The sequence below is a fragment of the Mustela lutreola genome, chromosome 11 (assembly GCF_030435805.1).
Source record: "Mustela lutreola isolate mMusLut2 chromosome 11, mMusLut2.pri, whole genome shotgun sequence".
Classification (NCBI taxonomy): Eukaryota; Metazoa; Chordata; class Mammalia; order Carnivora; family Mustelidae; genus Mustela; species Mustela lutreola.
The window spans coordinates 27,901,884-27,973,972 of record NC_081300.1 but is presented as its reverse complement, the minus strand read 5'-3'; the positions used below and the strand labels follow the sequence as shown (position 1 = coordinate 27,973,972).

At 42.6% G+C, this 72,089-nt stretch overlaps 1 long non-coding RNA gene across 1 annotated transcript; it reads right to left on the bottom strand.

The window, feature by feature from the left end:
* Window positions 1-34,790: 34,790 nt before the first annotated feature.
* LOC131811539 (uncharacterized) lies at window positions 34,791-71,155 on the bottom strand. The gene is made up of 3 exons (XR_009345975.1): window positions 70,973-71,155; window positions 67,653-67,786; window positions 34,791-35,561 (listed from the first exon to the last, which is right to left on the bottom strand). It is a non-coding gene; the product is annotated as an uncharacterized LOC131811539 (long non-coding RNA).
* Window positions 71,156-72,089: the final 934 nt, after the last annotated feature.

Below are 72,089 nucleotides of genomic sequence, written 5' to 3'. Positions count from 1 at the left end.
AACTCTTCACAGTGGAAAATGGTGGCACCTGTTGCTTCTAACCCTCCTTCTTCTCAGTCATGTTTCCTTGGGTCTCTGGTGGGCTTAGGAGTAGGGCCCATTGCTGAAAAACTAAACCAAACTCTGGGATCCTCCTAATGATTTAACCTGTGTGTTGGGATCGATTCTACATGTTAATAAGTGAGCAGACTTGTCCCTACTCATGAACAAATAGGCCAGGCTCTGCCAGGCTCCCTGCTCCATCCCCAGTGGGCCAGAGGGTTGGTAGCAAGAACACCAGCAGGTGCTGGTATGTGCAGCTTACTAGCCCTGGGCAAGCACCCTGCCTCTCCAGACCCTGCTGTCTTAGCCCATGTAGGTTTGGAGAGAGGTGGGCAGGCACGATACCCTCACCCACCACCTCTAGCTTCTCTGTGTGGCATAAGTTACCAGACACATAGTATATGCCGAATCCCCGAACAGGTCGCATATTTGAGGAGAATGAAACCCATGTCTGTTAGGGAACTGCAGAAATGGGGAGAATAATACAGTTCCTTCCTTGTAACAATTTTAAGTGTTAGTTGAGATCATCCATAAGTAGATGACACAGTGTCGTTCTGCAAGTGCAGAGAGTGTGAACTTTCCCTCTGCTCCACTCTGGATCTTGTCATTCCTAGTCTTTACCCCACCCACACACGCACACCTCTCACCCCCAGTAGGGTATGTGGACTCTGAGGACTAGGGACGTCTCTAATCCTACTTGTGGTTCCTGTGGGATGAACCCGCCTGCATGCAGTAAGAGTGTAGTCCACCAACTTATGCTAAATGTAGGTAAAAGCCTTCTGGGGCTGGCTAACCCATAATCTCCCTGTTCTGTGCCAGCCTGTTCCTGGGCTCTGAGCAAGCAGGGCCCAGGGATACCTGCTGGCCATTCAGCCACTTCAACAAGGGCACCTATCTTCCTGCCAAGGGGAAGAATTGGCAGGGACCTGGTACACTGCTTGTCATTTGCTTTCATCACTGCATCCATCTCTCTGTCACTACATTCTCTTTCTTCATTTCCTATCACATTTTAAAAAATCTTTTTTTATTTAAAAGAACATTTTTTTTTTTAACCTGGTAGATGAGCCCCACCAGCCTAAGGGAAGAGGCAACAAGGATGCTACTAGAAGCAAGAAGGCTTAAGCAAAAGAGAACTGACACCTACCTACCTCCAACTCTGGACACCTCCAAAGTGGCCCATCGAGCCCCCTGGGAACCAAGATTTAATTTTGAAATCCCTAATTAAATACCCTGGGGATTCCAGTAACACAAAACTCTCCCTATCAATATAAGAAGGTGACAGTCCTATTTGTCCAAACCCCACAAAGCTGATAAACTCCACTGAACCACAGACCAATGTCCTTAACTTTCACTCTGTCCCTTGACCAAGACACCAGGGAGTCATACTGTCAGTTCAGTTTGGCTAAGTTTCTGGAATATAAACTTTATCCTCAAGTGAAAAGCTCCTGTGGCATCATCTAGATCCCCCGTGGCCCACCTGTTTCCCCAAAAGTATCCTTCCCCCAGGGCTGAAGCTGAACAGAGGGGAGGTGGTTTCTAATCTCCAGGTGGCTGTTAACTCCCAAAGACACTTTCTCTGTTAAGAGGCGCCAAGGTGCCCTGCAGGGTAGGGATTGTGTTCTCTTCTAACATCATTTAAATGGTCACTGTCAAGTTGAGGAAAGACTAGAAAAACTTGAGAGAATCAGGTTCTGATTTTTATGCTGAAAGAGAGAAGTATGGCACAAAGGGCGAGGCCTTCCTTGCTAACAGATGGACAGGTTCATTGGATTCTTGATAATAACTTTGACGAGGTCCAACTGCCAAGCTCCCATGGTGTCTGATCGTCCTTTCTCCTCCCAGCCTTTGAGCATTATTTTAAACCCACATTGTTAAAAGCAAGGCAAGCTCAATTTCTCTTGAGTTCTCTTAGCTCCATGTGGCTCTGAGCTTCTCAGACATGTTTGTTGGAGTTTGGCTCACAAGGTGAAGCCAGGAGACCCTGCAGGGGGCAGGGAGAAGGGGAATCAGCTCTGCCCTGTGAGGTGGAAGGAATATTGGCTGGGGGATCAGGAGATGTGGGTTCTACTGCTGTACTACTACTACCTGACAAGTGGGAACTTTAAACTGTTCTGTCCAACACAGTGGCCATCAGCCCCACGTGGCCACTGAGTACTTGGAATGTGCCCAGTTGGATTTGAGATCTGCTGTAAGGGTAAAAACACACTGGGTTTCAAAGACTTAGCACACACCCAAAAATAACTCATTGATCACTTTTGTGTTGACTCCATATTGAAATGACACTATTTGGATTTATCCGGTTAAACAAAATATCAGTTTCATCTGTATAATTTTACTTTTTAATATGGCCACTACAAGTTTAAAATTTCATGCCCCACTTACATTGTATTTCTCTGGGTCAGTGCTGCTCTAGACAAATCTGTACAGCTTCCCTAATTGGTAAAATTAAGTACATCAGAGACCACCTCTGAAAATCAGTATTTTCTTTGCATATGTTATGTCCTCCAAGGTTCAGTGACTTCTTTGATATTTTAGAAATGATTCACCAGCATTGTCAGGGAGTGTTAAAGAATTACCAAATACAAAACATGCCGTCTGGCACTCATGTTGGCAACCAGGCATTATAAAGGTATAAAAACCACGAGCCCTGCCCTCAAGCAGCCAATGCTTGGGATGGAGTTATAAGACAGGGAAACACAAAACAATCACGAATGGTACAAAGCCAGATGTAATTAACCACCAAATAAGTTCTTCACATAATAGAGGATGTGTAAGTTTTTGATAATAAGTTCAGAGGACTCACATGAGGAGACTACTTCTGGTGGGGATCAACAGGAAGAACAAAACAAAGACGGAGCTACTATCTCTCATTCTCCCATAAATAGTTGCATGATAATAAGGTGGAACGGTGAGTGAACATGGCTAAGTTAAATGTTATCCATAACAGAAAATATCTGCTGAGCCATGATCGTCCCCTCTAGACTATTTCCCCTGCCTTCTTTCCATCAGGACATGGGAACCTAGATGGTGCTACCCATTGCCCCAGGTTGCTCAGAGCCTCAGTCCTTTTCCCCAGCCTCCAACTGTGGGAAGTTAGGGATAACATGAGCTTCCAGGAGGCAGCAGGGAGTTATATTAGAGAATTCTGGCAACAAAGGCAGTAAAGGTGCGAGGCATCTTTTTCTCTTCCAGGAAAGGGAAAAGGTGGTGTTGTGGTATCACTCCTTGGCACACCAAGTGGCTTACAGTCTGCCTTGTGACTTCTCTTCCCCTCTCCGCCTGAAGACAAGTGCCCTCTCAGCAAATGTGACTGTAGAATTTCAGAAAGCTTACCTAGGTGTTGTGGGGATGAATCAATTGAACTGTCATGCTAGTCCAGGTTCCTGTACCGTGCGGGGGGTGGGGGAGACCTTTGGAGAAAACCGTGAACCAGCCAATGTCCTCTCTCTCCTTCAGACTTTTCCTCCCAGCTAATCCAGGAAATAATATCGCAGAGGTTCCCATCTTGGTGTGTGTGGTGTTTTAAAATCCCTTCTAAATGGCTAAGAAGGCAATTCTTTTCAGTCATTTGCTTTGTGCAGCCCTCCCCTTTCCTGGCAGAGACAGTGTATGCACTCTATTAGAGCATTTTTTTTCTACATATAATGGCACCAATTAAATTACCTTGCAGCCCGACCTTAATCTGGCAGGAATGATTATTCCATGAAACAGTTAGGGCTCTAATTGACATGAAGTGCCTGCAAAATATGTCTTTTGCGGCAACCCCTGTCAAAGTCACATTGATATGCTAATCCCTATAGCTGGCAGAATCACTTCATAAAGAGAGACATTGAAAATTGAATTATTTCAATTTCAGTACCTAGGAATCTAGTGATCTGTCTGTATATGTAACTAAGTAGGTGCAATACTTTATATGGGTAAACAGCTGTACTAGGGCGTTGCCATGGAAACTGCCTGACTCATGGCAGTTGTGTTAGTGATGAAGTCATTAGCAGTGTGAAATGTACTTTGAGGTTGTCAAGTGTAACACTCCAGGAATATTTCAGCAGTATTAGTGGAGCCTTTTCATTTACATAATTTAGGCTTTCACACGTGATCTCATTATGGTGCAAGGAAGGAGTGGGTTGTGGGGGCAATTGTACCCAGACCAGATGAATCTCCACCGTAACACTCAATTATTATTCTTTCTCCTGAAATAGGGTCCCCCGATAAGTCTTATGGGAAATTGATACCTCCCTCAGAACAATGACTTTGAGAAGCCCTGTTGGTGGTGGGACAGGCGGATTAGCCTACATGTTGCACGTGCACTTAGAAACTGTTGGAGATATTGGCCCAGTTTATGTTCAGATGCACCTGTTACTTTTGTTCTGATGTTTCATTAACCCTAAAAATTAGGAAATAAAACTCTAAAGTCACCAGATTAATTTTTTAATCAGTATCAAAATAAGTGTTACCCCATTTCATATACGTCTCCAATAGCTCCTTAATAATTGCAGTGATGATGTGATGTATGTTATTAGTGGATTTGCAGTTTGGAAGTTGTCCTCCAAGTCAAATTATGAGCTCTATTGCTTGGGCCTTCCCTTCCCCCACCCTTCTCCACCCTCCCCGCCCCACCTCCCTGCCAAGATGACTCAACTTCCTTCAAGTTCTTCAGAGTCCGTTCTACATGATTTCTGGCTATTTCACAAAATCAGGCCACCCTGAATCACGTTCTGAGCACTCTTCCAAAAGGAGAATTCTAAATATATTTGAAGCAGAGATTACTTTATTAGTGAAAACAGGCAGCTTCCCATGGGGAACTTTTTTGACAAGCAAAGCATTCAGATGTGTGAATTTAGGTATATGAGTTTATAGCTACATCTCAATTTTTAGTTTGGTATTCTGATTTTTTTCAGCCACCATTCATTTCATTCATGTATTCATTCATCAAATATTTATTGAGTATCTTTACACCAGGACATGTTCTAGATGGTGGGGATTAAGTGTTAAACATAATAGACACAGCCCTTGTCTTCATGAAGCTTAATCTAATGGGGAAGGCATATTTTTAAACATAAATATACAGTAGTAAAAAGCAGATACGATGAGAGGGATCAAAAGGAGGTGCCTGATTTAGATTGGAGGGATCAAGCAAAGCCCTCAGGAGAAGTGCCATTTAAGTTGAGATTGGATAGAGAAGGGGGATCCCGAGGGGGGAGAGGAAAAGGAAGCACATTTTACACAGAAGGAGAGAGCCTGTGTGAAACACTGAGGCCAGAGGAGTTTGCTGAGATGAAGGAATTTAAAGAAAGTAGGAATGGGTTCACTCTAGGCCTCATATTTGGAGGGAAACAGATGTTGCCTGAAAAGGGTCATTGCATTTACCATTCTCAGACAAGTGATGATTTTTAAAGAATGCCATCCACATAGGATGAGAATCTTCACATTTTCCTTAAGTTTAAATATCTGTCAAAATCTCAAATAGCCAGACATTTTTATTCCTGCTTTCCCCTTGTATATAGTGAGTCATCAAGCAAGTATTAGATAGTTACTCAAGAAGTAGCTTCCAGGATATGCCATAGGGTCTGCTCTAACCTATTTTTTCTGTTTGACTTCTAAACAGACTTTCTGAACAAATTTTCTTGCACTTTATGTATCCTTTGACTATGTAAGCTGTAAATTAATATTATTACTATTAATATTAGCATATCTGTTGCTGTTCTTATTAAATTGTAAGATGTTTAGGGACGGGAACAAGCTGTTATTTATTTTGCTTCCCCCTCAATTTTCTTTTAGAACTATACCCCATAGATATTGTAGAAGTTACTAGAAGGAATGTATGAAAAGTAAATACTACGCAGACAATTTTTTAAAGATTTATTTATTTATTTATTTGAGAGAGAGCGAGAGAGAGAGAGATTGCATGCTTGATCACAAGCTGGGTGGTGGGGAGAGGGTGGGCCAGTGGGAGAGAGAGAATCTCAAGTCCACTCCCTGTTGGGCACAGGGCAGATCCCATGATCTTGAAACTGGGACATGAGCCTAAATGGAGTCAGACACTTCACTGAGTGAGCCACTCAGGCACCCTAGCCCTATAAAATTCTTAAGTGCTTACTAAGCTATACTGTTTCTGCAGAGGAATTTTACAAATGTTAACAGGAATAGCTGGAACATTATTTCAGTGGTCAGATACATTTGGCTACCCAATATAACACCTTTGTGAAGATATACAGTGCATACTGGTGTCTTACAAGCTTGGAATCTTGCTTTAAAGGTGATACTTGACTTTGCTTAACCCTGAATTTCTAAGCTCATTTGATCGTGGACCTCCCTCTGTTCCCAACTCAATTTTCAGCCAGACATTTCTCTGCATCTGTGAAATGCAGTTTGGGGAACCCAGTTTGTATTAAGGCTTTTTCAAAATGTTTAAAATATACATATTTGTTTTTGTAGTTTTTAAAAGCATACAGCAATCTTTAGTTAAAGTGAATCCTTGATGAGCCATAAAACTTACCCTTTCATTCCATTACCCATTCATCAAACATACATTGATTACCTCTGATGGACTGGTAGTGGACTAGAACTCACAGTTCAAGCGAAGCAGCTAATAAGAAACCCCACTCTTGCAGTGATGTGGTAAGTGCCAATGGAGGTTTAATAGCACCAGTCCTGGCAGGGAGGTGCAAGCCCTCCCATTCTACTTTGGGCCAGTGGGAGATTGTGATTCATGCCAACGATGGACCATTTTTCAGCTTGGTTCCATATCGTCCGTCTACTGCACATCCTCTTTAAATGTTCCTTAAGATACATTTTTTAAAGTCTGCTTTTTGTGGGTAGGGGAGCACCCATGAAAAGTGCAGCTGCTCCCAGCCCTCTAAGCCCCTCAAAGTGCAGCTTGCAGCAGCAGTGGTGATTGTGACCAGGATAGGTATTATTATGGGTTGTCATAGGGCTACGCAGGGTCATTGTCAAGGAGCTGTCCATCCTCTTCACGGACTGTAACTTCCTACCACTGAAAAGGAGAAGTCGGGAAGAACCCATTACAAACATGTTTCCTTAGAAAAGGTCAGGGCATAGTCACTGCTGGATAAGAATCAGCACATTTCTCGGAAGCAATACCAATCCTTTCCATCAGTCCTCCCAGTGAGGCATGTCATGTTCTGTCCATTTTTACAGGCCTTATCTATCCGCAGCCTGCCTTTTCGCCTTGATAACTGGTTTCTGCACCATCAATCGCGTTGGCTATGGGAGCTATCGGAAGGACCGCAGAAGTGGGCGGAACGCCAGATTTATCTCACTTTTCCTCTCTGGTGTCTTATCATAGAAGCACTTTGTTAGATCCTTACTTGCTATATAACCATGGGCTACTGAGTTGGGCTCCAGGTTTGCCCATCTACAGGATGGGAATAACAACTAATGCTGACCTCAAGAGGCCGTTGTGACCAAAAAGAGAACAGAGGGAAGACACTTAGGGGGTGCACCGCATAGTAAATCCTCAAAGAACGTTTGCTATTTTTTTTTACTCTTATTTCTTAGTACGCTTTATCAGAGGTAGGTTTGGAATAAATTTTTGAAATCTCACCTTCTAGTTGAATTAAACAATTCTTCAGTGAGCACCAGATATGTAATTCAGCAAGTATTTATTAACTACCCATGATGTGCATGAGGAAATAAAGGGGCTCTGTGGAGATCAAGGTAACTAGAATAAGAGTCTTGTCTCCAATGGGAAGTACCACGGAATAAAGGACTTCTTAGAGTTTGCTCTGTGTTTGGCCTTGTGTGAGGTCCCGGGGTGGAATGGGATAGGTACAAATGTAAAAAAAAGACAGTTCTAGTCTTCCAAAGGTCCTATGACTGCGGCTGTGCAGAGACAGCAGCTTTTTATGCAGGTAGTAAGTTAGGTCGGGATATAATTAGGCACCCAACTGACAGAAGCATTTCTGTGGCATTAAGAGAGTAACCAGATGTTTTCCTAACCTGGCTACAACATTTGTCACCCAGGGGTTCATTCAGTATCTCAAGATTAGCTAAACCAGCATCTTGGTCCTTTTACCAAATGATCAAGGAGTCAACCCTCCATTTGGAATTTTGCGGTTGGGTCCATCAGTTAAGAGAAACTGTATTCCTGTGCCGGTTACCTCCAACCAGCTCTCTAGGCCCATCCGTAGAAGTAGATGTTTCTGTATTCAGGGGTGGTGAAGGGGGCATTCTTTCTGAGGAACGGTGGTCTCTACTTCCTCAGCTTATGGAGAAATGTAAGACAACTGCTTTTCTGAATGTATTTTTCCCGGGGTAACCATCATAAAAGTGTCCGTCTCTGTTGGCTGAGATATTTTTCTCCTTTTCAAATATCCTATTGTTCTTTTCATGTTTATTGTTTCCTTTATGCCTCTCTGATAGCTTCTTTTGAGGCCTTGTAAGATATTTTGATACTGAGTAAGGAAGGCAGATGTGAGACCCTCTATTATTCTGCCTCTTATTTTGATTTAAAGTTACGTGTTCCCCTATGGAAGAAAACAATCAAACTACAGTGCTGGAAGAAGGAAAGAATACGGGAAGATGAATAGGAACCTGTTTCACTGGAGAATGAAAGAAGAAGAAGGATATTGGGCATAACAATCAATGCAGGAGATCTGAGTGACACTCGGATAGTCTATTAACCTGATAATAACTGCCTTGTTAGATTTATTTCTTGAGGTACGGCAACTACTGAAAGACAGTCTAAAAGTGTGGTTTCTCCCGATATGTTGTCTAATTCAGTGTAATCACCATCTTTTATGTATTAATTATAGCTTAGCCTCGCAATTGGGATGAACGGAAGAGCTGACATCAAATCAGGCCAGATTTGATTAGCATTCTTTGACAGGATTCCTCTCTGGGATGGCATTTTGCATCTCGTATCTCTGAGGATGAATGGGGATGAGAGCGTTTCATCAGCGGTTGTGAGCAGGGTCGCACATCAGGCCAGGAAGCTCCGTGGGGAAGTTCCCTTCCGTGAAAGGGACAGCAGGCTTTCAGACAGGCTTTGTCCAAATTGCCGCTCCATTACCTGCTGGCTGTCGACTGGGGAGAGGTCACTGAACTCGTCTGAGTCTCAGTTGCTTCATCTACAAGACGGGACACTCTATTGACTCAGCAGGATCGTTTGGAGGATCCAGTGGGATAACGTACATAAGGGTGCCTTCTGCCAACTTTAAACAGTTTAACAGGTGTTAGTGTCAGTCCTTGAGTGACCAAAGACATCAGTCCCCGCTGGATGAATAGCTCTACCTTGGCTGGTCTTCTTCAGGGTCTAGGTTAGTGTTTCTGCACACATCAGGCACTCACCCCACGGGACTGACCAAACAGCCCTGACCGCCTAGCATGGGCGTCACCCTGAAGGAGAGTTTACAATCCCATTTAGGACACAGATAAAATGTGACAAGCCACTCATTCAAAAGGTCAAAATAAGTTCACTTTAAAGATGAAGAGGCATTTTATACTCTATGCCTGTGTCCCCATTTTAAAAGTGGAAAAATCCTTAAAAGATGAATTTACTTAATCAAGCCACAGTTGGAGCCATGAAAAACCTATAATCATAATATAGTATCTTCTGAATATTTATTACTTCTAACTGGACATACGCATCATTTATTTCTCACATCATTTTCTATGAAGTAGCACGAGAGATAATTTAAGATTTAGGAAAATGTGTTCTAGAACCATTTGTCGGAGGTGACATTCTTGTAATTGGTAGAGAAAGCAGGTCATCCAGGCAACGCTTGTTGCTGTTACTTAGAGAAAAGGCTAATGAAATACCCATTTATTTAAAGCGGCTTGTTTGTTTTGTTTTTCCCTTGATGCAAATAGGACAGTGCGGCATGCAAAAATCTACCGGGAGCCCAGGCTACACCTATCCAGGGGCAATATCTAGAGCAAGTATGGTGTTTACTCTCTCCTGATCAAATCATTTCAAAATAGGATTTCCTCTTCCTGAGGCCCCTTTCGCCACTTTTTATTCCCCAGCCCTCGCCCCCTGTAGCTTCATTTTTCTTCCTCTTGTTTAGATAGCAAACCTGATCAAAGACCATCTGTCTGCAGGCTTTCAGTGGAGGTTAACATGCGTCAGAATGTGATTAATGTTTGATTGTATATTAACATCATCTTAATTATGAAAAACTGAAATTTAAATAAAAATATCCAATTTAAATCTCTCCCAGAGTCAGCCTCCTGTGTGGCTCTCTGGGAGAGTAGAAAGGGAGAATTTTTTTTACTTAATTCACTGGGAAGAGTAGGAGATCGGATACCCCCAAAGACTGCATTTCTTCCTTGCCTTTTAATATGACAATGACATCTTTCTCATTCTCCACTAAGGAACAATTCACCAAGTTTTTGAGTTTTTAATGACAGAGTCTGGAGCTGAGCTCCTTGACCCATTGGTTGAAGAGCCATTGTTTAGTGGTGAAAAAAACGCAGAGTAACTGATAAAGCCCATCACAAGCCCTCTGGCTAAAAGGTAGTTTTGTTTTGCAAATTAGATTCTTTGACACATTAGAAATTCGGTAAAAGAGATAAGGCATTCAGCTTGGGTTCTGAATAGACAATGTTCCTGGGAGATAGCTCAGCTCCTAATGCATAAACAGTGGGGTACTCTGGAGCTCTACTGGTGTCGCCCATGACATCAAGTGGCCAGCAGAAAATGCAAAGCCCTTCAGAGCCTTTCTAGCATTCTGTGCAAGTGTCTGTTCTGTGTAAAGACAGGGAATTAGGGAGAGACTCTTTGTATGCCCGGTTAACTGTTGTCTTCTTCAGGCCTTTGGTGATGTGGATTGGATCCCAGGAAAAGCAAGGGACATAAACACACACACACACACACACACACACACACACACACACACACCCTATTCCAAAATACATCTGGGAAAAGGTAGCAGCACAGAAGTGACCCTCCGGCTCCTTTCCTGTTTCAAGTCCTGGCCTACGAGAGTCAGTTTCCAGTAGTTATATCTTTAGCCTGTCTCCGAGGCTGTCTCATATGGCGCTAAAGCTTGAGGGTGCACACAGATGCCCATAGGGGTGGCGTCCTGGTGTTTCATTCTTGGAATTTCATTCATTCCAAGTAACTAAAAAGTTACTTGGCTGGGAATTAGATTTGTGGTTTTGCCTTATGCATTTTTCTGCAGAAGGCAAGTATCTAGTCTGTCTTATTTGGTGTCCCTTGGAGGCTAGGCACTGAGGGCAGGCCTAGGTTTGGCCTGGGCACTATTCAGAAGAGAGGCTATGGCTCCATTAAGGGAAAGAGCGAGACCGCTTTTATGGCTTTGCCGTTCTTTCTTCTCTCTTGTCCTTTTGTCAGCATCTGGAGGTCCTTTCTGAGGACTTGTAGCCTCTAGTGTATTGGAGGTTTCCCTTTACTTTCCATTTTCAGTGGAAGTAGTGAGTTAGGGGCTGTCGGATCTTCATTTTACAGTTTACATTTTACATTTTACAGATCCAAGCACTGGAGCTCGGAGAAGTTAAGTAACTTGCTCAGGTTTGCACAGCTAGTTAAGTGGTTGGAGCCTGCTGTGTCTGTGTCCAGAGTCCTTGTTACTAACTAATGTGCGGTTCTACTGAATCTTCCCACATTGAAGTCGTAAGAAACCGCTTCATTTCCTTACCATTTAATTGGAAACTGATGGTAATACTGTATTGTAATCATTCATTCACGTGATCAAAAAAAGTTTATTTATCACTGTCTTAGTCCATTCGGGCTGCCGTAACAAGATACTAGATACTGGGTAGCTTATAAATAAATAATAGAAATTTATTGCTTGTGATTTGGGAGACTGGGAAGTCTAAGACCAAGGCTCCAGTGTGGTTGGTTGAGGACCCTCTTTCTGGGTCAGCCCCTAACTCACTACTTCCATTGAAAATGGAAGGTAAAGGGACACCTACAAGGAAGAGTAGGGAATGAAACACAATTTCCCTTGACCCTTCTGACTTCTCTCTGGCTGAGACCTCTGTAATAATAGACTAACAAGGAGAAACAAACAAATTTATTAACATATGTATCATACAAACATAAGGGAGATACTCAGAAAAAGAATGAGTAACTTTAGAGGTGGCTGAGAATTCAAGTTTAAATACTATCTCAATAGAGAAAAGATTGGGGAGACAGAGGCCTCTCAAGAAAGAACAAATGAGCAGAAAGAATAGCTGGGACCCTGCCTGAGTTGGCCAGAGGCTCTACCATTCATGGATCCATGGCAGGTCCATCCAGAAGCCTCTTCTCCTTTACCCTTAAAGAGGCCTGACCTACTTATTTACCAAGAGGAAGTTGCTGAGAAAAACCAAGAACCGGTTATTGGCATCACAGACATCCACATTTGTCCACATTCACAGATACCCTGCACTTGGCTCAGAGAATTTGTGACTGATTTCAGAAATTTTGTTTCTGTTCTATTCAATCAAACTGGTTTGTTTGTGTGGTGAAGCTATAGGCTGAAGCAACAGCTTCGAAAAAAGAAAAGCAATCTCTCCGGCAGGTTGTTTCTTTTCCTGATGCCACATGGTCAAGTGGAATGAATTTTGTAGCTTGTATAGTCTCCTGGCCCTCCTCTTTGGAAACCCTTGTTCCAGCCAGCTTGATCTTTTCATTAGTTCCCGAGTGTGCTGCAAACATTCTCACCACAGTGAATATTCACTTTTATTTAAAATGCTCCTCCTCCGCCTCCCCTCCCCAAATCCATCCTCCTCTTTTTCAGGTTGGGACCTCCCCTATGTTCCACCCAAAGGACACCTGTCTCTGATGCGTTTTTCTCAGTGCCAGCCCTTAGGTCTCATTACCTCTCTTGGGTTCTTCCTGGTCTTACAACGGCCACTGCATTGGTGCTTCTGACCTGTGACGCTTATCACCTGTGTTTATGACTCCTCTCCCTTCATCTACATAGGAAACCCTGCAGAGGAAGAGACCCAAGTCTGTGCTTGGTACCTCTCTAAAAAAGATCACGTAATCCAGTCCTGGATGAGGCCAGTGTGGGGAATCAACTCGAGATATGTTGGTTGATCTCTAGCAGGTTTATTTTTACATGAAGGTGTTTCTGGCTGCTGAGGTTTAGAATAAGTAGATAGTCGGTCTATATTTGCTTGTAGATAGTTGGAAGCCATTGAATTATCAGGTGTCTGTGGTAGTGGGAACCTTGCAGAACAGTTTTCCCAGTGACTTTATTCACTAGCGGAGGACATTGAAGTTCAGAGAGGGACAGTGACTTTGTCCAAATTCCCTCAGGGAGTTAAGGACTAAGGCCCCTCCCTGTCTGCTTGTCTGGGCTACTTGGCTCTTTTTCCATCACAATACCTGATCTTTCCAAGATGTCTGGCTCCCTACATTTTCTAGGGACAGGGACCTTCTTTATTTCTTCTTTAGCTATCCATTCTTTGTTTTTTTAGTTTTGTTTTGGTTTGGTTTGGTTTTTTTCATTCTTTGGTTTTATCAAGTGCTGGGTTAGGGTCTTCTTTCCCTAGGCAACAGAAACTCAGCTTCTATTAGAAAAAGAAAAATAATATTCTTGTAAATTCATATGCTCGTCCTAGTACAAGCCACTGCAGGAAACCTCAGATATTTCAAATTCAGTCTTACTCATAAAATACATGTGGTTTAAGCAAGAAGATGGGACATGTGCATGGAAACTGTTAGCAGAAATATAAAGCAGTGATCAGTATTCAAACTGCATTACCCAGCTAAACAAACTACTGAAACAATTCCTCAGAAAGACCCTTCCTGTAGAAATCATCATTGGGTAACTGTGGATAAAAGCAAATCTCTGTGTCAGATGTGAAAGCCGGGGTCCAAGGTCACTGTGGATCAAGGAACTTTCATGAAAGTGTCCAGGGATGGGGAGCGTGGGAGAGGCAGGGCTTCTGTGATGGACATTTCCGGGCACAGCCACCCATACTGGCTGTTCTCATCCTCTGATGTGTATACAGTCTTGGTTGTGATGTGCCAGATGAGGAGACACCTCTGCCCTCTCCCATGATTTCTTGTGATCTTTATATTGATGGGCCTGGAATGTCACAGTAACATTCATTGCAGAACCACCTTGGCAAGTCAGTTTTTAGGCTAGTTGAATAGTTGAAACACACCATGCTACTTTAAAAGTCGGTCTGTTCTCTGTATGTTATTACTCTTTTTTTTTTTCTTCCTTTCGGCCAAAAGATCAAGATTAAAGCTTTATACCAAGATGATAGTCTCTATAACACTACTGTTGGAGCAAGTTTCACTGTCCACATTAGTCAATGATGCATCCATCCCCAAGCATTTATGATGTGACCCAGACAGGTTAAATATGCATTGTCCTGACAGCCTTCCACATAACTTGTAGCAGCGGACACATTGGAACTATCTATTAAAAGATGTTAATAATACACCAGTTGGACTTCTAACAGTACAATTATAATTTAAAATGTGCATTCTTTAAACAGTTTGTGAAAACTAGATGTTGAAGAAACCCAACTCTTCAGGACTTGGGATGCTTTTCCCTTTTCTCCCATTTTTTTCAGTATGTATAAGGTATGTTGGTCATGTTAGAATACAGTTCTTTCCAGAGTCTCCAAGAAGTCATTCTTTGCTGTTTGAGCATAGCTTTACCTGGTCTCCATTATGCCACTTCCTGTGTTGGTCTCTTGACCCTCTCCATAGAAACCTTTGGTTTATGTTTACATGTGTGTATCTGGGTTCTCAACTAGACTCCAAGCCCACTGAGAGCAGGACCTGTGTCTTATACTTGTCATACTCTCCCTTCTCTTCCAAGCTTATATCATACTATCTATAAAATGCAGAAACTTTAAGAAGATGTAATGAGTATGGGCACCTGGGTGGCTCAATGGGTTAAGCCTCTGCTTTCGGCACAGGTCATGATCTCAGGGTCCTGGGATCGAGCCCTGCATTAGGCTCTCTGCTCACTGGGAAGCCTGCTTCCCCCTTTCTCTCTCTGCCTGCTTGTGATCACTCTGTCAAATAAATAAATAAAATCTTTTAAAAAAGAAGATGTGATGATTAATTAATAACTGAAATCTTTCTAATTACTTGACATCCTGACTTATGGAAAAGATGACCCTGAGATCATATTATTTAGGGTTTTCTTTTTCTATAAATAGTTTCTATAAATAGAAACTTAATGATGTAGAATACTTTTCCAACGTGTGGGCCACTGACCACAGGGAAGACAAAAGATTTCAATCGCACATAAAATAAGTATTTTCTTCATGAACATATAACAAAAGTACAAATATTATCATTTGGGCCATTCCAAACACTCTGCCACTTCCATAGCTTTTAGCTTAAGGCTTTGGAATTTTTGTTAAAATGCAAACCCTAGGTTGTAGGTGGTCTGGGTGTTGGGAGAGAGTGATCATTCTTTTTTGGGGGGGTGATCATTCTTTAAGGAATGAATGGAAGATCTATCTATAGCTGGTATTGGGAGTAAGAGGGGAGACAAGATTCTGAGCGCTAAAGAGGAAAAAGTAAGCTCACTGCACAGTGCTACCTCGGGGCCCCCTGAGAGGTAGCCAGCATTCAGGATATGCTTCCAGTTTGTATTCATCTGCTAGAGAGAAGGACTCAGAGGCCCACAGTGTTCAAGAACCACCTCGGCGTGAAGGCTTCTGCTCCCTATTTCATTTAGGAACATAGGTTAACTCTTCATTAGCACATTGATTGTGTCTAACATAGATCAAATGAAGCCTCGTTAGAGAATACATATGTGTTTTCCTTGCCCGCAGGGAGTCAGTAAGAAACTGTCGGAGAGGCAGAAACCACCTCTGGGAATCATTCCACAAACAGGGCTCGTGCTCAGATGCATAGTGAGCAATTCCAGCCTGACCTGTGAGGTTGGGAGCAGGGCTGATGGGCTTGAGCTAGCAGTGGTCTTCAAAGACATGGGGCTTGTTCCAGATACAGAAAGGTAATGGTAATGTGGTGGGGTAGGCCAGAGCATTGCAGGAACAGCAGCAGTGCTGTGGTTAGGGACATAGGATATACCCCTCACTGAATACAAGTGTTAAGGAGGGAGTCTAGGGTCCCCAACCTCCTCTGATGCACCCAAGGGTAAATCAAGCCAACAAACTGTTTAATGTTATTACCACTTCCTAGCTGAATGTATCTTTCCAAGATCAAAGGATTTCAAAATCTTAACCTTGAAGGGCATGGAGATGCCATCTAGTCGGACTTCCACCAGTAGTGGGATCTCCCCCTAGGTTCCTAAACAGGCTCTACTTGAATTCTTCCAGTGACCAAGAGCTCACTGCTTCCTGGGGCTCTGGATTCTTTCTGGATGGGCTGTATTATTAGGACATTCTCCTCCTGCTTCTCTGATGCTGTGTCTTTTTGTGTTCTCCCCTCACTCTCTCTTAGAACTCTCCCTCCAAGCCACAGTGCATTGATGGAGACCCAACTGACCCTACCACTTATCACACTTCCACCCACTACTTGAAATTTAGAACTCTAAATTAGACCTGCTTCTCTGCTTTAGTCACCAACTTAGAGCTTCTTATTATATTAATTGCTGTGTATAGCAGAGATGATTTTTTTTTCCTGCCAGATTTCTTCTCAGCCTTATTATTGTTCGGAAGCCATAAAACTGAAAACTGCATTTTTATGACTTCAAATGACCTTCAGAATTCCAGACACGGCTGACTCTTGCTTGGCTATAATATTTTGGCTCATTAATTTCAGAGAAGATACTCCGATTTATAATTTTATTAAGTTTCTGAGGATTTTTAATACTGTGTTTCTAAATATGATGAACTTCTCTCCACCAAATTTTAATTAGGGAGCATATTAAATCCTCAATTAATGCTTGCAGTAATGCATATTTAATATCCAATAACATTTGATCAGGATCCTCTCAGCAAGGAAGGGACTGGGGTATTCAGGGTCCTTGGTTCTCACTGACCGGTAGGGAAGCCATATCTTCCTTTCAGCCTTTCCTCGCCCTGGAGAGTAGAGCCCATTAGGAGGTATTTGGTCAGGAACACAATTGAAACTCTCATTATTAACTTCCCCCTGAAGTGAGCAGAGCGTATGCTGCCACTGAGTGTGTAAGAGGCACACAGTAGATTTTCTGAATAAGCCATTCCAAAGCACATGAAGGAACTTGAAAAACTATGTGCCTTAAAGGTATTTTATTTCTTCTTTTCATCTCTGATTTATTTCCCAGTGCACAGAATAACATGCATTAGTGCAGGTATCTGCAAACTTTTTCTGTAAAGGGCCATTTTTTTATATAAAGGTATTGTGGGTCATATGGTCTCTGTCCCAGCCACTTGATTTTGCCCTTATAGCAAAAAAAGCAGCCATAGACAGTACATAGATGGATAGGTGTGGCTGTTTTCTAATAAAACTTTATCTATGGACAATGAAATTTGAATTTCATATCATTTTCACATGTCACAAAATACTGTTCTTGATTTTTTTTTCAACCATGTATGCATATAGAAACCATTCTTAGCTTGTGATTTGGCCAGTGGCCAATTTTCTAACCCTTGCTTGAGTGAAGAGTCCACAGCCTAGGTCAGGAGATCTGAAATCTCAGTCTAGCTCTGCCATTAGGTCACCTAGGGGCACTCCGGAAAGTCACTGCACTCTTGAAAACCAGTTTCTTTAGTGGTAAAATGAAGACGTGGACTGGATGACAGCTAAGATCTTGGTCTAAGGATGAGTGATCACTTCCACAGCAGGAACTTGATCAGGCGCTCTTTCTAGAGGCCATAAAAAACATCTGTTCTCATTTTCCTCTTCTTAAAGCAGTCCCTTTCCTTTAGTCTCGGAATGCTTTTGGAAGGAGAACAAAAGTAGCCAGACACCCGTTCCGGAGTGCCCGAGGCTCATGATCTGTACTTTGGGATACTGGAGCTTCGTTTTGGCCTTGGTTGCAATAGGAATGGTTTCTCTCTCTGGTTCTTTACCACCTTTATTCTCTTGAGAGCTTCAGAATCTTCATCCAGAAAATCTATCCAGGAAGTATTGACTACCGGGGAAGCCCATAGAATTCAGAGGTAGACAACATCACTATGAAACAGAGAACATGTTTCTCCTTCCAAGGGCTGGCCCTCAGCTATATTCATGCCACTCAAGGAGGCAGAATTCCCTCCAGTCTTCCACTTTGGCTCTTATCCTTTCAATAGTCATGTCTACCCTTTCACATTCTCCTCCTTCCTGTAAAATCCCACTGTCAGGATACAAGGGCATAATTTGGCCATTCATGTTGAGATAAGAACAGTTGTTGGGAACTTATAACACTGGAGAAACCTGGAAGAATTTGGGCTTCGATAATTATGAGAACCAACACTTAATGGGTCCTTACACCTGCTAAGCTCTGTGTTTATCTGTGCATATATGCATGTGTTTATGTGTGTGTTTCTACCTAAAATCCCCATTTTGTAGATAAGGAAAAAAAGTCAAAATTTAAAGAATCTTAATAACTTGCCCAAGGTTCATTACCTAGTAAGTAGTGGGATTTCAACCCAAACAGTCTGACTCTAGAGCTGCCACTCTTACAGTATACCATTTCTAGAATGTTAATATGTGGAGACTTAGTAAGTGGAAGAAGAGAAGTATTAGGAGAGCTTGCCTGAGCTGCCATCTTCTACATACTATGTCGCTCCCATACATTGTCTCCAGTGAGGTTGCCTCTCCTGTCACATGCTTTCCTTCCCTCATTCACAGTTTGCCAAGAAGGAGGATCCTTGTGTACTGGAATCTGGGAGCTGATTGTCCCAGGAGCTGTTGATTTGCCTCCCTCTCTTCCAGTCAGGTTGCCTTGCCATCCCTTGCAGTATGATTTCATCCAGATGGCCAAATAATAACTTCATTATAAAAATAATTGCTTAAGTAACACTAATATTTATAATTTATACTCAGAATTTTCTTTCCCCCTGTTCTGAACATAGCAAAAACATAACACTTTAAAATGCCACCGAGGCCATCTGTTGTTTCCTATCAGTTCTTGACGTCAGAGTGGCTCAGTTATTTTAGGGTTTCCATAACTGTGATCATACAAGGAGGCATTTCAGAGAGTATTAGGACCACTGAATAAGGGACTCAGACTTGCAAGGGACCCAGGGGTCATCTATATCTTCCTTCCATGTTCTCCCGAACATGGAACTTAAGTAGAATTCTAGTGGTTGAGAGATTTATTAGGAAGATCTCCCTCTTTCTAAATGCCAGAGTATTTCTCCTCCCTGAAGCATTTGCTCACATGTCTAGGTTCTGGCCTCTGGACCTACATAGAGTAAGATGTCTGACATGAGTAGACGTTCAAAAATTTTTAAAGCCGTGATCATGTCTTTCTGGAAGCTTCCTTATTTTATAGAGAGCTTTCTCAATTACTTCAAATGGCTCTCATGTGATTTGGTGTTGATCATGCTCACTTTCCTAATCTTTTTCTTCCCATTAGACTCCAGGAATCCTCTTAACATGGGTGACCTCTGACCTCTCAGAAACACTCTAAGAGTTATTTCATGTAATCTTCACAACCACTCTTCAAATTGAAAGGACCGTGGGATTCCCACTGTACAGATGAGGAGATTGATTGCAAGGTCAACAAAATGATGTGTTCACCAGCAATCCCTGACTTCTCTATAGTCCAGTGAAGAGTCACAACCTGTCCACTCTCTTTTCTCTATAGCCCAGTGTTTCCTCATGGTAGAGTACCTTGTAATAGATGTGCTCAGAGCAATTTTTTCTCACTTTAAATAAAATACCTCAGAAATACCAAAAGAGGATGATTAATAACTTAATTAACACCCTTGTAGCCACTACCCAACTTAGGAAATAAAACATTACAGATAATAACTTATATACCCTTCTATATTTTCTATATTGACCCCCATCTCATATCCCTACTTTTAAATCCAGAAGCAACCATTATTCTAAATGTCATGTGTATCATTCTCCATATATATATATATGTGTGTATATATATATATATATCCCTACACAATACCTAGTATAATTTCATGTTTTATTAAACTTCATATATATGCTATTCATAATGTACATATCCCAATTTTTTCTTTCATTTAACAGTTTGGTTTTGAGACTCATTCATATTGATACATGTGACTAGAGCTCGTGTTTTTCTTTGTCCTATAATAATATTCCTTTTAATGTGTATGCTATTTGTTTACTCTTCCTACTTTTGATGAGCATTTTAGGTTCTTTCCCATCTTTCCATTGCAACAGTGCTTCAACAAACTTGGTGCTTGGCTTCCTGAGCCCAAGTTTCTCTAGAAATGGAAATACTAGGTCATAGAATGCATGCATGTAGAATATTTGCAGCTTTACCAGTTGTTACCACACTGCCCCCCAAAGTGGCATCTTATGCTCACTAGCAGTGTACAAAGGGACCCATGGTGCTACCTCTTTAATCAACACTTACTAGTATCATACTTTGTCAGCCTGATAGGTATGACTATCATTGTTTTGAGAAAAATAGATATAATTGTTTCTAATTTATGTTAGAGTGCAAAACACTAAACTTTATTTGCGTAAACTGGCCTGACCAAGCCACACAGTCTGAACTAGAATGCAAGCTCCTTAGCAGGAGTAGAATTTGCTTGCTGTTGTTAGCCATTAGTCAATATTGCCTAGGGACTAGTGTATTTAAAAAAAAAAAAAAAAAAAAAGCTATCCTAGGTGCCATGAAACTTCCATAGGAAATACATTTGCATTTGTATTTGTTGTATTTGTTAATGCTGATGGAGGCAATGTGCAGGTAAATAGGTTTATAATTTGGACTCATGCTACTTTTGGGTGTATAACTGAAGTGTGCACTGTGCCAATCTATATAACAGCAAGTTGTGTGATCATTTGGTTCTGTGGAAGTGGACACGCTCCATACTCTCAGGTGATCTGCCATTAAATGGTGGAGCTAATGAAGGCCACAGGCAGTAGCCCAAATGAAAGGCAAAGAGTATTGCTGGGACGAAATTCACAGAAATAGAAAATCAACATTACTTTGCAAATGTGCTCTGAGAGATGTGCCCTGCTTACTTTGAGGTGACAAGAAGGCATAGACAATCTGGGACATGAAGACCTGCTAGCTAGGGAAGGTCAGGCAGATATTGAAAGCCTGGCATCTAGCAGGGAAATGCCACTGAGCCTACTAGAGCAATTCCACTGAAGGAGCTTCTAGGCACGTAGCACAGGGAAGGTGGTGATGCTTCCCTTGGCACTGCACATTCGGCTAGGGAAGACCAGGACAGTGGGTACTGACTAGTTCCAGAAGGTAAAGCCCACAAACCCACAAATGAAGCCTGTACATATTTTTGCTCTGTACCTGCCAGCTTCAGGCCCTTGGGGGGAGGTACTGAGATAACGAGTATAATGCTTGACCCTTGCCTCAGATTTGTATCATCAGAGAAATGAGACAAGGAAAGCAAAAGGGCATTCTAGGCTTTTTTATATACATATATTAAAAAGTAGAAGTAAACATATGGTGAGGGGTCAGTGGTGGAGAATAGTAGTATCAAAACCTAAAGTGAAGAGTCAGAACCACTGATGAGGAGCCTTGAATGCCAAGAAAAGCAACTGAATTATCATTCAGTAATACTATTAGCATACTTGAATGGCACCTGTTATATTCTAGACATTCTAGGTCTTACACACTCTACATACTTTATCTCATGTAATTCTCTCGATTACCCCATAGGTGGGTATATTTCTATCTCTGTTTTATAGATGAGGGAACTGGACACAGAGAGGTTTGGAGACTTGTCCCAAATCTTCCAGCTACCAAGTGGTAGAGCCAGGTTTTGGACTTACGCAGTGTGGCTGGCTTCTATAGTCCTATAATCCCATTATAGGATCTGGGGGTTTCTAAGTAAAGGTTGATTAAAGCTTATAGCTTTTGAAAAACCCAAAGTGCTGGCCACATCACTGGACATTCAGATTCCATGCATCTGAAATATTGAATGACTGCCGGGATAGTTTAGATGCACGTGCACACTTGGCTGACAGTCCCTGCTGTCAGCCTATGGGAGCCGCTTGGGTTTCTGATAAGCCCAGCGACATTCCCAAAGTTCAGCACTTGAGAAAGGGAGCGTTTTAGCAAAGCAGCATTTTAGCAGAACTGATCTGGCAGTTGTGCTTGACAGGAACTAGGAAGGTCCAGAGAATCAAGGTTGAGAGAGCATGGCAGACTGTTGAGAAGCCAAGTCAGAAGAGAGGAGGGGCTGGGCCAGAAGGAGGAAACAAAAGCTAACTAAACCATTGATGCTGGAGACCAGCTAGGACCATGTAAAAGGAGATGTGGATGCCTTCACGTGGGGAACTTGAATAGGGAGTGACAACAGGGAGTAGCAATCCTCATGCTGCTGAGTCCACCCTAGTGGTTAGCACTTGGGCTCAGGTCCCAGTCCCTGCTCCATCACTTACAAACTGTGTGGCTGTGGACAGACAGGCTCCATAGCCTTTCCATGCCTCACTTGGTTCATGTATGAACTGGAAATAATGATAGCATCTCTCATTGGGTGATTACTGTATAAACAATGCTTAGAACAGTGGTTTGCTCACAATGTGTGTGCAGAAAATGTTAGGTCTTATTATTTTTAATGGTAGGAGAAGGAAATTGGGCAGTGTGAGAGACCATAAACTAAGATTTAGAAATCTTGGTCTTTGATTCGGCAAGATCTCTGATCCTACTACAGGCTACCTTCAGACTAGGGAGAAGAAAAAAAAAATAAAAACCTGCTTTTTCCGAAATGACAGCAGCTTCATTTTCAATGAAAATGATGCTAATTACTGGGTATTGACCCAAGATGAATTTCTCTTTGATGAACTACATACTGCTCTTCAGAAAACCTAGCCAAATCATCTCAAATACCAGGAAGTGTGGGGTAATGCAGCAAATTGGGGGAAAATGTGTATCAGAAAAAATTATTGCTACAAAAATATTTTCAGTAAGTTTGTTCCCTTCATAAATAGTGTGAATGGAATGCCTCAGCAATCAGCTGAAAGCCCGATCTTCGCTGTGGGCTAATTGCTCGTCTGGTTAGTGCAGAATTTAATTTGTGCTATTGTGCAGGCAAGGCTGAGAGCGTGAAATAAACAATGTGTGTTAATTTCACGTTTTCCAGTCTACTTAGCCAAAGAGAAAGCTTGGGCTCCTTCTCAGGCCTCACCCCACCCCCCTCCCCAGCTTCTCATCCTGGAATTTGCAGACCATGGAGGGGTGGGATATTTGCTGACTGCAGGTGTGGGGTTCTTGCTCTGAGACTAAAGTTACAGGAAAGCCAGCTGACCTGGGCAGTGATGCTAACCAAGGATACACACAATACTCACCCCATTTCTACCCCATGCCCAGGGCTGTTGCCCAGATCTTTCTTCCATGAAACACATGGTGACCTGCTGGTGCCAGGCAACTGCATTTATACTCTCAGGATTGGTGATGACCCTGGCCTCCTCCGTAGCTGTTTTCATCAGGGCAAAGAGAAAACTAACTGGATGTATGCATACTGAATGGATTAATTTGATGAGCTAAGGGGAGTTTGCTCTGTTTAGGGCAGCAGAAGTAGCTTTATGAGGAAGTAGAAGAGATGCCCACTTTCAGTTTGGGGATTGAAGGAGGCTAAGTTGACTTCTCCCTTGCCTGCTTTCCTCCATGTTCCGCTCCAGGAATCAGAGAAATCAGCACTTCTCCCTCCTTTCACGATAGCTGAAGGCCCAGAAGCCCAAAAGAAGTGCCTGGCTTAGGGTCTGAGGGGCAGTCAGTAGCTTGACAAGACCCAGAGCTCAAGGACACCATCCACTCTTGTAGTACTCTCTGCTACACCATTTCTCATCAGGTTTATAAAGTGAACCCAGTTACCTTCTTTATAGGTATCTATATCTTTATCTATAGATAAATATAGGTATATTTATCTTTATGATCAGGGGCCCAGAGTCAGGCTGCTTGAGTGCAGATCCTTGCTCTAGCCAGATAACATTGCATGAGCTACTCATTCCTTTCCGTGCCTCAGTGTCCTCATTTGTAAAATGCACATAATAACAGCACACTCTTCAGAAGGTTATTATGAGTATCCAACTAGTTAATTCATGTAAAGTGCTTGTACCAGTGCCTGGAAAAGTCAGTATTCAGTAAACATTAACTATCAGTGTTATTATTTTGAATATTCTAAATTTCTGATGCATTTTTATTGTAAGATTGTGTGTATGCCTGTGTGTGTGTGTGAGAGAGAGAGAGAGAACTCAGATAGTCCTATCCTCTCAGAATGAAGGACTGTTATTCCCTTGCCTTCATTTTCCATCTGTCCTGCTTTTATTATTAAAAATCTAAGAGGGGAATCGCAGTATCTGGGAATGTCTTAGGGCCTTTTTTTAATTGAGAGAAGAGCTAAAGAACTGAATTGATGAATGAATTGCATCATTGATGCAAACCCTTGTTTGTCTCTGTCTTCCCAGTGACAGTACAGGTCCAGTACACAGTACATCTTGAATGTGTGCTGAGCCACCAACAGTCCAATGGGAGAGGCAAAACGTAGCTACATGTTTAAGCCTGCAGAGGACAAAAACAACGTGAGGGAAAAAAATCTCTTCCCTTCAGGCCTTCCTTGATCATGGAGATGACTGGTATTTCTTTCCAGGAAAAAGCAAGATCAGTCTTATTTTAACCCATTAAAGCATAGGTTAGAGCCACCTTACCCTAGTCTAAGAGGTATATGCTTTTGGAGGGGCCTCCGTAGGTATTATATCAAGGCCCTGTATTGAACTGGATACTATACCAAATACTGAAAATGCAAAGATTGTGCCTGTCCTTCGGGAGACCATAATCTGGGTAAGTTAGGGATCTTAACTCTATACTGCAACTTGACATTGACACAGCATCTTGCTATTTGTAAAGCACTGTGCTAAACATTCCTATACAACAGGTAAGGACAGTCAGACAATGAGGGATTAAAGGACTTACTCAAGGTTACACAGCTGAAATGTAACTTCAAGTCTCTGGACTTGAGATCCACTCCTCTCTCCCCTACATACATGGACTTCTCCATGGCATAAGGGCTGTTTGGCCTGACAGCCTTGTTCTGTTAACTATTGGGGATGGCAAAGGAAAAGCACACGTGATAGTACCAGGTAGGGCTGTGTAACCTGAAGATAAAAAAAGAAGCATGTTTCCACAATGCTACAATTATGAACTGGAGATCTAGGGGAAATTAATATTCTCAGTAAGGCGGCCATAGTTATGGAGCACCTACTGCATGCAAGACACTGGGCTGGAATTATGATAGGAGAGAGTGGAGGGTTGACACAGAGATGAGTAAGAGGCCGTCCCTGTTCTCTGGTGGATCACAAACTCCAGAGAAGATAAAATGAGCATCCCTAGAAGGAAACTTGATATTAGCTTGTGGAAACTGTTACCCAGTTGTATAGGCTGGATGGGCTTGGAATTTGAGAGACGGTGAGAGCCTATAAATGCTGGGCTGGATGTAAGTTGCAAAAAGAGTCTGAGGTAAGAGATGACCCCAGGAAGTGCATCACTGGCTGCCTGACAGTGAGGGGAACAGTATCTTGCTTGCTTCAGGGTGGAGTAATCGGGGAAAGCTTCCAGAAGCAGGGGAACCTACAGGAGCCTCAGGGAGGAAGCATTTGAATACTGGAGGAGTGGGACAAGGGATCCAGACAGAAGGAGTGTCAAGATCAAAAGCACCAGAAAAGGTAGGAAAGCATCTCATCTGTCTCCAGTCATAGTTTAATTGGAAAGATCATTTGGCTTTGATGGCAGAGAGTCTTTGACAGAGATGAAGAAGATGGTTGTTGAGTGCTTCACACAGCAGAAGGAGTAGGGAGAAGGGAAGGAGAGTTTAAGATGAATACATAGCCAGGTGACTTTTTCCCATGATTCCCCTTGTCCAGCCAGAATTCACAGGTTAAACAGTGAACCTTATTGGACAGATAGATAAGAGATTGGAAATGTCCCTGGCTTGACAGGAACTGAGAAGTCCTTTCCCTAACCATATCTTCTTAGCTCGGAACCATCCAGGGCCCATACATGGCTGCTCCCAGCTTAGGGCTCAAAGGCTCCCTGAAAGCTGACGTGTTGGCAATAAGAAGGCAAGAGTTAATGAGGCTGTAACCCATAAGACCTTCACAGTCTTCAGGCAGGCATGGTTTGAGGATTTCTCCTCTTTAGCGTTCCCTTGAAGTTCATTCACAACTGATTTCATCTAGGTACAAATATGTAGAGGAAAAAGGTAAGAGATGGAAATGGGACAAGGTGGCACCAGTGTTTCCAGGAACCCTATTCCATCATCCTTCTGAAGGATCAGTTGCTCTGTGAGAATGCAGCCTTCCCCAGTGGAGAACCAGCATTCACTGCCATCCACCCCTCCTATGGTTGAGACCGTACACCTTTCCTTGGTGCCTGCTTTCTGGGAGTAGACTCCTCTAGGAGAACTAGGGCGTCTACCTTCAGAGACCCTTCAAGGAGCCGGAACCCCCTCCCCACCTCACAGCATTTCTACCTCTGCCCTGGCTTGGGAGCTGTAGTGGCACAAAACGAGAACCAGAGAAGGGCGCTGACACAGAGGACATGAGGGAACTCCAGGCAGGTGTTCCGACCTCACGATTTTCAGCAGGCTGATGTGGGCTCTGTCTCCTAGTTTCCATCCTGAGAAAGCCCAAGGAAGAGCTGCCTAATGTGTCAGCCCCAAAAGACCCTTAGGCATAGAGTAAATGATAAGCCCCAGGAGGCTGCCTGCTGCCACAGTCCCACGGTGGAGGGATGCTGATGGCAAATAATCCAGCAGGGAAGGGCCTGGACTGGCCTAAGCTGCACAGCTAGTCAGTCCACCGAATGTGTCAGCCCCTGGTATTTGAAATCTTCTAACATGTGCAAGTGGGTCAGTGGTGGTGTTACAAAGAAAGTGGTGGCTTGAGTGCTTCACAGGACCCTGTGCGAAGTCTTCTTTCCCTTTGGGGTGTCTAGCGCTGAGAAAACCTGAATTCTAAATCCTCCGTGAGGCTTGGACCTCCCTGAACCTTTGAACATCTCCAAGTGTGAGAATTCTAGGGTGAGGAGCCAAGAAGAATACAGCAATACTCTGGGTGCTCTGCCCCATGAGGTTACCCATTGACGCGTGTGACCTGAATGACTCAGTCCTGTGCCATGCTCCCAAGGGCAGGGGTGCCTTCCCTTCACCTTCAACTCACAAACCTTTCCAGTCCTTCCAGAACCAGTTCAAGGTTCTACTCCATGCAGGTAGCACCAAATTGTTGTTTTCAACACCAATCCATGTGTTTTCCCAAAGGCTAGCTAGTGAAAGCTCCAATTTGAAGAAAGCCCACTCTATAGGTCCTGTGTTAGTCATGGCTTCCTCGTTTATGTTCACAGCAAAACTATGAAGTGAAGCATTTTGTTTCTTGGTGGGAGAACAGAGACTCAGAGAAGCTAAGGTTTCTCACCCTGGGTCCAGTTGATTCCAAAGCCGGGGCTCTGAACCACTGTGTTCTACATGATTGCCCAGCCCTGCCAATGTGCTCTATTGTTTTGGTGTTAAAGCCATTATGGTTCAAACTGAACTTGCTAGGCTCTGTGGAAATGTAAAGTACTATGAGCTACACATTCCCTCCTGCTCAGGGAACTTGAACTCTGGGTACACAGATAATGTATATAAATAGATGGTTGACACAGAGGACCCACATTACATCGTGTCAACTGGTGCTTAGTGGGCATCTAGTGTGCACCACCAGGCATGGAGCTGAGCTCCTGAGGATCTCAAGAGAGAACCGTCTCTGCTCCATTGATGCTTACAGTCCACTGTGGAAGCAAATAAGTTTGCAAAGGGCTGTATAATTTACAATGTAAAATGTTAGGGAGAGAAAGATCTGTAAGCTATGAGAGATAAGAGCCAGGGGACCTTTTTTAGATGTGAAGACCAGAGAAAGCCTACCTCCTGAAGTGTTATTTTAGCTGAGATTTGGAAGATGAGCAAGAGCTGGAAAAATGCAAAGAGGTTGGGATCTGGGAAGGGGTCATTTCTGGCCATAGCCTGAGGCAGAAAGAAACATGGAACTTTAAAGAAACACATCTAACCAAGGCAGCCAGCTGTGTGCCGCCAGCTTTCGCCATCCTTTTTGGTTTGCTTCAGCCCTCAGGCCCTACGTCCTGAATGCCCTGAGCTTAGCAGATGCCTCCCTTTCTGTCAGTACCCCCGGCCTCTTATTATGACATTATACAGAGCTTCATTCTGAGCTTGGCTTCTTGCTTTGTCCTTTTTCTCCTTTTGATCATGGCAGGAGCTTCTGGACCACTTGGACAGTTGGGCTCATGGCTCGTCTCCCTAAACAGGGGGCCACTGGGCTATCAAAGCCCAACCTGGAGAGCTCTGCTTTCTTTTGTATCTCCCCCTCCCCAGCTTCCGTGGGAGCTAGGACCTGGGAATACTGTAAATTGTATACATTATTTCCTTTTTGATTAGGTGAATAAATAACTTGATTGAGACGCGCCTCTTTGGAGGGCGATGCTGGCAGGCTTCCAGGAGTGGGAGGCAGCTGGCTCTGAGCACAGAGGAGGTAGCAACAAAGACTGGAGGGATAGACACATCGTGGGCAGGCTTGGGATCCTGCCTGGTCTTGGAGAGAACTGGCCAGAAATGTTTAAGGAAAGCAGTTTGCACCCTCTCTTCCTGAGAGGGAAGGTTCGGGTTTGGGATGCCTTCGCAAACACTGGGCCATCTGTCCCAGCCCACTGCTCTCCGGAGGGATAGGCTCAGCTGGGAGGAGTGGGCACAGGTTACGGGGCTGCTGACAACTGTGCTACCCAAGCGAGTTGGGCCACGGGAAAATTCCCTACAGATGAGAGGTAGAGTTTTTAAGAAAGGCCTTTAGACCCTGGGCAGTGTCTCCATTGTGCAGGGCAAAGAGATGTTGGTGCATGGAATATACTCACTGGCCTTTGATCCATGCTCCTCTTCATTGCTCCAAATTTAAAGTATGGAACTAAACTGGGATTCCTCTTCCTTCCACAACTCAAGAGATACCATTGGCTACCTCCATAGCCTCCCAAAGTGGCCCTGCCCCATCTTAGAACTTTGACAAGCTCTGGTGCTAACCACCCAAGATGCCCTGTAGCAAGGGGCAGTTTCAACATGGGGAGAAACAGCATGTCAGACTCTAAGTGATTCAGGTATAAGTCCTACCCCAAATGCTAGCTGTGATATTCACTACTCTATGACAGGGGAGAAGCCAGCTCTGAATGTAGATACTAAGTTTTAAGCATCTAAAACAGGCCTTTTGGTGCAAAATTGGGTTTCCTTGCTGGTTACTGATCTACTGCTAAGAGCTATTCCTTGGAGTTAAGTCATTCCTTGGAGTTAAGTGCTTTCAAAAATCCCCTGTTAAAACATCTCTAAGATGGAAAACACATTGACCCAGTAGTAATCATTAACACCTGACTTGGTTAGAGAATAATCGATGACTACCCTTTCAGGCCCAAGGAAATAGATGAGGACATAAAGCAATTTGCTACCATTGATGGAGCCCATTACAGGCCTAGAAGAACACTGGGTCTTTCATATATATCTTCTCATTTAGTCCTCAGGATCTGAACCCAAGTTTGTGTGGTGACCACCACTTTAACCTTTCCACTATTCCAACTGCCTTATCTGAAGGGTTGTAGGGGAAATGAGATTGTTTTGAGGAAACACTAGCCTCTGAGAGGGCTTCTCTGAATATCCAGGTACCTAAGGTGGAAGGAAGGGCACCACAAGTCGGTAATGCCCCAGTTTGGCCCTGTTCATGCAGTCATGCCTTACATTGTGACTCCATACCTTGTGCTCCTGGTACCTGGGTAGATCCTCCCCAGGCTGTGGGTATCACTCAATACCAGTCCACATACTTCCTTGCCAGGTCTCCTGGAGTTTCAGGAAAGGCCAGATGCACAGCCCGATGTTGAGCCACACTTGAGTCCATCAGGATGAGGAAGAGGTCAAGGGAATTGGAGAACCTGAATCTGAGTTTCATTGTGTGGATGGTGCATTGCTATCTCTGCATACATTCCTCACTCACGGCAGGGCAGTCCCAAGCTAACTTCTATGTGGGAGAAGACCTCTCACTCATCTGACTGTACCCACCTTTGCCCCTGACCCCCAGTCTCTCCATGTCTTCTAATTCCTCTTCATGACTCCATTCATGTCCTTGCACATGGGAAATTCCTTTCCATGCTTTGTGGTTCAGCTCAAAGATGGTCTTCTTGATGATCATAGACCTGTAGCTCCCTCTTCTGTGTTGCCTTAGCACCCCACTCCTGTGATGGAGTTTATCACACTGGTATGCAGATCCGTATTCCCTTCTAGACAGGAAACCTCCTGAAGACAGTGTCTGTTATCTACCTAGTACTTAGCATAGTGTCTGACACATAACAGTTCTTATGGGAGAACCTCCCTGACATCTCCGTCACTTCCCGGTCTTGGTTGGCTATGCAGTCCCGTATCCCCACATTACCCTGCTCACACATGGAGCATGATAAGGACCCTATTTGTGTGCACTATCTGTAGGCCATAGTATTAGGAAAATTAGACCCATGACCATCTTGTCCATCAGCCAATCAGTAATGCCTGGCATATGTCTGACTAGGATCTACTCAATAAATACATATTGAGTAAATGGATGAGTCTCTCTGGACTCCTGAAAACCAGTTGGGTTGTAGACTTTGCCTGAGTCAGACACCTAATCCTGGTAAACACCTTGTTCTCTTAGTCCAGATGCCCTGGGAGGCACACTTGATATGCAATTGCCAAGGGTCCCAACCTCATCAAACTGTGCTTAACTCAATCACTGGGCTGGGGGTAGTAGTTGTAGTTGAATAACTTCAGTGGAATATGTAATTTTTTCCCAGAAATTCTGGGTTTTCACCTTTGGTCTAGTACAAACAGAACATCAGCAATTAATGGGCTCTTACCTTTTACATACAAGGAAGAAAATAAAAATACTTTATCCTGTGGTAGGTTTGATATTCTGCAAAGCTGGGAAATGAGATGTCTTAGAAAACCTTTCTTCCCAAGAGTTAAGAAATCAGATTCTGCTATTAAATTGCTATGAGACCTCAGGCAAATTCACCCAACTGGCCTAGTTTCCTAGTTTCAAGTGCTACTTCTGTGATCCACCCCCCCCCTTTTTTTTCTAGTCTAGTTTTTGCTATACTATCTTTCCAGTCGTTTAGTTATTGTTGTGAAAATACTAAAGATTGCTTCCCTAAGTCCAGCTTTTTAAGCATATGTGAAACTTATTTATGTGCTTGCTTTATCTCTTATTTCCTTGACCTGTGAGGTAGGTGGGATAGTTTGGTCTAGATGATTTCTACTCTTTGTTATTGTTTTCAGTTTTTAAGAGGTTTGAGGTTTTTGTGTGTGTGTGTGTGTATTTTATTTTGTTTTGCTTTTTAAGATTTCATTTATTTATTTGGCAGAGAAAGACAGATAGAAAGAGAATATAAGCAGGGGGAGTCAAGAGGGAGAAGCAGGCTCCCCTCTAAGTAGGAAGCCCAATGTGGGGCCTGATCCCAGAACACTGGGATCATGACCTGAGCCAAAAGCTGCCACTTAATGACTGAGGCACCCAGGCGCCCCTTAGAGGTTTGAGTTTAAAGATTTGTACCTTTGGCCCTTGTACAGGATCCCTTCCCCAAAATCGGGCCAAGAATTCCCAGGTACCCTTGAGTCACAGAACACAAACTCATTCACATGGGATGGTAAGAAAGAAAACCCAAAGTGGCTTATTCTCCAAAGACATGACAACCTGGTGGAGAAATTTTCCATAGTCACCATGGTTTGTGTTTTTTGGAAAGAGTGTCTTCCTACTTCCTTGTCAATCACAAACCAGCGCTGCTGATCTCTGGCAGTGCATCAGGCTTACCCTCATTTGTAGTCCAGTGATTCTGGCACTGGATCTTTTGAGTCTGGCAGGAGGGATCTAGACTTTCACCTGAGTTTTCAGTCAAGGACACAGCCATGTCACCTCAATTACCATCATCAGGTAGGGAAGGTTAGTTGGTTATACTAGTTTTGAAATTCAAAGCTTAGAGAGATGTCATGGCTGGTCCAAGCAACCACCAAAATTTAATGGCTAGGGCATAAGGGTATACCTCCTCCCCCATTCACTAACAGTGAATGGCAGGGCGGTGGGTAATAGCCTTCTCATTCAAAGATGCCTTTTGAACTTTTACCTCAACAGCATCTGCATGAATGTTGTATCATCAATATTCATGGGCTTGCACATGTGGAAATCATATGATTTCCTATGGAAAGAATTCTGGGTAAGGAGACAGTGAATCGGAGTTCTAGTTGCAGCCCTAATTAAAGAGTTGCTTCCATGTTCTGCATCTCACTTTCCTTATCTTACATAAAAGAATTATCCAGAGAAGTCATTCTCACTGTTTAGTTTGAGGACCAATGGCATCCACATCATCTGGATGTACATCTGGAAAGCCAGATCCCTAGGCTTCCCCAAGACCTACTGAATCAGAGTATTAAGAATGGACATGAAACCCAGCACTTGAAACCAACTTATGTGGTAAGAACGTGAAGCCTACTAAGGCTTAACAACCCCAGGACCGGATGAGCTCTGAGTTTCCATCATAAGGTATTGTCTTGTGATTTTATGAATATAATTATTGCAAGGTCCACAAGGAACACACTACATTTTTAGCCTCCTTGTTTTTTATCCCCTACCCATGTGTGCCAGTTTTGTGTAGAAAATAGATGCATTTGAAAAAACTAGTACATTCTGGGGGGCACTGTAGTTGCAGACTCATCTTGAGATTCCCTCCAGGCTGTTCTGGAGCATGTTCTTAATGGTGGGCTGAGAAAGGAAGAAAGCCTGCTCTGTGTTCTAAGGGAGAAAGAGAGTCCCTATAAACAGCAGTCCCAGAATTATCCTCCAGCTCCCTCACTATTATAAAGAAAAGCTGACACAGCAGAGTCCAGGGGATGCTGAGTGTCTGCAGAGCACTAATCACTAAGCTAGGCAGGCTAAATGCAAGAAGAACATTTTCACAAACAACACCTGTACTGAGCAGTCATCCTCTATTTTTAGAGCTGCTGCAGAGAGCAAAGGGACATTTGGAGAGACTCCCAAAGGGCACCAGGCAGCAGGAAGGTGGAGAGGTTTCAGCATCTTCTCTCTGACTGATTCTATAATGCCCTATCAATTGAGTCATTGAAAACTTAGCCAGTCTGACTTTTTTGCTTTGTGTTGGTTTGTTTTGTGGTTGAGGATGAGGAGCAGACATGGTGGGAGAGAAACAAGATGAGATAAGGAGTGTCATTCTGATATATGTGTGATGTTTTTGATGGAAGAACACATATTTAAAATTAAGTTTAGATGATTTTGATTTAAAAAAAAAAAAATAGAACAGTCTGTTCTCCAGGACTTACTCTGGAACAGCTCAAGGTAGGAATGAATGGGAAATATTTTTATCGTATTAATTTTATCTAGCTTCAAAAAGGTCCTCCTTGTTGGGATTGTCACACCTTACATTCATAGATGGGACAAATGATCTAATTTCGTGCTAGATACATGTTAGTTAGGTTAGGTTGGTTAGAACCTAGAGCTTAGAGAGTCTAGCCATTTGGAAAGACTATCAATTCAGAACATCAGCTCTTATTTCCAACTAAGGAATAATAGTGTACACTAATTGAGGGCTTAAACATTTCTAAGGGCTGGCCTATCAACAATTGGCTAAAAATATCGGTCGACACAGAAGGATAGAATAGGACTTCGGTAATACACTCTGACATGGAATTTCCTGTCCAGGTGAATACAACCAGTCTGATAAATGTTACGTATTTGTTTGATCTTTCAGGTAAGATTCATAAAATTTCAGGTCAGAAAATGTCATTTTCTGATTAACCTCTTTCTCTTTTCCCACTTGTAATTAGGGAAGTCTCCTCTTTCTCTTTCAGCCTTTCAAGGAACATTGGGTTGAACTAGAATGGGATATGTGGTCCAGTCTTCTCCTATCATGGATGAACAGATGTGTCTTGTTTACTTCTCAAGATCACACAAGTATTTTTTTGCAGGACTAGCTTGGAACCCTGACTTCCAGTTTAGGGCTTTTTCTACTATATCAGAGAACCTGAAGCTCGTGGACTTGAAACAAAACTTAAAAATCGTTCAGCATAACCAGTTATCCCCAATACTTGAACTGATAAATTGGAGATCACACAGACTTTTTTTAGTAATTCTTTTGAAACACAAAATTAGACAAAAGGGATGAATGCCAAGTTGAGTCGATTTTCTTTTGATCTTGCTTAATATAAATATAGAAAAAACAAATAAAAACACCACCTGGCTGCATCTTAATGCAGAGTGGTCTTGAGGTGTGTAATTCAGAACTTGTGGACCTCACAAGACTATTTTTATGGAGTAAACAAATTGTGATGGCAACCAAGCTGTGATTTTGTTGCATAAATACTGTATATGTTCCTTAATGCCTTCTAGCTAATGCAAACACTTTGAGACTGTTGGAACAATAACCTTAGTGAACTGATTGTTAACAGAACTACAAAGTAACAAATTTTGCTATTTTGTGATGTCCACTCAATTTCCTGGTGACTTCATCCTGTTCTTTAGGTCAAGCCTCTCCCCTCGAAACCACCCCTTGTGTTAGAGTCTTGCTGTCAGCCAGCTGCATTCCCCCTTAAAAGTATTTACGCATAGAGATGTAATAAGTTTGAGAAGGCCAAAGGGAAGAAGAGAGGTGTTCTAGTCCATTTGGGCTGCTGTAACAAAACAAACTGGGTGGCTTGCAAATGATAAATTTTTTTCTCACAGTTCTGGAAGCTGGGAAATCCAGGATCATGGAGGCACTGGCAGGTAGAGTATCTGGAGAAAGCCTGCTCCCTGGTTCATAGATAGCCATCTTTTACTATGCCCTCACTAGGTGAAAGGAGCTCTCTGAGGTCTGTTCTATAAAGGGACTGCTTCCATTCACATGGGCTCCACCTTCAAGATCATTTCCCAAAGACCCCACCTCTTAATACCCTCACAGGGAATCAGGTTTTAACATAAGAATTTAGAGAGCTATTTTCAGTCTATAGCCAGAAATAGAGTTTCAAGAAGTATAAGTTCCTAAATCTAACCATATGCTTCTCTTTCCTTCTTGTGATTGTGTTTGCTTCCATCATGGGCTTTTCCAAATTCTGCTTTGTATTAGACTGAACCTTAGAAAATTGTCATTTTTGTAGGTCAAAGCAGTCAGATATCAGCAATTTAATAAGATTCAAGCTAATGTCATTGAGTCAGTGTGTTCTGAGGACTGGAGATGCCACCATAGCATCCAGATACTTCATTCTTCAGAGTGATGTTGCTCTGTAGCCACTCAAATAAATTAAGGTTCTCTTCTCCATGGACTTGTTTGCCGAGACAGGTTCCAAACACCAGGATGTAGCCTGACCCCTTTTCACCTCATGGATTCTTGGGCTCTTGCACTAATAGACACTGGAAAATATAGGTAGGGTTTTTTCCCGTTTTCACTGTTGTTCTCAGGGATATGTTCAGCACTCTGTATAAAACGCATGCTCTGGAGATTTCAAGTTTAATGGCAGTGGGAAGGAGGCAAAAAGAGAAAATGTGAAAGAGAAATTATAATTTGAAAACACAGAAAAGCAATGTAAGCACATGTGGGGGTAGTGGGGCAAAAGCCCATCACTCAAAAGGGAGTGAGCTTCTTGGAAGTGGGTATTGACTTTTTGATACCATACATCACTAAGAACATAATAGCTGTTCAACAGGTATCCACTGAATCAAAGTAAACACTTTGTTTAAGATCTTCAGTAATAAAAGCCAATAATGGTGGGAGCAAGATGTCCCTTCCCCAGGCATTTTTCAAACCACAGTATGGAGGCAGCCACTGCTTACATGTACTTACAATGCCAGATTTGATCCAAGTTCTTTCCAATCTCTTTACTCTTCTCTGCACCCAGGCAATGTCCAGCAGTTATTTTAAGCAAGATTCATATATCTAAGTCCTCTTTTATTCTTCCCCCAAAGAACTCCAAAAGCTAAGAAAGCAAGAAGTCAGGAAAGGAAAAAACAGCCAAGGGAAGGAAGGAAGGAAAGAAGAAAAGGAAAGGAGAGAAGAGAAGAGAAAAGAAGGAGGAGAAAAAGAAGCAGCAGAAGCAGCAGAAGCAGCCATCAGGAAAGTTGAGCCCTTTGAACTCCATCCTAGCTTCACACCGTCATGGTACGCTCTCCCAGCCTTTGTAGGACATAGGCCAGCTTCCCCTACCCCCACCCATACCGTACTGTTACCCTACCCCAAGAAACTCCAGCAAGTCTTGGAACAAAGGCTGGCAACAAGTCTTTGTCTGGGCTAGGAATAGGATGCAATTAGGGAAGGTTTTGAAATTTGTTTTTAAATGTTACGAATATTCTGTCTCCTGACTCTCACTTCCATTCATTCCCTGTCCAGCCACCCCCTTGTCTCCTTCTTACAGGGTCTTCACAAAGTAAAGCATGACCTTTAGATTGAGACATTCTGTGTTGCAATACGTTGGAATAGGTTTCAACACAGTAACTTGAGATCTATTTACTAAACCGTTTGGCACATTCAGCACGTCCTGGGGGAATTGTTGGCGGGACCCGCAGTACGTTTTTCACTCTTCCCTGATGCATTACCAGACATAAGGTCATCCCAGTCTAGCAGAGATGGGTGCTACACAGGGCTCATTACCTCGCAGCAAGCCAACCAGATGAGGCTGTGGGATGTTTTCTCTTCATCATTCAAGCTTGAAAGGAAACTGTCAGCCTCCACTTGCTCTTAAAACAATGAAAATTTAGGTGACAGCACTCTCATTAGCTCAATGGAAATGAAAGTTTCTAGGCTAAGAAACTTTGTGGCATACTAACAAACTCTACCTTAAGGGTCATTCTAGAAGCCAGGACACAAGGACAGCTATCAGCTTCTAGGGATAGTGTGGTGACAATAAAACAACACACATCTCTTTAGTAAGACCAGAAATCTTCAGGAGACACAGCATCTGAGCTGAGAAAAATGGGTAGATTTTAGATAGATCCATGTTTTCCATGGCTTACCTTTACTAGGAAATGGGCATATATCTGGGGCTATCTTGTTTCGACTTACGTGCATTCACATTATCAGAAAACAAGCAGGAATATTATTATTTTGGGAAATGCTCTCCCTAGGAAAAACTCAAGCAAAAGTGCCAAGTGTAGATCCTATTCCCTAGACTTATCATTGCAGAATTTCTAATCTAAGAGGATTTGGTCAATATTTGATGAACCACTTGAATAATACACAAAATTATGGGAACCCTAATAATTGCTTACATTTGTATAGTACCATATTCTAGGACATTCATATGCATTATTTTCTCATAAGATCTTTGTAAAAACTACGTTTGATGGTTTTTAGTAGGTATTTAGTCTTTGTTTTTATAAAATCTTAGGAATATTAGAACTGCAAGTGACCTTCGCTATAATTTTGATCAATAGATGACAACCAGGGGTGCATATTGAATCATCAGAGGAACTGTTTTGAAAGCCTGTGTGTGTGCGCCACCCTCCCAACTCCCCACTTACTGCTTTACTCTCCCAACACACACATACATATACAGAGTCTGAATCACTAAGTAGGGAGGAGAATCCTCACATAAATACTTCTTAGAACACACTCCAAAGCATGCGCCAGTTTACACCACTGCTCTAAACCAGTTTGTCATTTGTCCAGTGGAGAAGTTGAGGAATAAAGCGGACATGATTGACCCAGAGGCACACAGAGTGGCAGAGTCTGTGTTCCAGCCCCAGCCTCCTGACACTTAGTTGGATGGCCTTTCTTTCACACTTTGCTACCATCTTTCCAAATCAAAGGAGGGAATTCCAAGATGACGCTCTTTATTTTAAACTGTTTTGTGCTTCTTGACACCAGCAGGAAAAATGTTAAGAAATGCTCTGTCCAGAGTATACCTGATGTAAGTAAAGTTCCCAGAACCACACTTTTCTGTTAGAAGCATTTCTACCTGAATACATGCTCTTCACAGGTTTTACTCTGCCGTCCCAAGAGGTGGTTCTGATTCTCATGAATAATGGTTATCCTCTTTTTCTTGGTGGCACTTCAGTTTCAGATTCTTTACACCTTCCCTAGACTGCAGGAGCACTCCATTGATTTGGGGGCTCATATCATCAATAATCTAAAATATATGGGAAAGCACTCATGAACAAGAGAAAGGACTCTGGGCAGCAAATGAGCTATGTTGGAGAGAGGAGCGAAAGTGTTTCTCCCAGGCCCCCTGCCTCTCTGTCAAGCACCTCTCTAGTAATCTCATCTGATCCCTTTGCACTCTTGGATGGGAGGGACCCATTGCGTTGCTCAGAACCATAGCCCTTCTTTGGTCCCATTTACTAGTGGGCTGGGTTACGGTGTGAAAGAGTAGATAGAGCTCTAGGTATGATGCTTCCAGAGCTCAAGTGCTAAGAAGTGAAGGCAGACCTTTCTTCTGGGCTCACCTCTTTTCATGCTGTAGATGGATAACCAGACCTAAGACAGGCTCTGCAAATTTCCTAACCTTGGTTTCTGTCTAGGATGCAGGAAACCTCATTAGAAAATTCCTGATGGGAGAAGGCAATGGAGGGCTACCTAGTCCTACTCTTAATAACAGATGCTCTGTCCAAAATGTCCCTGATTCGAGTAAGGTTCTGTGCACCACAGTTTTCTATTATGAGCGATTCTACCTACTTGGTAGCAGCCATAACGTATCTCTTTACCTCAAAGAATGTTATTAGGCTCTCTTTCCAGTAATAAGAGTCTGCAAACCTTTAGTTTAGTCCCAAAACTTTGTTTTCTTATTGTGATAAAATATATGTAACATTAAATTGACCACTTTAAGCATTTTAAGTGTACAGTTCCATGACATTAAGTACATTCACAGTGTTATGCCACCATTACCACCATCCATTTCCAGAACTTTCCCATCAACCCAAATGGAAACTCTGTACTCATTAGACAGTAACTTTTCATTTACTCTTTCTCCCCTTCCTCATTCCCTGGTAGCCTTTATTCTATTTTCTGTCTCTATGAATTTTCCTCTTATAGGTACCTCATGTAAGGGAAATTATACAATATTAGTCCTTGTGTCTGGCTTATTTCACTTAGCACAATGTTTTCAAGGCAGGGAGTCTGCTTCTCTCTCTCTCACAAATAAATAAATAAAATCTTAAAAAAAAAAAAAGAATTTCATTCTTTTTTAAGGCTGAGTAATATGATGTTGTATAGGCCATGTGTGCTTTTCCATTCAGCAGTGGGTGAACCTAACCCAGGCACTTCCATCTTATCATTGGTTGAATGGGATACATATTTACTAACTAAGCCATTGTGTAGGGTTGAGGGAAAGAACTGCTGAGGTTTGACGAGGTCTTAGGGAACCTCTGAATAGGCTTTATAAACCGTAGAAGTATTGGAGTGTCTACATTTTTTCTGAACTAAAAATGAAGACATGATTTGACAAATGTCTTATTTGTCCAGGAATAATTGAAGAGAATGTTGAAAATAGACTGTTTAGAAGATTAAACAGGTGTGATCACGATGGCTCTCTTAGCAACATGAAAAACAAAGCGGGGAAAATGTTCCATAAGGATTTCCCCCTTCTGAAGCCGAGGTTCTGGAGTCCTCTATTCCCTGATGTTGGCCTCCTCTGTGAAACCGAGTGCCCTCTCTTCCCGAAGGTGCTATGTCTGCAGAGCAGGAAGGGAGTGTAGTCTAGAAACACCAAGAAGAATGTCTTAGAAGCACCTGTGGCCCAGGAAGATGTCTGTGTTATCTCTCAACCTCTTAGGTCCTCCTTCTTGGTATCACCAAATACCAACCACAGCACTTGGGCAAAAAAGATGACCAAAGTCTTGAAAGCGGTATAGGACTGAAATCAGCTCCGTCAGAACCTAAATAGCTTGAGTTGCACTGATATAGCTACTTTGGTGCTCAGATAACACAACTCAATATTGATATTCATGAAGTTTCAATAACTTCCTCGGGGACTTTGTCAACTTCTTGGAGGGGTATTTGGACATCATGAAGTTGGTAGCATAACAAAAGGTATACGTGGGATTGAGTTAAGAAAATCCCTAGAAAAATCTCCTTCCTTTCACCTTACCTTAACTGGTGGATTTCATGTTATGTAAGAAGCACATGCTTGACATTCAAGCTGGGAAGCTACTGAGGGTGATGATGGAGCACTGGGGGAGGGGCCAGTGGGTTTTATGAAAAGCAAAGGAATTATGGAAAGCACATTGCAAGTCCTGTTATTTTTCTTGTACTATGTTCCAAACCCAAACAAACTAAAAAAAAGTATGTGTGCAAAAGCAAACCTTAAACCATTTCGCGAATCCCACCCTAGATTTCACATTTCTCTAGTGAGGCTCACATTCCTTTATTCAGATTCCAAAAGTAGAGATAATTTGTTCCAAATGTTTCCAAAGCCGACCAGCAGAAGGGCCTAACGATTTTTCCAGAGCTGGAGAAAACTGTGAAATCTTCTACAATCCAATAGAGCATTCAAAGTGGAAAAAAAAATAAGAGACAAAGAGACAGAGAGAGACAGAGACAAGAGAGAGCAAGGGGGAAAGGGAAAAGGAATGTTTTGATGATCTATTTGTTTATTTTATAACAGTTATGGCTCTTTGACAAGGTTTGAGGAGACATGTTGATTGCCAACATCTTATTTCCTTTGGCAAGGTAGAATTTTTTCTGAATTATAGAGCAGATTATGATGGAGAAATTGTCCACACAATTATGTATTTTTTATAATACAATGAGCAAGTTCATTTCAAAGAGGTTGAATGTGGGGATTCTATGTGTGCATATATATATATATTCTGGTGACATCAAGGTGACCACCTTCCTCTCCCTAATAGATCTTCAGATAACCATCAATTTGTACATGACAGCTGCTTATACTAATAGAAAAAAACATGCTCCAACATAGCTTCCATTTAGAAACATGTTTGGGCACTGGGGGCCAAAGCTGATGATTGACAGCTGGAGGAATTTCTAAGAAGGGACGAGTTTCAGTGAGATTGGAAAGAAAGGCATTTTCTAACTTTGCTAAACTGTCACTAGGCTATATTGCCATCCAGTAGCTTAATATGTGTATGCCTTAACTCTTCTGTGAGACTCATGGTTCCTACAAGTCTAGAAGTGTGTCTTCCTCTTCTTTGAAATTCCCACAGTGCCCAGTACAGTGTTCAACTAGTAATGATGTTGATTTGGAAAAAAAGTTAATAGAATGGGACATGTGATCCACTACCTCATTAAATTTGCATGGAGCCAAAGAAAACTAACCCAACTAAGAAGGTGGCCAGTTCAGATTTCAAGCTATTATGGTTTGCAATATAATAAGTAAAAATTATGACTTATTTTTAATATTATTATTATTATTGTCACTGTTTATTGAAGTTATACTCTGTGCAGGCACAGTGACAAGTGCTTTACATATATAATTTCCTTAAATCTTCATAACAGTTCTGCAAAATGAAATGACTATCATATTCTACAAATGCAGAAACTGAGGTTCAAAGAAATAAATATCTTTGGACTCCAGGTCCTGAAGTTGGGTCAGAACCAGGTTGGTTGATGAATCTTTGGGTAGGCACTGAGACCTTGAAAGTAAACAGGGGTGATGTCATAGTCAGTTCACTCAGTGGGGTCAAGCAAGGGACTAGGGAAGCCAAAGCCATGATTGTGACTCTGTGTTTGTGCTGCATTAAGACAAACTCTTTTTTGGCTTCCAACCACACCCCTAAGCCAAGCCAGCTGGATTTGAAATTGTGCAATTGGTCACAGACAAAAGAGTATGGGTGGCTTGGGGAAAATCTATTACTAGGCTTGAAGCTGCATTTCAGAGCACATGGTCTTCTAAAGGGAGGCTGGGAAAACATTTCTGTGCATGAGTGATGATGGTGCATGGCTGCCAGGATCTGAAAAGGGGTGGAGATGGAATGTTAGCCATGGCTCCTGTCTTTGAGTGAGGGGGATTTATAGGAGAAGGCAAGATGTCCAACCACCCCAAGTAGGACATGAGAACATTGATATGAACTTCATGAATGAGCATGCATATATTCTTTTCAAGCTCGGTACATACAGATGAAGTCTTGGGTGTGATGTGACCAGGCACATCTTTCCCTTGCCACCCAGAGTCATCATTTGCCACTAATTCTCATAACCCAAGATCCTTCCTCCCCAAATTACTCTCAATTTATAGGAAACCTTGTGTTGGAGAAAAAGAGCATTGGCTTTGAAATTAGAAGACCATGACTGGAGTCTTTCACCATCATTCACTAGCTAGAGAAGGTGAATCTTCATTTCTTGAACTAGATGTTTGGGGCTAATGTCTGCCTTCCTGAACTTACATGATTGTTGAGAAGATGAAATTACACACAGCACACATCCACAAATACGGAAGTACTTTATACATTTTCAAAAAGTATATGAATTATAGGTATTGTGCTAATCATAAAACCCAAGGGATTTAAGGAGTGTTTAACTAGCTAAAATTATTGCTAGATATTTTGTGTTCAAGATTCTGTTAGATATTTGTATGAAGTAATTAAAGGCATATATTACATAGCTCTTACCGTTAAGTAGCTTATACTACTTTAGAGATGGTGAAACTAGCAAGTATTACTGGTTTATTGGATAAGCTGGCTGGAGTAGGGTGTAAGAAAGAAACAAATTTAATTTCTACCTGCCACTGGCTCTCTCTGTCTTTGGTGATGTCACAGAGCCCCTAGTTTTCCAAGTCATTTTTAGATATCAACAGACAGTCTCATTTTGAGGTATTGGATTGTTAGGTCAACAGTGGCAAAAAGCTCCACATCACACGAGCTCAGAAAGGCAGGGGATGGGGAGGGATGGAGTGTGATATCTTTCCTCTTTCTGACCTTCTTCTTGATAGAATTTGTTTTTCTACACTCCATACCCCAAGAGAAAAGAAAACTTGAGGGAAAAAGCACAACTTTTAGTAGCAAGTTTTCTCCTTCTACCATATTGGGCTCATTTTGTGTTAGGTGAACCTTCTCTCATGGGGCACTTTTGTGGGTTTTTTGTCAATCTTCTACTTCCTAAGGTCCAACCCTTAATGGTTTCAAAGTACTCTGATGCCTCCTCTGTCTGAACAACTTTTGAATCTCCCTTCTACTTCAAGCTGCTGGTGGCAAACCTCATGTTGAATCTTTCTGCTGTGGCTCCCTCAGTTCTTGAGCAGTATCCTTTCAAAAGGGCATATGCCTAGCCACTTCTGCAGAATCCATTGGCCTTTCTTGTAGCCCACAGGAAATACTTGGAAGCCAGCACAGTCCTCACCATTCTTCAATTACCACAGGCTGCTGCTGTTGGACATCTTCACATGGGAATCAGGCAGTAGGTTCTGAATCCTTCAGAATCCAGAGTCACAGGTCAAGCTCCCCAACAGTTTTCTGGAAGCTCCTTGACTTGGTTGAATATGAAGAGTTGAGCAGAAAGAGCCATACTTCCTGGAAACTCTCTGTAGAGATGCATTCTCCCCAGCTGTCTCCAAGTCCCCATATTACATGATAGAAGAAGGAAGAATAATGAGCTATGAGCAACAGAACCAATGTTTGGCCACTGAATTAGTTTCCTAGAGCTGAAGTAGCAAATTACCACAAACTGGGTGGCTCAAAACAACAGAAATCCATTCTGTCACAGTACTGGAGAATAGAAGTCTGAAACCAAGGTATCAGCGGACTTGGCTCCTTCTGGACACTCTGAGGGAGAATCTGTTCTATGCCTCTCCTAGCTTCTGATGGTTGCCAGCAACCCTTAACATTCCTTGACTTGCAGATGCATCCCTCTGATTTCTGCCTTGTCTTTGCATGGCTTTTTTCCCTCTGTGTGTGTTTCTGTGTGTCATCTCTTCTCGTAACGACACCGGTCAATGGCAAATGCAGCCATTCAAATCCTAGAGTTCACCTTAGTCCAACATGCTCTCTTCTTCACTTGAGTACATCTGCAAAGAATTTATTTCTAAATAGGATGAGATCCATAGGTACCTGGGATTAGGACTTCAACCTACCTTTTTGGAGGACACAACTTGATCCATAATAGCCACCTTACTTGCAACTATTGTATAGAGATTCTAGCACCTCTCTTTAGAATATATGGACACCTAACTCTCTGTGTTCTCAGACTTGGGGCCCTCATGAAATAAGACTCAAAGTGAAGTTTCTTGTAATATCCACAATATCATTTTAAAATGACATAAAAATTCTAACAGACAGAAGAAAGCTCTTCTTCTCTTGCTTGGACAGTTTCTAAGGGCACCTCTCACTTTTGTCTTACTTTTTACCTAATTTTTTAAAAGTTACTTAATCTTTCAAATATACACAAAAATAGAATAGTATATATACCTCATGTGCCATCACTTAACTTTGAGTAATTATCAACATTGTTAATTCTTGTTTTATCTCTTTCCTCCCCACCAAAAATACAAAAACAAACAAAATCTTTGTTTTTCTGGAATATTTTAAAGCGCATCCTAGACACCATATCCTTTATCTATAAGTATGATTTGAACTCTTCTAATCATCGGGGCTCAGCCTGTATTTGGACCTTCCTCTCTACTGATGGTGGGTAGGGTTAACAGTGACACACATCATTTGTGCCCATGTGTGGTAGCTGGGTGGTCTGAAGTACGTAGCTATCTAGAGAAGGTAAATCCTTGCCGCTTGGAAACCTACTGTACTCTCTCCCTGCTTCTAAAATGTCTCCTCTAAAGTTAAGGGCAGCTATAACATTGTAATCAACCGGTACGGTAGAGTCACTTTGTTTTTATCCTGCTAGGCTTCCCCTTGACAGTCAATTCCATGTTTCAAAGGTATAATAAGTGTCCACTAATGATCAAGGACCTGAATGGATACTGTAGAAACTTCTCTCAAGAGGCTTCCAAGGTAGTAGGAGGGAGGAAATAAAACAAATAGGAAGCCATAACTCAAGGAGAATAAAAAACCCAAACAGTTATAAAAAATAGCAAGGTTGAGTCAGAGCCTTTAACCAGAATAACAACTGCTTGCTTCCAGAGAAGTTTCTGGAATTATGGCTATTACCCTAAATCCACAGCTTAAACTGGAATAAAAGTACTGGCAGCAATTTGAATGATGTGATTTTGCGTGAGGAGAGCAACCTAAAGGGTCAGGAGTGGGGAGATGTACAGGGTGAATTTCTCAGCCATGTTTCTCAAGACTCAGGCCACTTACGGAGCAAATGCAGCCATTCAAATCCTGACTATTAGACTTTCCATTTCAAAGTTCTTTCCTCAAGAATTCATAAAAATGCAGCTGGGGTGAAACCTCCTGAGCTACACAGGGTCTGGCAATTTATCATTCAGCAAGGCTTTTCTCCAACTCAATTCGGCCTTTTTCTCTTTGTTAATAATAGAGTGTTTAGGGCGGTTTGTGGTTTCAGGTTATCTCCTTCACTGGCCAAACTATACTCCCAAATGCATCAGTATCTTCTGGGGAATCATATCCATTGACAGAAGAAATTATTTGCCTTCTCAGAGGATCAAGCAGAGTGGTCTGGAACTGAGAGATGAAAATATTTAGATAGAGAGGCAAAAAAATAATATAAGCCTTATTTGTAGTAATGGCTACATCATGCAATAGACCTAGTGACTGAACATCTCTAAGAGTGAATGTAGAGTCTCTGCAGTAGGAAAGAAGTAGCCGGAAATGAGGCAGAATGCAAGGAGGGGCTATGTGAAAGGCATTTTTAGGGCATTTCCTTAGAATTCAATGCATGGTTTAATGTCGTTTATTTTGTATTGGCAGTGTAATTTATATTCTAGAATATACACAGAAAATAACAGAGGACCTGTCCCAGCACTGGTCCTGAGAAAAATCGCGGAGTCAGTAAATTGCAGTCAGTTAAGCCATGAATCTTTATTGAAGTCTCACGAGGAGCACTACAATGGCATGTACAAAGAGGTAAAAACTCACAGCCCATCAGTCTATAATGCACCTTGTTAAAAAGGAAAAAACTGTGATGTTTGACTGGTTGTCCTCATTTTGAGCAACAGGATCTTGAACTCCACTCGTTAATTTAATATGTATTTATTGAGTGCCAGGCTGAGATACATACTAGCTCCTGCAGCACTGACACTTACTCATAATAATATTTGTAATGATTCTTTAACTTGATGAAAGTGTCTGTGAGATTGACTGAGCCTGATTTTAAATTGAGAGCTATGTATAGTTTATTACACCTAGTGGTATATGATACACTATGAAGATACATAACAGGTTCTGACATTAGTTGGAGTTTCTTCTTACAAGAACTAGTAATTTAAGGTAAAAAGTATTTCTGGCTTATTCGGCATTCTCTTCCTTTGCTTCTGTCCCTTGAAGCCTGGCCACTGCTGAATTGTTTGCTTCCGGATTTGTATGTGATCAGTAGTACAACGGAAGAGCTAATATAAAAATGGGATCCCAGTCATCGCCTTTTATTGTAAATGTAAATCTGCATATTAGGAATCCAAATAGCATTTGGATTTTGTTTTGGCCTATTGGATGAGAATATTTTGCTAATCCTTTATTAATTATGTTTAAACACTAGCTAATAGAACTAGGGAGCATGGGTGATATTTGGGGAATGACATGTATTAGCCACGTATTCTATGGCCTTGAGGACTGCCCCATATATTATTGGTTTGTTTTTGTTTTTAAACTTCTTACAACTTTTTTACTATAGTGGCAGTTACTAAATTCCCATTACACCTACTAACGAATAAGAAATAAAGTCGTTAAGCGTTTTGGTCACAATGCCACAGAAATGTACCTACTACCTTCATGAGTTATCTTAGTCTGTAAACTCCTAGAACTTTGGAAACCATCTTTCGGATATCTGTTTTAGATGATCTCTCATATCCAGAACCCACTTTGCCTTCATCTCTCTTATCTGTAAAGTAGTAAAATAAAATTTGCACCTCTACCTCTCGGGCTCCTGGTGAGGAGTAAGTGAGTTAATCCCCATGAAGTGCCAAGAGCATGCCTGTGGCAGAGGCCACACTCAGGAAGTGGTGAGCTCCACGCACAGAGCAGGTGCTTCTCTGCCCTGCTGCTAGCTGAGGAGAGGTCTGCTCTGAGAGCCGTGTTCCACCTGCCTCCCTCTGCCTCTCTCTTCCTGCAAAGTACTCGCCTCATGCCTCCATTCCTGAGTGCTCCCACAAGAATTCGAGTGCATAAGTGGATGGCTCTTATTTATTATTTATTCACCTATTTACTTACTTATTTAAAATACCTTCTTTGAGGTATGACTAACGTAAAATAAATGATACTTATTTAAAGTACACAGTTTGCCAAGTTTTGACAAATACTTACACTCTTGAAACCACCACCACCATCAAGACCAGGAATATACCCTTCACCCCCGAAGGTTACCTTATTTCCCTTTGTAACCCTGCCCCTCCGCTCCAGGCAACCACTGATTTTCTTTTGGTCACTATAGATTACTTTGTATTCTATAGAGTTTTATATAAGCAGAATCATACCATGTGGACTCTTTGGGGGGGGGGTTGTCTAGCTTTTTGGCACTCAGCAAAATTATTCTGAGATTCATGCATGTTGTTGTGTATATGAATTAGACATTCTTTTGAGGATATTCTATTGAAAGCAGATTCATTGATAGCAGTAGAGGAAGGAGGCTTAAGAGCTATTGTATTCAGACTATAAGAATCTAAAGCTTTTTGCATTCTGAATATGACCACCAGTATTGCACAACGCATATGATTCACTGAAGCCAGTAGAATTGGTGTCAATACAGACAACACTGAACAGTCAGAAGGGACTAGGGCATGGTTAGGATACTCTATTTAAGAAGACGGGGAAATACAGAGAATACTTTGTAGAAACTTCTTTCAGAATAACTGGAATTATTCTGAATTTTAAAGTCTAAAGAAGTCATCCTAAGCTACCTGGAACACTGGCCTCACCAGAATTCTCCAAGGGCCCTGAGCAGCCAAGGATTTACTGCACTCTACTTGTAGGGTTTCCTCTCCTTGCCAGGAGAGGAGGGGCCTCTCCCTGACTCATTGAATAAATGGCTTTTTTCAGAGGAAGGTGCTAAACTCTCCTGGCTCCTTGGCCAGAACAGGTAGATGAAGCTCTGGGCTTCCACAGCATCTTTGCAAGCTTAATGGGGCGATAACGAGGAGAAAATGGCTTAATCTGTGTTTTGGCCTCCTTCTTGCCAAGCTGGTTGGAATGAGAGAGGCTGTAACTTTGGAAACCCTAGCCATAAAATAGGTTTTTTAACATGGCTGTTTTTGGCAGGGACAGAGAGACCTTAAAGGAGTAAGTGCCTGCCAGTTTCAGCTTTGAAAATGGACCAATTAATGAGAAAAGTGAGGGTGGTGAGGGAGGTACAACATGCACCACCTGGACAGCCTGCTTTTGTGTCGCCTTATTGGTAAGGAAAACAGATACAAAAGAAGCCAATCCAAAAGAAAACAGAAAGGTATTTGAACTGTGAGAATGTCCTCTGGGCAGGAGCCTAACCGGATATAAAGGTGAGCAAGAGACTGTTGAAAAATGGAGCTTTCCAGAGGAAGCAGCAGGGGATCCTTATTAACATCAGCCTGCCGTAGTTAATAATTCTGCATTGGGCAGGAGGTTGGACCAGATGATCTCTAAGGGCCCTTTCTCACTCTGAGATTCTAAGATGCTGATATTTATAATGCAATATTCAGAACCTATAAATCGACTGCTCTCTGAAGGTGTGCCTTATAATGTCTCTTCATTTCATCAGTTTTCCCCCCGGATCTTGCCTCCTCCCCTCTGCTACCTCCTTGCCAATAGAGCAGGAAGAGTGTATTCATAGATCCCTGAGTAACATCTGGAGGATATGCATTGGCCTCCTGCCCTGGACAGATGTTCTGGGACTGTTCCTTTGGCCCCATATTTCACATGGAAATGTAACAATAACTGCCTGTGATAGCTCCCAGTTTTCTCCATCACCAAATCTAAACCCACAGCCCAGAATTCAGCATCCTTCAATTGGCCTCCACCTTGCCTCCAGTCCAAATACATGGAGGCTCAAGGCTTGTTGGGCTCAGTAAGTCAACCTTAAGTAGGTTGACCGGTCAGCAAGTATTTACTGAGCCTAAGATACGTGCTTACCTTTGGGTCAGGCATTAAAGTTGTCCAAGAGAAGAAGACATTGCCACACCCAGAATGTTTATAGTACAGTTTTTAAAAAGTGTGTATACAAAAATAACTAGAGGAAGAAATAATAATGATAGGAGAAAAAAAAAAAAAACAAACCAAGCATGTCTTGGATTGTATATGTAGCTCTAAGTGGTATAAGAGTTCAGAACAGAAATCCAAAAGACTAGAATCGTCAGAAGGGCCTTTGACTAATGAGGGGCACTTGAACTAGGCTTTGAAGGATAGAAATGAATTGGAGTGGGGGATGGGAAGACAAGGCAATATAGTCAGGAAAAAAAACATGCAACAGTGCCTGGAACTCTTTGCAGACTGACCCATGCCAAGTATTCAGTGATTTTTGGTAGGTACTGGTAGCCTCCAAAGTTAGAGGTAGGAGAGGCTCATAGGTCTGTTTAACTAGTAACTTGCTTCCATGTTATAATTTACAAGGTAGTCAGGCTTTCATGGAGTCTTGAATTCTGCCATACACAAACAAGTTTATTTGTAGGCGCGTATGAAAACAGTCACATAACCTGTGCCGTGAACAACACGGGTCATGTTCCTCTGTCCTTGTACAAAAACATACTGAAACAGATGGAGCAATGTTCTAGTGACAGGACTTCAGTAACCTTTTAGTCTGATAAACAAAGACACAGGACCCATTTGGATTCCTAACCCCAGGGACACCATTCCAAAGCTGCTGCTGCTTCTGTGGTGGCTGCTGCTTCTTTTCCTCACTAACTGCTTATCCTTTGTTTTTGCAAGGGCAGGCCTACCTGAAAACAATGCAAAAAATCCCACATTTCTAGCTGTCAGTAAAAAAAAAAAATGGTTTTTACCACCCATGATTCTAATTCACAAAGCCACTGGTCATAACCAGAAATAAAGAAAGTTAAAGGCCTGTACTAAGTGCCTCTAAAGTTATGGTTTCTGACTAGAGTCTTTTGAATGCTAACTAACCTCTGGAGTGTGTATTCCTGAATAAGGAATTACAAATTTTAATCAATAGTCTTTAGAGTAGAGATTAGAGTTAACACCTATGTACCCATTATGCGGTCTATGTCTAATGCATTTTGAAGCAAATTACAGATAATATAAACAGATGAAAAAGAATGTGGCATGGATTGTGGACAGTGGAAGGCCCATCAGCTGACCAGTAGATGTCGGAAAGAAAGGAAAGAACAGGTGTATGGACAGGTTTTTGGCAGATGGGTGATGTGTTGGATTACAGGCTGAGCAGGTTTGATGGTGTAGCCTATGGGTAAGGTGATCATATAATTTATCAAGAGTGAGAAAAAGAAAAAAAAAACTGGAGAGTAGAAATGGGCAGTATTAATAATAACGCCAAAACAATCAGGGTACTTGGGTAGTTCAGTTAGTTAAGCGTGTGCCTTCAGCTCAGATCATGATCTCTGGGTCCTGGGATTGAGCCTCACATCAGTCTCCTCTCTCTGCTCAGTGGGAAGCCTGCTTCTTCCTCTCCCCCTGACTGCCATTCCCCCTGCTTGTGCTTTCTTTCTCTCTCTCTGTCAAATAAATAAATAAAAACTTTAATAAAAAATATTAATAATGCCAGAACAACAGATATTAACTGGCTCTGTCCTAGGCAAACCAAGACATATGATCAACTTAGCTATGCTCAGTGCATTAAAGGACAGAGAAGACATGATTAAAGATGCATTCTATGAAGTCGGGTCTGTCCGACACCTCTGGCTTACCTGGGCACAGCAAAGTTTCCTCTGGGTGATTTGGTAGGTCGCAGGGCCTATCTGGGAAGAAATATCCCTCTGACTGTCCTTTGACTGTTATCTCAGACTTGTTGATCTGTCGCCAGGGTGGTGCCTTATATTCTTAGAGCAGCATTTCAGGATCGTGTTTTGCATCCCTAAACTTTGGCTTATCCAGAAGCAATTACACAGTGGTAAAGAAACCACCTCCCTCTCTGTTTTGCTTATGTGACTTTGGGCAGTCACTTCTCTGGGCCAACAGATCAGCAGGTATTTTTTGAGAAACTACTTTGTGCTGGTGGCAAGCTTTTCCATATGCTATCTCATTCTTCCTAGTAGCCCTGGGAAGTGTGTGGGAGACCACATGACCTGTCCATCCACAAATGAAGGTGGGTATAAGTATCTACCCTACTTTCATTCCAGAGTGTATGGAAGGTAAAATGAAGCAAGAAGATCCTTGAAAAATTAGAGAATTGGTTATCCTGCTTATGAGGGTAGAATATCTACCCTCACTAAGGTTCAGGTTAGCATCCTTTGGACTGTTTGTGGAAGAGCTGATGGAAAAGTTCCACCAATGTAGATAATTTAAGGTATATTTGTGAGCTCTGGGTCCTAAAGCTGTTATGTTAGGTGGTAAAAATTAGAATACAACTTTCTTGGTCTCTTGGATGGTAATGATTCTGAATTAGAAATGCTTTTCCTGTGCAGTAATTGGTAGACTGATAAAAATATAAGCCATAACCACTGTTTATTTGAAAGGGGATCCTGTGGTATGGGGAAAGCACTGGTATGGAAGTCAGATACCAAAAGTCCTAGTCTTTGAGTTGGCCTTTAATGCATGTCACTTTAGGAAAATCATAACATGGATCTGAGTGATACCAACTCTCGCAACCTGTTAAGTGGTCTATGATGTAAATATGTGTAGTCAATGAATGATTATATATCAGGTAAAACAGCCCCATGACAACCTTTGATAGTGATACTGGTGAACTATTCTGAGTCATCCTCCTCATCATCCATTTCAGAATTCCCCCTCAGACAGAGAACGCAAGGATGGATTGTTGAAGGTTAGGCTATTTCTTTCTATTTCTTTTTAAAGATTGTGTTTATTTATTTGTCAGAGGGAGAAAGAGCACAGGCAAGGGGAGCAGCAGGCATGGGGAGCAGTAGGCTCCTTGCTGAGCAGGGAGCCCGATGTGGGGCTTGATCACAGGACTCGGATCGTGACCTGAGCTGAAGGCAGAGGTTTAACCCATTGAGCCACCCAGGTACTCCTAGGCTGTTTCTTTAAAGGAACAGGTAACTGACCTAGACTGCTATTTTTTTTTTTTTCCAGTATCCAGCCTCAGTCATCTCTCACATGTATTCATCCACCAAGCATCTACTTATTGAGTACCTGCCACTTTCTAGGCACTGTTAAGCACTGTTGAGTCAAATGGAAAGCGTAAAGGAACCAAACAACCTTCACAGAGTTTATAATCTAGTGGAGTATAAAATACAGTTGATTCTCATCATGTATCGATTTCATATTTGTGAATTTGCCTGCTTGCTAAAATGTATTTGTAACCCCCAAATCAATACTTGCAATGCCTTTGAAGACTTTCAGACATGCACAGAGCAGCAAAAATTTGAGTCACCAGACATGCTCTTCCCAGCTGAGTTTGAATAATTTGTTAAGTTCTTTCATACTGTAAAAAGTATCTTTTTTGTGGTCTAGTTGGTGTCAAGATTTTTTTTTTTTTTGCATTTTTGTGCTTTTTGTTGGTGAATTTACTGTTTTAAATGGTCCCAAGCATGGAGCTGAAGTCCTGTCTAGAGGACAGGCACTTTAGAGTGCAAGGCACTTTCCAGTGCAAGAAAACTGTGATGTACCTTATGAGGAAAGCAAATAAGCTTCCTTCAGGATGGAATAACAAACAGTACAGTTGTCTAAGAGATCCATGTTAAGAAATCAGCACTATATATTAAATAAAATGTCTTTAAACAGAACCACCTATAAAACAAGATCATGTATTCATTGATTGACAAAAACTGTGACCAGAGGGTCATAGGAACCTACCCTGCATTTCCCTTAGAAACAATAGTTCGCTATTCTTTAACTCAACATGAATAAGGGGAATTGACTGTACTAACCGACATTTTTTTTTAAATTTTTTTAAAAAAGGGGGTGCCTGCAGGGCTCAGTTGGTTACGCATCTGCCTTCAGCTCAGGTTATGATATTAGGGCTCTGGGATCAAGTCCTACAGTGGGCTCCTTGCTCAGCAGGGAGTCTGCTTCTCCCTCTCCCTCTCTCCTTCCTTCCTGCTCATGCTCACTTGTTCTTTCTCTCAAATAAATAAGTGAATAAATAAAATCTTTAAAAAAATTTTTTTAAAAAGAATGCAGCCATAAGCAGTTGCTGGTACTATGAGGTAAGGGTGAACAGGTGATACCTTGCTGGACAAAGGAGGCTTAGCTGAGCTATGAAGGAGAAGAAGGAGGGAACCAGAGGTAGAGTATTGTGGGGGACACACAGAACGGGGAGACCCACCTCCACAAAGGAGAGAGAGAGAGAGATGGCAAGTCATGTGACGAGGAAGGAGATTAAGGAGGGAGAGCGTGGTTTAAAGTCAAGGTCAGAGAAGTGAACAGGACCAGTCCATGCTGGGCCCTGTAGAGTTTTAATTGGTGAACAAAAGGACATGATCAGATTTATGTTTTGAGATAGCTTTGGCGAAAATGCTCTCTTTTGAGAGCAGTCAGAGCAATTCAGGGAGCCAGAGAGAAGGTTATTTAGCAAGCGTCCTGTAGAAAAATGGTGCCTGTTTGTACCAGAGTGTTGATGATTAGGATGGAGAGAAGCAATTATTTGAGACATGCTTAGGAGACAAACTGGGCAGGATTTAGCAATGAACAGAATTGGAAAGGCAATCAAGAATTTATCCTAATTCCAGACACTTTCCCATGACAGTGTGTTCCAGTGCTTAAACTTTGTCCTTGGGAGAAAGAACTTCTAAACCCACTTCTTGATATCATACCAAAGCAGGTACCTCTCAATCTACCAACCTTTCTATGTAGCCAAAGGCCATTGAAACATCCTTTCATCAGTCTTTCTTTGAGATCAGAATGTCCCTGGTCTCCAAAGCCCTGATGAGTTGCCAAGTCTGACAGTCGTTAGTGTCAGAAAACTGGACATAGAACATAAATCTCGCAGATGAGTAGTGCCCCCAAGCATAGGTTACTTTACCACTTTTCTTCAAAGTAGTCCTATCAGATTGTCCTTTGGTGCTGCTTAAAAACCTTTGTGATTCTGTTGCTTTTTTAAGAAGATTGATTTATTTATTTTAGAGGGAGAGAGACAGAGTGAGTGGGGAGGGGCAAAGGAAAAGGAAGAAAATCTCAAGTAGACTCACGCTGAGTGCGGAGCCCGGAGCGGGCTCCATCTCCCCACCCAGAGACCATGACCTCAGCTGCAACCAGAGACAGATGCTTAACCAACTGAGCCACCCAGGGAAACCTCTGTTGCTTTTTCTCATAAGCAAAGCCCTGATCAAACTCCAAGAGAAGCACCCACACCCACCCCCACAACCTGCTGCAAAGCTGCCTTCATTTATCAAAATTTGTTTAATAACAGCTCTCCCTGCTCTGAGAATCTACATCTGAAATGAGCCCCACCGAAGAGCTGGGTGTTTCTTATTTGGGCTACATTCTGACTGTCAGCATGTTGGTTCAAATGGTCAGGGGCAAATCAATAATGCTAGGGGGCTGAAATGCAGCGATGATGGTCCCTTATTGATACTAATACTGCCATGGCTGTTCCTGTTTTCCTCGTGTCACCTTACTGTCCCTGTATCCAGTGATGCCCCCTCCGCTGCTGTGACACACAGAGCACTTGCAGCACAGAGCAAGAGAACACAATTCAGCGTCTCTTCCATCCAATTAAAATGTTTTACTATCTTTCCTTTTTATCTCGCCTTTGTAATTGGATTCCCAGTTTCTCAATTTTCATGGCAGCAAAGGGAGGGGGAAAATGATAGCAAGTATCTGATAAAAATAAAATGCTATGATTTAATTTCTGCTGAAAGGATTCTCACTCCCCTTTATGAGGCCTTTGAAAGGGTTCCCGAGTCCCTGACCCAGACAGATTATGGCCTTGTGGTTCCTTCTGGTTATTCAAAAGGCCTGAGAAATTCCAGGTATCATGAGATCAAAAAACTATAAAGTCATCTCTATACAAACTGCACAGAGGATCCAGAAGGGACAATTTGCGAGGTGATGACAAGAACAGATTTTGTGTGACAGCGATATCTGATTCTATGAGACCTCAGGCATCCTGAAACTATAGTCCCCAGGGTGGGGATCGGCTCATCCTATAAGGCTCTCCTCTCCTAAGAAAGCAGACATTCATTATGAAATCTGCACATACAAACAGCTACAATTTGCTGGTCCACTAAATTCCATAAGCTATAATATTCCCATTTTGTTCTCAGGATTAAAAGAGTCGACGTATGTTAGAGCCCTCTATGTAATTCTCTAGTCAAAATTTTTCACTATCTTTGTTGTTATTGTTATTGTTGTTGTTGTTAAACTTATTATGTCCGTAATGCCTGGAAGAGTGTCCTACACATATTCTTTACTACATAAATATGCACTGACCAGTTCGTTGATACTTTACTTCACCCCTATACTCTTCTTCAACATCAGCTCTCTGACACCAACTCAGTGTCCAGCAATTCATTTCAGTTCTGGCTGAATCTATTCAACCAGATTTGGTAGAGACCCCACAAGTTAAAGGCTCAGTCCCATAAGACTGCTCCCACTTCAGATGCTCACCACAGTGTGGTCCCAGGTAACCCCAAGCATTTGTGGCTGCTTAAAAATTTGGGGCTGCCAACAATCTTTTCAGGCTCAGTAATTCACTAGTAGAATAACTCACAGAACTCAGGGAAGTTCTGTATTTATGAAAACCAATTTATTATATAAGATACCAATGAATAGCCAGATGAGGAGGTATATAGGGTAAGATCTAGAAGAGTCTTGACAAGCAGGTATTCTGGATGCAAGAAGGAAGAGACAAATCCCAGGAATGTTGCCAAAAGGATGGATCCAGTAATGGTTTCACTCTGTGAAGATCCAGAGAGATTGAGAAATAGATAAAGTCGTCTGGTCAGGAAATGAATGTAGTAAGAACAACTCCAAAGAGCATATTATTATATCTTTCTGTGCTTATCCTTATAAAGAGGTAGAATTGGTTGGTTTTGGCATTTACTCATTCACTTAAAAATACATAATCGAGAACTTACTCCATAGCAGGAACTCTGATTGGTGCCAGAGAGATGGAGAAAAAAAGGCAGAGGCTCTGCTCTCTAGTGATGACTCTTCGTGCGTCCAGCAGTCAGATGGTAAGTAGAGAAGCCCAGCTCACACTGCATCATGCACATGATGCCCTCTGGTTCTTTACAGAAGCACGGCTCAGTATATTTTTGTTCTATTACCCTGCCATTTCCAGTTCTCGAGCAAACCAACCATCACCTCTGGGCTGAATTTGTGAGATTGATCCATACATATCCTTTAGTTCATTCATACAGTGCTCTGTATCATTCCGTTGCAGGACCATTCTGGTTTATTTACTCAGTCTTCTCTGACAGAACTGTGGGTTTTCTCCAATTTTTCTCTATGCTGTGATTCATATATGTGTATTCTTGACCTCACTATGAGTGTTCATCTAGGGAAAATTGCTGTCCAAATTAGTGGTGCTAGTTTACACTCTCATTAACAATAGATGAGCGATCCCATTGATCTGCTTCCTTGCCAACACTTGGAATTGTCAGTGAAATGATTGCAAATATCATGGGTGAGACACTGTATCTCACTATAGTTTAATCTGCATTTCCCTCATAGTAAGAGTTGAACTTCTACTTACACATTTATTGTGATTTTTTTTCCTCTTTTGTGAACTGCATATTCATGTTTGTCTTCTTTTCTGTTGGGTTGTCTTCTTTTTTATTTTTACCCGTTTAGAAATATATGTGCGAAGTATCAATTTTTTGATGGTTTTATGAGTTGCAGATATCTTCTCTGAGTATAAATTTTCTTTTAATGGCATCATCTTCTTAATGACATTTTTTGATAAATTAGAGTTTTGAAATTTAATATAAATATCAATATTGAAAAATCCTACCTACCCTAATTTTTGCTGACATTTCCTTTTAAAAAAGAGTTTTGCTTTTCATATTGAGATCTTTATCTGACATTGTTGTGTGTTCAGGGAATGAAGTAGGGATCTAATATCTGACTTAATTTTCTTTCCATTTGGGTAATCAGTTATCTCTACTCCCAAGTATGGGACAATCCTTCCTTCCCCTGTGACTGTTCAGGGTCACCTTTGTCAAAGATCAGGAATCCAGAAAAGAAGAGCATCTGTTTCTGGCTCTATATCCAGTTCTCCTTCATCTGCCCTAACTAATACCATGGTATTATAATAACTATAGTTTACCGGAAAGCCTTGACACAGGGAGGTACATTATATTCTGATTCTTTGGTCCTCTTGAATCTTTAGTTTAGCCTTTTTCTTTATCTACTTCCATGCCCTACTTACCATCTACTCAGTCTTCAAGACTCATTGTAAACATAAATACGACTACAGAGCCTTCCCATGACAGACCATTTAGAATTATTGTATTCAACTCCAAAGTCCTTTTAGCAGTTTTGCCTCCATGACAGCACCTTTCAAGACCTGCCTTTGTTCTCATCCCATTGTCCTGTGTGCCCCGGCCCAGTTCCCCCACACTCACAGAGCTATAAGCTCCCTGCAAAACAAGGTCTCATGCCATCATTCCCATAGCACATCAGCTGAGTGGGAAGCCCGTAAGAGGCACAGATAGACTTCACGAGTTGAGGCTCTTTGCCATCATACTGACAGTGATGTCTACACTGGCACACCATCCAGGGCATTGAGATGGTTTCTCTGGCAGAAGCTTCCCTGCTCCTCCACCAGATCTGAGATGCACTGGCCCACAGCCTACAGGAAGCCCAGAGTGGACGACATGACTTCGCTTTGAAGTTCTGGTTTGTGAGATGCCTATGGAAATTATTTACAAGGTTTAAAATGTGCATCCACTATTTAGTCCTTTTACACGTTCATATACCTTTAAATAAAAATTTGGACTTCTCCAAAGCCTGATACCTAGTTCATCTCACTTGGACTAGATGACAGTAGATCTAAACACCCAAGTGGCAAGCCCAGTCCTCCCGTGAATCCCTTAATTCCTCTCTATCTCTGGGCTTCAGTTTTCTTATTATAAAATAAACATATTGTACCAGGTCTGTCCTAAGGTCACTTCTAGCACACCATGTGGCTGTGATTATGATCATGGTCCCCACTGTTCCTCCTAAAGTTCTAATTCTACTGTTTCAGCCTTGGCAGCTCTGGACCTCAATTATTTCATCTGTCACAGAAGAATGTTAGACTCAACAAAGTCATTATCAATTCTAAAATGCTGCAATTCTATGTGCTTCATAACTGGTTTGGGAGATGGATAGGACAGTAACAATTTGCTCTAATTCATAAAGAAACCAATACCCAGAGAGGTTGAGTGGCTTGCCCAAAACCACACTATTAAAAAAAAAAAAAAAAAAAAAAAAAAAAGAAAGAAAGAAAGAAAAAAAAAAACTGATAGCTCAGGCTCTAGAAGTCTGGCCGAGGCATCTGTTTTCTGTATCATTCTGTCTCCCATTTCCTTTACATTCAGGCCAGTTATGAGACTCTATGTTCCTTTTACATGACTAGTCATAGGATGGTTTTAGCCCCCTACTTTGAATTCAGAGCAACCGACTGGAACGCTAGGACCAGAGGTTTTCATTTGTGTCAGGCTCCTGACCTCCTGTGTCAGGGATGAACCTGTTGTTGCCTCAAGAGAAAAGATTGGACTTATGATACAATCCATGCTAGATTGAGGTAGTTTATAACGGAGTCTCACTACGTTCTCAATGTCTCTGTGCTCATTTTGCTTTTGTGCTTTTAAAAAAGGTGCTTCGTGTTCCCTGTCCATTTGGACACAGATCATATTTGGAAGGACTGTCCGTTCACTGGGAAGCTTTGCCTGATCAGAAACACATGATTCAGTCTGGGGATGATATCAAATGGGAGAAAAGCCACATAATGGGGAGTACATGGAAAAGTTCCCAGGCAGAGGAGAACAGCCACATGAGACCTTTGCAGCATACCAAAAGTGGCGGATTGGGCCTGTTGACCATGTCGCACAGAGAGAAACTGATTCTGTTGTTTAAAACAGGTTGCTAACAATCCCCTTTTCCCTATTCTGTGTTTTGATTAGCTGGACACATCCCAATCTCCTCCTAGGGATGAATGGAAATATATCAATGGGCCTCCTAGGTGGTAGACCAGTGCATCCATTCCTGGATCAGCACAGCAAAGATCAAACAGAGACAGGCAGCAACAGTTGTCCGTGGGTTGCACCATGCATTTCAATTCTGACTCATCGTGCAGTGAATGCAGTGAACAGGGAGACTGCATAAACATTACCCCTCTTGGCGTCAGCACTCTCCTCTCCTGGGCATTTCCCCAAATGTTTCCCTAGAATTATCCAAGGTGCTGTCATCTCTAGATTGTAAAAAATTAAAGGCAAGAAGTGGAACATAGAAGAAGATTAAGAGAACTAACTAGGCATAACTTAGCTAAATGAAAATGCCAGGGGATCTGAAAGCTGCCTCCCGGTATTTTGTGTGCCTAGGTAATTTGGCAAAAGGCAACATCTAAATCCATCAATGATGGAAACAATGACTGCTTAAGGTAGGGGAAGAAATCAAAAGTAGTCAAAAGGAGCAATTTTATCAACTTTTTATTGAGCATCTGCTATGTGTCCCACCGTGTGCTGCATACCAATGAAGACTTGAGACAAAAGCAAAACAAGTTAACAGCACCCCTAGGGAAGGACAGCAGAGCCAAAAAGACAGAGCACATACCTTTGAACAGAGTCCAGAGAGCAGATGATATTCTAAGAAAGGTCAGGACAAGGAAAATCCCCATGACCTGGGGTGGCCAAAAAGCCAGAGAAATGTGTAAAAACCTGATTTAGAGAGTGTTGTCTCCAAAATGAGTAAATGTTGCTAAAAACCATCCTGGATAAAGCCCCAGAATCACAAGGTATGTCACTGAGATGCACTGAACGATTGCTATTTCTGATTTCTCTGATTCCCGGGAACACCCTGTGGCTCAGATAGGGTTGATTGTAAAACAAATACACTCGCAGCCCAAGGTCACGGGAAGAGCATGTTCATCACTGTGAGGGAAACTCCTCCGAAGGAGGCTGTCGTTCAGTCTCCCAATGGCAGGACCAGCATAGCTCTGTGTGCTTGATAATTAGGCAGCTCAGTTCAATTCCAAATATCTGGGCGACGATCGATAGTGGGAGCATGAGGGGTATGGGGCTGGACTGGTTTATGTGACGGGTCACACATTAAGTGTCTAATTGATGTGACTTCTCTGGATGTGGCAATGCCGCTGACACACACCACTTTCCTATTACAAGGCTTAATGGGTCATCTTTTGATTTCTGCCTCACTCCCAGCTTCGTGTTATTTAAATAAAACCCTATTAGGAAATTTATTTATCACAAGGAAAAGATTTATCTAGGAAAAGAAATCTACTGAGACACAGCAGTTCCCTCTTCAAAGGTGCCATAATAAAGAAGACAATAGCAATATTTTTACTGTTTAGGTCGATACAATTATAAGATAGGAGAAAGCAAGGAGCAAAGAGTATAAATTTCACACTCAGTGACCTAGTAATTTTTCAGTCATTTTCTGCATTAAACCAAATGCATCCACTGGGACTAGGGGATACCAGAAAAGTGGCACTCTTTTTTGCCTAACCATGTTCCGAATTCCATACCATCACCTCCTTTATGCCCCTTCCTTCCTCATCTTTTTCTGTGTGTGTTAAATTTTAAATTGTCTTTGTCTTCTCAGTTCCTATGGCTTTCAGTGAGAGTTCTCTTTAGTCTTTTATTCTCATACCAACTGGCATAAAAATAATTTTCTCTTCACCTACCAAATGAACATTTTGTATTTCTTTGTTGGAAGAAAAGAGCCTAATGTGGGGTGGTGAAAAATCTTCACATTGACCAATTAAACTTTGCCCACCGTGGGAAGAGAGGGCAATCCCATTCTTCTTGGGTTTCCAGCCCACATAATCTCCATTTTTTTTTTTCCAACATAAATTTCTTCACTATACTTACTCACTTTTTATTCAGCAATCATGCCCACTGTGTTCTCAGCCAAGTTTTGGGTCTGAGAAGTATATAAAAGAGGGAGAAGGGAAATTGTTCCTTCCCAGAGCTTGCAGTCTGTATGAGGGGATGAGACAGACACACATGGAGCATAGAACTGAGGACACTGTGGGAGTAGAATGGACAGTAGATGGGAGAAAGTGAGTAGGTGTGATAGCTGTATCCAAGTATCAGAAGGACAGTAAAGGGCAAGGAGGAGTAGATGTCATTTGGGGCCTCTGGGGAACACGAATGGGATCAAAGCATGGGATCATCAAAGACAGAGATGTTAGGCTGACATGAGGAACACTTCTCAATCCAGTAAAAGTGGAGTCATCTGGCAAAAGAAGGTGAATGACATCTCTGAGGGCTATAGTCATAGAGTTACTGCACTGGACAGGTTGTGGAACAGGGCCTGTTTAAAGCCCATGTTCTCTGATGTGACAAATATGTGCTTTAAGAGTCTACAGAAGGAACACATTTGTGAGGGCATTAGTTATCAAGGCAGACTTCAAAGAAGAGGTAAAAACTGACTTAGTTCCTGTGTTAAGAGCTGAACTTCTTGGGAAGATGTGGGGAAGGTGCTTCAAAAGAGGTACAGCACACATTCGGCTTGTGCCCACACTCCTCCACACCCACTGTTTCTTATAATGCTTCATCCAAAGAGCAAATTTACCTCTTTTAGGCAGAGAGAAAATAGTTCATGACATGTTCATCCATCCTACAAAGTGAAGGAAGAATCACAAGAAGGAGACTGTTTTTAAGTCGATGCATTTATTTTTTTTTTCTTTTGTCTTTCCAGTCATCTATTTTCCTGTCTTCTAAAACAGCTTACTGAGGATCTAGATACTAGGGCCCAGGGCTAGAGTACGATGATGTACAAAGACAGACCTGGTCCTGGCCCTCAGAGGGTTTATGGTCTACCAGGGGAAAAGACATTAGCCAAGTAATGCAAGATACAGATATATTTGCAAATGACACCAATGGAAAATACAGGAGGAAGTGAGAAGACTTAAGAGACAGTCCAAATACCAGCTGCAGTGGAGATAGAAGAGGCTTCCTTAAGCGAGGGATAGTTGAGCTGAGATCCAAGGTTAGGGGTTGGTATAACAAGGTGAAAGTTAAGAGATTCAGGAGTTAAAGAGAGGAATGTATTATTCCAGGAAGAGGGAACAACATAAACACAAGAACTACATATTCAGGAGACTCAAAGAAAATTCTAGGAAACACCAGTGATGGTACCTACCCGCAATGGTAGGAAATAACTGAAGTAGGATCATGATTAGAGATACACAAGGGCATGGGGGTAAACTGATGAAATTTGGGAACCTGAGATTTTTGCAAATAGTACAGTCCTGCTTTGTACAGTTCTTTGGGAAGATGGGGAGATTAGGGTTCATTTCATAGGTTAGTTGTGTTATAGAAATTATTTTGGATTGGGGTCCATTTGATCTGTTTTTAGCACAGTTCTCATGTAGGCCCAGATAGAATTTATAGATTAAAATTGCAATTATCTCTTTATTATCCATGCATTCATCCTCCCTAGTAACTTGGGCCCATAAATGATTTTCCTTTCGACCATGTTAGTAAGCCTCAGTAAGACAAGAAAAAGAACATAAAGATGTGGAAGAATCCTGAGCTAGATAGCAAGGAGGTGGATGTATTTGAGAGTCTGAATATGGTAGACATACATAAGCCTATGACTAGTGGGTTTGTTTCACACCTCCTTTCAAGATTAAACATAGGTCCCTTGATTATCAATCTTTTGTATTAATCTACCTGTGGCAACTTAGCCTAGCTTTATTCTGAAATCTTAGAGATTCGTGTCAAACGGACAGACTAAACAATTTGCTAATTGTTTTCTCTTATCTGAGATTAAAAATATTTTTAACAAGATGAATGGGGACTCTTTCAAGAAGAGCATAGTAAGTAGAGATGATGGGAATTATTTGTTCTCAATTCATCTCCTTCCATTATGAGAAAGAAGCAAAACTCTTAGCTTTATCTCTTTAATATCTAAGGCACTTGATGTAATTTTTGGAGGGGGTAGGTTTGAGGTAAGCTATAAAATGAATGAATAATTGTTCTCTTTAACATCAATACTAAGTAAATATAAAGACAAATTACCTGTGCTATAACCAGTAGAAGTCGCTGATTCAAGCTTATCTCAGCTATTGATGTTCTCTGGCTCACTAGTCCAACTTGTTAGCATTCTATTTACCTAATCGATAGTCTTCAAGAATCCCTGGTAAATCAATCAGCAAAGCTTCTAGACATCAGGACCAGGCCGATTTCTGAGGAGCCTTTGGAAATAGACAGGGACTGGATGGGCTGGCTTCTGAGTATTGGTGTTAAACAAAGGTTATTTTGATTCCTTCCTCCATTCACCTTTTCAATCCAACCTGAGTAATGTTGACTGTGTGGCCAATGCAATTTCTCTAGCCAATGCTAGAGAAAAGCCATATAAATAATAGTTTTGATTTGTAGAGGTTCCCAGTTGAATAGAGCAGACAAACATATAAGCATATGCTCAGATCTCCAAGGGATACTGTACCTGAGTCCTGTCTGGTGGAGTTGGAATGATATCCCCAAAGTTGGTGGCACTTGGCTATCTAGTGGGGTGAGGTTAATGCCTTGGTAAAGCCACTGCTTTGGTAAAAGACAGTTTCCATAGAAATGGTCAAAGTGAAATTAGGAAAGAAATGAAATTTCCATAATTTCGCCCTCTGCACTGCCCACCCAAACCCTCACTCCTGCTTTGGCTCAACCTCCAGATTATCTGTGGTTCTCCCCTCTCCAATTCCCAAGGATTTCCAGCAGCATTACTGGGACACATCAACTAAGGTCACTCGCTGAAGCATGTCAGTGACTGATCACTTTGATGTATTTTTTTAAAAGATGTGTGCTATGTTAAATAGATCATATATTGATGGAACTGAGGAAAGATACTATCATGGAGCAAACACTGAGGCTGACCTGACCTGCCTTGGAGACATGGAGACCGGGCCCTTTTACCTTCTGGTTCTATAGCTTGGGGTGGAGAGATGCTCCTGCATTTCTGCATTAACCTGCATTAATTATGCATTCATTAATTGAGTCCAAATGCCCTAGTCTGTAAGATCATACCTGTCTCTTGCAGGGAGACAAAATACACAAAGCACAGGGCCTCGAACGTTGTAGGTATTCAGTGAAGGACAGCTTATGATGCTGATACTGATTCACATCTCACACAGATGTAGAAGACTGTCTTTTCCAGGCTGCCAAGGTAGACTAGAGAGAGGAGGCATTTTTGGATAGGAAGCCCTCTGCTCACACTGTCAGAACCCCCATAATGCTTACCCTGGCTTCAGACAATACTGGGTCCCAAATATCTAAGAATTATTGTCTGAATGTTCCATTCATCTCAGAGCACTGGGTGGGCTGACCAGTGAGCTGACCAGGTTCCACTACTGGGGAACAGTCAGGGCAAGCTTACCTCTAAGGAAGCAAGAATCAAGGAAGCCAGAGAGCTGAATCCCAACCAGCATGCACGGGAGGAGCTGGCTGCCGGAGACAGAAGCAGCTGCCATAAGAGACGGAGGGCAGTCCAGAACTGGTGTGAACTCCTGAGGGATGTTGTAGTAGCTCTGATGGAGAGGAACTCAGGGCTTTGTGAACATGTCAGTTTTCTGACTACACTACAGTACACCAAAAGTATGGCTGTGCTCAGCATGCTGTTACGTTCTGTGCTCAAAAAGCCTATGTATCCTTGTACATATCCCTTGCCTTCTCGAGGCCTTATTAAAACTTTTATTAGGAGCAAGTGAGATCATGGATATGGAACAACTTTTTTCCCTGCTATTGGTGACTATTGCTACCACTGTGAATGTCTTATTTTCAATGATCATCACTCTACAGGGGTGCTACTTACACAGCAAACCCCACTCAATGGACTTGCATCCTATTTACAGAATTTGCTAGAGCAGGCTCATCTCCCACTTATAGATTTCTTGGAAGAAACCTATCACATCAGCATAGATAGCAACAAATTTGACTAATGAGGAGTAGATCAGAATCAGGAATGATGTGGAAAGTGGTTGAATCTGAGACCAGAAAGCTGGCTCTCCCAAAAGTCATAGCTGGAGAAAATACAATGTAGGCTGAAAGTCTGGGTATAAAGAGATAAAGATACAGATTAAGAATGATACAATAATTAGTGGTCTGAATTAGTGGCTCTTGAACCTGGCCAGCTCTTACTAGAATTAGCCAGGAGCTTTAATAAAATATAGACCTAGTGAATCAGAATCTCTGGATGGTGTTTGGGGGGCAAAGCTTTTTTGAAAGTTCCCTAAGTAATTGAAATTATCAGCCAGATTTGGGAAGCAGAAGTCTGGGCCAGGTCTTGGGTCCAGGTGCATGAAGCCATCAATCCTATAGATTCAAGTGTCTGGAAACCTGGGGCCTGCAGTCATCTGGACCATGATAAGGACACTATTATTACATGGCAGGGAGGATGATGGGAGCAGGCTTCACTAGCTTATGGATTTTATTTACTTGCTTAATTCTAGAGATGTGGGAGCTACAGTTCAGGATGTTGGAGAGGCTTCGTCTGTAGGTTTGAGGAGAGAGAAAGCTATATTTAGGATGGAGAGCCTTGGAGGAACAGTTGACGGTCACTGCCAAGGCAAGCAGATTTTCTCTTCTCATGCTCTGACTTTCTCTCCCGAGGCAGTGGGCTTGGGACACATTTTTTTTTTTTTTTTCTTTTGACCCCTGCTATCCGGAAAGGTTAAGAAAACAGAGCTTGAGGGAGAAATATGATGGAATTACAAGAAGAGGGAGAAGGATAAGAGTGTGTGCATTTGGATTTTCCTCTCCTTCACGCCATCCTCCACAACTACAGTCATAAGAGCAAGGAGAAGCCATAGGTGCCCTGAGGAGAGTACTGTTCTCAGGTGTGTAAGGAGACTGGCTTGGTGGACTGACAGGATCCTGGAAGAAGCTGTTTTTACATTGTGGTGAAGGGCTTGACCTGCCACATCACAGAAGACTTCTAGAAACCACAACATAGGAAGAAAAAAAGAAAAGGACAGAGAAAGACATGATAAAGTTCGTGAATCAGCATAGATGAGAGGGTAAGGGCACCATAATTCCTCAGTCAAGGTATTTGATTGTGCAAATCTTCAGTTTGAAAAAATAATAAAAAAATAAACTCTTTGAATGGGAGAGAAGGAGAGAAGGGTTTAGTTGTCTATCCTTTGTCCCAGTGAAATGCCAAAATGAGAATTCCACATTAAATTCTCCCAAGAGTCTGAGCTACAACAAAGAGTGTGCTTCAGAAACGGAGGAAACAGTAGAAATGGACTTTATCTCGCTGGCCAAAGCCTCCCTACTCCTACAGCCCACTCTTCTGGAAGCAGTGCCTGCTTGTGTTCAGATGAAACTTGGAAGGGGAAATGGTGAGGATTCTCAGAGCCCGGTTGTCCATCAGAGGGACATAATAAAACACTGTATCATAAAACTTGTCTTGGTTTAAGTAACCTTTCTTCACCCATAATTAAGTGTATAATGTGGGACCAAGATGGCAGAAAGTACTGTGAACTGCCAGGTCCAACTCTGGCTTCTAACACTTCTAGTTATATGGCCTTGAGCAAGTTAATAAACACTTGGATACAAGGATACCTACAACGTCCACCTAGAGTTCTGGAGAGAACTAGGTGATAGAATGCTTATACAGTCACTCTTGACCGTGTCTTGGGTATAGCAGGCAGGCATCAATAGTATGCCTTAAACAGGATGCCAGTTTACTAATCTGTGATCCCTTCAAGTTTCAGCCAGTTATATTTATTTCTCCCAAGTCGCCTGGATTTTTCTGCATATAGAAGGTCACAATTGGGTCTAAGAAAAAAAGTGTTGTTTGAGGTGAAAGGGAAGCGTCTGGTTACATGAGCAGACCAGAACTCCAGGCATGAACTAAAGGAAGGCCTTTCTAGAGAGTGTTTTTTGTTTTGTTTTGTTTTTTTGGGTTTTTTTTTGTTTGAAGATTTTTATTGATTTCTTTGACAGAGAGAGAGAGACACAGTGAGGGAGGGAACACAAGCAGGGGTGTTGGAGAGAGAGAAGCAGGCTTCTCATTGAGCAGGGAGCCGGATGCGGGGCTTGATCCCAGGACCCTGGGATCATGACCTGAGCAGAAGGCAGACGACTTAATGACTGAGCCACCCAGGCGGCCCTCGAGAGTGGTTTTGAGCTGAAGTGAAGAGTGTGCGGAGGTGGGAGATCAGCTTGGAAGATAGGTCAGAGACAAATTGTAAATCAGATAGGAGACAGGGCCCACTTCAAGCATTGCTTCCAAAGTGGCTCTTCAGGGCAATGACTCCAGCTCCTACTTCCCATACTACGCCACCCCCAGCCCCCCACTCTCTTCCTCTTCATTGCCCAGTTAATGCCCAGCCTTTTGGTTCAGATACCTGTGGGGTAGAGGGCCCCAGAGCCAGAGCCTTTCCTTCCTGGGAGGAGATAGGAGCACCAGGCTGCATACTTCCATGCCTTCAGCTCGCCAGGGTGCACCTCCACGATCAGGTGCTTATCTCCAGGTGTTCGCCTGAAGGGAGGTCATGAAAAATCAACACCAATCAGGGCAGTTTCCTTGGAAGCTGAAATTATCTTGCAGGCATCTCAGAGCAGGTGCAGGGCTATTTTGGGCCAGCAATCACTGTGTGCAGAGGAGGGAGCACCACCTCTTCTCACAACAAGGCAGCAGCCTAGAGAGAGCCAATTATGGCAAGCCGCTTCCAGCCCCTTCTGTCTGTGCCTCCAAATCCTGCCACGCAACCTGGTACAAACCTGTCTGACCACTGACCACTGACCACTGGTGAGGGCGTCTCTCCACCTGATGAAATGGTAGGGGGCTTGGGTGCCTGATCCAAAAAAGAGCTTGTCTTGCCTACAGGAAAAAGTTTACAACTCTTAGCTTAGAAGTCAAGGCTGCCAGTCTCCAAACTCAAGGTAGTCTCCACTCAGAATCTTTGCCTACATTCCACTCTTGCTCTTGGCCAGCCCAGACCCTCCACTACTATCAGAGGATGTTTCATTTTAATCAGATATGCTTAGCCTGCCTCTGGACCTCTGCCCAAGCTACCCCTTACCTCCTTCCTTTCCGGGTAACCTACTCTGTTTGATGTATCATTTCTCCAGATTCCCCTTCTTCATTTAAAGGGTACTGCCTCCCCTGATGGCCGCTTCAGCCCCGTGAAGGTCTCTTCCTTTTCTGCTCTGCCACTGTTGGAACCACACAACCTAACAGCACATCTCTGTGCATGCCTTAACTGGCAAGGATGGCTTCCTATACAACCCCCAACCCCTTGGAAAACAGAAAATGACTCAAGGGTTTTCTACTTTTTGTGTCCTGCCACAGTATCTGGGACTGAAGTCTAGGCATTGAATAACTTACTAATTCAATTTCTTTCCTAATTCATGAACCTTCTCTAGGTCTTAGCTCACCCCTGGCCCCAAAGAAATGTCCTCTAGCCACTCAAGTGGTCAACACTAGTTACATTTATAGACATCCCAGAGTTTAGGAGTTCACTGTTTTTTAAAAGCTTCTGGTGGTTTGTCTTGTCTCTCCAAATAGCCCAATTCTGGAGACAAGTGCCCTGTCTTATGTGGACATCCTTACACCTCACCTCAACCCCCAACTAACACAGAAAGTGAGTGTTCCGCATGTGTTCTAGTTGCCTAAAGGCTATCCAGCTGGTGATCTCGTTTCCAAGGAAGGGAAGCACTTGGAATGTAAACTGATTTACTAAAGTACCTGCCCACCATTCTTGCCTTTTAGAAGCCAACAATCTAAAAATATGCCACAGAGAGAAAGGGCACACAGACAATTGGAAAGCTAAGAACCAGGAGCAGACAGTATCTAAAAATATCAGGGTTCTGAACAGAAAAGGGAGACTTCATAGTGTTACCCACTGAAAGCTTCTCCAAAGCAAGCCTCTCTCCCTCTCTTTCCCTCCTCCCTCACCCCTAAATTCTTCACTTTTTTCTATTCACTCCCTCTCTTCTAGTATTTAAACCTTTAAAAAGTCAAAACAGAATCCACTGGGCAGCAGGCGCCCACATCCCTCCCTGCTTGTTCTCTCCCCAGAAACTGGGTAGCACATTGTGCAGCTCCTGTCAGATCACTGAGATGAAAGTCTCCCTCCTTCCTCTGAGAGCATTTGGTGCCCTTCTGATGCAGTACTGATGAAGTCAGTGGTCCTGCACTGCACTCATTGCGTGTGTGGTGTTCGCCCTGATTAGAGCACAGACCCCTTCACAGAAGCAGCCACATCTCGTTCACCCCAGGAGCAGCAGGACACAATGCCGTGGTGTTGGTATAAGAAGGTGGTCTTTTGCTAAAGGAATGAGTAAGCTAGCTGTTCTTTGAAACCATGATTCTCTCCGGGACCTTGACAGCCCATGGACACACTGATATTAATAACCACATTTTGGTCCCACACAGCTCCCACCTACACAACCAGACAGTCTGTCACACATTGACTCCATGTGAATCAGGAATGGAGGAAAGGGGCAGACCTACAGACAGACCCTAATATAAAAAACAGATGGGACAGGTTAAAACGTCTGGATTTGGTAGAAGTCTGCTCTGCAGAACACAGAGGCTCCAGAGCAACAAGGGGGGCCCAGGGCTCTCTGCCTGGATGCAAGAGGCCATCTGAGGAGTGAGAAAAAGCCAGAGCCAAGCACAGCCCTGGCTGCTCACGCTCCCTTAACCAAGTTCATAGTCTGCGTTTCTGTATAGAACTTAATCTAAAGAAAGTCTCCCAGTAATTAGAGGAAAAGCTAGGTTACAAAAAGCTTCCTAATTACTGCTCCATGAAACAACATGCCACTGTTCATGCCCACCTTCTCCGTGGGAGCACCCCTGACCGTAGTCCCTGGCAGTAGTAGGTCAGTTTGTGGCTATGAGCTGCCCTCCTCCTACTGGTGGAACTGTGGAAAGTCACCTTCCTTCCTACTTCCCTGCAGCTCCCCACTCCCCCCTCCACCGCTGACCCCCTCAGGCCCTCCTGCACCCCACGCCTTCCACACGTTCTCATAAAGGTTCTGCATTATCACGAGGGAGTAACCGAATGCCAGAGACCCTCCTTGGTCTTCGAGATGAAAAACCCCACTGTGAACTCTAGACAGGCAGAGGAAAGGCCCAGTCCCACTGTTAGACGGTTAGGCTGTGGAGACTCATGTTCCACAGGTGTCTGCATATTCAACAGGTTTAAAATACCACATTGCAAGGCACCAGGCCGGCCACGGAGGCACGTCTGGGTCGGGCTGTATTCAGTCCAAAGTAAGGAGAGCGTGGTTCTCCTGTAGTCCGACTCAGCGAGGGGGTCATCCCCCCAAGCTACCTGCAGAGTGCAAAGCCAGCACTGCAGAAACTGTGTTTTCTGAATAACTGGAATAGTTTCAGCCAAATGAGAGTAGGCTTTCCCTCCAAGGCCAGTATTTAACTACCGTCTTCCCCGGTTGACGTGCCTCCGGCTTGTGCTGAAGCTGCTCCCCCCAGGCTAGGGACGGAGCTGCTGTAGGGCCCAGAGCTGTGTGGCACCAGCTTGACCACATCCATGTGAATGGAATCTGCCCTGGCCTGGCATTTCTCTGCCTGCTCGCACCCATTCCTGCTGCCCCTTGCCCGCCCCTCTCCCCCGAAACCTCCCCCCCAATCAAGAGCGTTGTATTTCCCAAACCCCATTTCACAGCTACATTGTTTTATAAGGCCCCTCCAAAATACCTTGAATAGTCCCTTTTTATGGTTCCCATTTTCTGAAAACTCCAGCTGCTCCTCTGAAACCATCCAAATCTAATTAACCGCATAAGCTGGAGTTAGGGAGAGCGGCTCACTTTCGGGTCCTTAGCATACCCATTCAGGCCTTCTTTCAACATGGGCACAAAACCAGGAATTTCTAATAATTGTATCTACGGGCTTGGAAAGCAAAAAAAAAAAAAAAAAAAAAAAAGAGAGAAAAGAAAAAGAAAGAAAGCTGCTAATAAGTAAGTCTGTGAAAGCAGGGAGATCAGCACCTCGCATGAACTTGGCAGCCTGGCCCCGAGAACACTTGGAGACAATGCCGTTGGGGGATCTAAAAAGCTTAGCCTCCTGACTCAAATCTGGTGAGAACGTACCCTGGCTGTGAATAGAGATCCGAGTCTCAGCTCTAAATTGTCCCGGCTCAGACTCATTGAAATGTCTTCTCACAGAATTAGACAAGAAGGGGGCCGGGAAAGTTTGCAGAATATCAATGAGGCTGTGCTTAGAAGTGGAAGATGGAGAAACGCAGAGGTTGATTCTGGAACACCATGGATTAAGACAAAAGCAGCATTTGGGTCTTTGCCAGGTGGCTCTTAATGGGAGGGACTGTGCTACGTGGGGAGCCAGGAATGGAAGCTGCCTGCACATGACCCACCTCCTGCGGTGTCATGCCTGGGCTGAGGCCTTGGGAAGTCACCTACTCAGTCCTCACTGCTCCTTTAACAGATGAGAAGGAAGTGTAAGAGTGGGGACTCGGCTTCAGCATGCTGCCCTCACCCCAGACTCCCTGCCTCTCTTTTGTTGTCTTGCCAGGCTGCCTTCCTCACCGTTCAAATTCAGTCCCCTCCCTTGCCGAAAGAGGCCAAGTACAAATAAATATCTGTACCCATCCTTCCAGACTTGTTTCAGATGCCAGCACCTTCCCCAGTCCTCACCTTGCACCCATTCCATGGCCCCTTCCCCATATGTCCCTGTATCTTCCCTGTACCCCCATGACTGTATCATGTACTTATGGTGCCCCCATGATCCTTTATGCTTAGGAGATAATTAATAAACATTGCTGGAACCGGCTACATAACTAATGAAAACCGAGTCTGGG